The sequence below is a fragment of the Mytilus trossulus genome, chromosome 2 (genome assembly GCF_036588685.1).
Source record: "Mytilus trossulus isolate FHL-02 chromosome 2, PNRI_Mtr1.1.1.hap1, whole genome shotgun sequence".
NCBI lineage: Eukaryota > Metazoa > Mollusca > Bivalvia > Mytilida > Mytilidae > Mytilus > Mytilus trossulus.
The window spans coordinates 66,607,140-66,679,228 of record NC_086374.1 but is presented as its reverse complement, the minus strand read 5'-3'; the positions used below and the strand labels follow the sequence as shown (position 1 = coordinate 66,679,228).

Here is a 72,089-nt window from a genome sequence, read left to right as displayed (position 1 = left end):
AATATGACAGGTGTTATCCATCCGTTTGATGTGTTTGGACTTTTGATTTTGCCTTTTGATTTTGGACTTTCATTTTTGAATTTTCCTCGGAGTTCAGTATTTTTGTGTTTTTACTTTTTATAGGTCATAGTACGACCTTCAACACGAAGCCTATGATTAAACCGAATAGCAAGCTATAAAAGGCTCTTACATTTGTTATCATTTTCTCCACAGCCGGGAATTTCTTCAACTAGCTCCTGTATTAACTGATCATAATCTTCAACCGAAATGTTTGAAACGTTGATTTTGTTAAATTGCTTTGTCTCATTTTCCCTATAAATTGCACTTTCGCTAGCGATAGATACATATTTGATCCGGGTGAATGAATAGTTTACAGAAGCAGATCGGAATCAGTTATGACGTAGACAGTTATCATTCTAATCGTAATCATGTTCATTGACCATAACGACGATGAAAGCACATCATATAATGACGTTTCGACATCATATAATGAAGTAAACCTAACCACATAATATAAGATTACAAGCACATAGTATAATGACACAACCACATCATATAAAAATGTTTGCACGTAATATAAAGAAAACTGCACATCATATAAGGATATGTACACACCATATAAGGATTTTTGCACATCATATAAGGATCTTTGCACATGATATAAGTACATTTGCACATCATATAATAATGTTTGCACATCATATAAGAATGTTTGCACATCATATAAGTATATTTGCACATCATATAAGTATACTTGCACATCATATAAGTATATATGTACATCATATAAGTATGTTTGCACATACTATAATGATGTTTGCACATCATATAAGGCTATTTGCACATCATATAAGGATATTTGGACATCATATAAAGATATTTGCACATCATATAAAGGTGTTTGTACATCATATAATAACAAGTGCACATCATATAAAGGTAAAAGCAAAGCATATAAAGGTTAATGCACATCATATAAAGGTAAATGCACATCATATAATGAAAATGGTCATAACAAGACAGTGTTGGCGTTCCATAATCTACTTTCAGTTCTTATTTATTATTGACCTTCAAATATTCAGGTGTGTGTGTCCCCAATTGACACATTGAACATACCCCCCCCCACACACACACACACACAGACATTCCTAAATGCTTTTTCGTATGGTCTAATGACACAAACACAACAAATAATTATCAAATCACATTAAGTAATAACTAACCATATCAAGTCAACATCCAACCATATCATATTATACCAAAACCTCATAACGTTATTTTGAAACCACAGAATGTAATGTCAGAGTTCCTTTGAGACTGATGTGGCGTTTCATGAAATTCCTACATTTATGTAGAAATTTGCGTGTAGTGAATTTTATCGTGCAAACAAATCCAGACATCATCTGCATTTTATTGTTCGAGCAAAACCACAACATTTTCAACAGGTAACACATCAACACGTCGTACTAAAGTCTACCAATTCAAACATATTTGTTGATTAAAATATTAGTAAAAAATTTCATTTTTAGACATATTTTCTAAACGTGAGAAAGTTAATGCTATTTTCCTCATAATAGTTTTGCAAATTATTTAATTCATTTGTTTCATTTTAATAAAATTGAGAATGCAAATGGGGAATGTGTCAAAGAGACAACAACCCGACCATAGAAAAAAACAACGGCAAAAGGTCACCAACAGGTCTTCAGTGTAGCGAGAAATTCTCACACCCGGAGGCGTTCTTCAGCTGGCCCTAAACAAATGTATACTAGTTCAGTGATAATGAACACCATACTAATTTCCAAATTGTTATCTTTAGAAAATACCAACTATATGGTTCAAAATAATATTATCTATAATACTTGAACGGTTTATAATATTTTCTTTAAGTTATTAAGTTTTATCTGAGAAACGATTTTTTGAATGATTTTTAGGAATATAAAATTGAGAAAGGAAATGGTGAATATGTCAAAGCGACAACCACCCGACCATAGAGCAGACAACAGCCGAAGGCAACCAACGGGTCTTCAATGTAGCGAGAATTCCCGCACCCGTAGGTGTCCTTCAGCTGGCCTCTTAAAAATATGCATAATAGTACAATGATAATGGACGTCATACTAAACTCCGAATTATACACAAGAAACTAAAATTTAAAATCATACAAGACTAACAAAGGCCAGAGGCTCCTAACTTGGGACAGGCGCAAAATTGCGGCGGGGTAAAACATGTTTATGAGATCTCAACCCTCCCCTATACCTCTAGCCAATGTAGAAAAGTAAAAGAATAACAATACGCACATTAAAATTCAGTTCAAGAGAAGTCCGAGTCCGATGTCAAAAGATGTAACAAAAGAAAATAAATAAAATGACAATAATACAAAAATAACGACAGACTACTAGCAGTTAACTGACATGCCAGCTCCAGACCTCAATTAAACTGATTGAAAGATTATGTCTTCATCATATGAATATCAGGCACAATCCCTCCCATTAGGGGTTTAGTATCATACTATCATAAAATATATGAGAAGAACATAACTCGTGTCATGCCAACAACTGTTTTTTAGAAATAAATGTGTTTAGTTCCGATGCAAAAACCCTATCAGTGAATCAATATTAAAGCCAAAATATGCAATCTTTAATGACCTGACAACAGTATCGTAACTATATCCCCTTCTTATAAGTCTATTTAAAGGTTTTGTTAGATTCTGAGGAGAATACTGACATGTTTGTGCTTTATAAAGAATATTTCCATAAAAAGTTGGATGTGAAATACCTGAACGTATAAGATGTCTGCATGTTGAGTTATATTTACGAATTATTTCCTTATACCGGTGATAAAATTTATTAAATGTTTTGACCAGTTTGTGATATCGAAAACCCTGGTGTAATAATTTTTCAGTAATACATAAATTTCTCTCGCTAAAATCTAATACGTTGTTACATACACGAGCGAATTGTACAAGTTGAGATATATAAACACCATAAGATGGTAACAAGGGAACGTCACCATCTAAAAATGGATAATTAACAATATGGAATGAAAAATCATCTCTTTTATCATAAATTTTTGTATTAAATGTATTTTTTCAAATAATGATACTGTTTATAATTGTAAAAGTATGATGATAATCGATTACTAGACATTTTACCTTGTTATTTCGTTGTTGGTAAATACTTTAATTTTGGACGTAACATGTCCTTTAATTGGCTGTAATTGTTTTGTCTATCAGCTCATATGCATATTTTTCTTTTGACAGAGATGTCATCAACGTATTTTTCATGATTTTACTCCTTTAAAATGGAATTTGAATGAAATTATAGGAAGACTTTAATATTTTTCGATGTCTATTCGACAAAACCGTAAAGATGTGGTGCCTAATTAGATGACCTGCTACGCGAGTTATTCAGTGAGCACTACATTTTTTATGTTAGATTTTCATCGACAGAAAAAAATATTACATTCATTCCACAAATAAAGAAATTTAAGAAGAAATAATCATTACAACCAACACGGACATATTTCTATTAAAAAAAGAGAGATAACGTTTTAGTGTCATTTTGGACAATCTCTAGGCTGTTGAATGTATATACGTATACGTACGTTATCACAATATATATTTTATATTGAGAGCTCAAAATTCTAAATATCCATCTCAAATTACGCACTCTTTCAAAATTTGGTAAGTAAGTGTATCTTGTGTAATTTTCATGATAAATTTAGTGGATATTTAAAGGGTGAAGACCATAATACATATTTTTTAATATTTTTATATTTAGATTTTGTATGTGTTAGATTGATTATTCTATACATGTGAGAGCAAAATGAACATCTGCACACAAACGCTAAAAACTTACGTAAAAGAATAATGTGTCTTTATCCGGGCTTTTATTTTTTAAATTGTATACAATTCGCTGAATTTGGCCATGGTTATGTTGGAAAACCAATTTTGCCCCCAGTCAATTATACATCAGCATTGTAAAATTCTTAATAATCAGTTCCAATAATAATTTATTTGATAAGTAAGCATGGGATTATTTTGCCATCTCGTCCCGACCAAATTGTTTACTATTTATTATGTTATGTAATGTTAGTCGTATCATTTTATAAGTTTGGAATATAAATAAATATATATATATATATCAATATGATTGTATGCAATTTGTTATTTTGACTACATATTAATACACTTGAGCATTTAGTTTATTAATCGCTTATACATCTGAATTATCCGTGAAACATAATCAAGGGATACAAAAAATAACAAAGGGATATTTTTTTACATAAGTATAGTGTAACCTTTGTAATCTGAAACCCTTGGGGACAAGAAAAAATGATAGATAAAGCAGGGTGTCGGAATACTCTGATTTTGTCTGAAATGAAATGGCCATTTTCTTGTACCAAGTCAAGAAAATGGTAATTGTTATATTATAGTTCATTTCTGTGTGTGTTGCATTTTAATGTTGTGTTTCTGTTGTGTTTGTAACCCAGATTTGTTTTATTCTTAATCGATTTATGAATCTCGAACAGCGGTATACTACTGTACCCTTTATTTGGAACCAGAAAAATTTGCAGTTAAAGAAAGGTGTTAGAATACTTAGATTTCTGATTAGGCAAAATACACTGTATAAACCATGGAATCTTGTATCCGATGTTATTTTTCAAGTCTATGGATAAAAATGTCGGACAACAACATCAAATGAGCACATAAATATAAAAGGTTTGATTACATAGCAATCATAGAAAGGGAGCTAACTGTGTTGAACGACAACTTGATAGTGAAAATAACAATATCCAAAAACAAAATCTGACTTTCTAATTAGTCGATTTTTTTCGACCTAATGATCATTAATGATAAAAAAAAAACTAGCAATACAATATGTCCTGCTATGTTGTTCGAATATCGAAAGAACTAACATATTCACACACATGACTTGTCATGTTCACTAACATATTTTGTTCTACACAGCTCGGCTGTGTTCGTATTTAATTATTCTGAAAATAGGCGCATTCGATTAGTTATATTAAGTGGAAAATATCCATTGATTCGATTCTTAAAATGTACATGTAATTTATTTTTATATCTTCATGCTAAAATAATAATTGGTTAAAGTCAGATATATGTAATGTTCCTTCATGTGTATATTTATGTTTGTATTGGGAAAGACGTTACTAAGTTGAAATACTTGTGTCTCATCCCTTGTCATTTTTGAACAATAACATATGTTAAAACTAAACTTTGCCTTTGATTTTATGATGAACATGAAAGTATGGATAAAGTCTTTACATTTTTCAGTATAAAAATTTATAAAAGTAGAATTGGCAGTTTATCAGTTACTGTATAGGTATTACTTAGTTCACAGTTACATTACAGTCCGGTATATACCGGTATATATTTTTACTAAGAGGGTTATCTCCCCTTAAAGGGCTTATATAAAAAAAAAAACTGATTCTTAAAACACAAGATTTGATTTTTGTTTAAATATTTTTAATAATGCAATTTAACACTTGTTTTTCTTTATATACATAAACAGTCTAATAAATAAATAGGTAATTCTATCCAAATTTGCAGATTTGATCAACTAACTAGACCGATTTTGTACTGCGATTGTACAATCCAAGATAGCGATATACAATTAATCTACCTTACATGTAGGGATATGAATATTGCTACTAATCGGTGAATATACTTATATGTGCCTTATTTTAAAGAATATTTTTGACTATAGTATTATTGCAAAAGTAGTTGCTAAGTTAGCAAACAAAACTTTAATCCTGGTAATAGCTATGTGAGTAGATATTGGTTGCATTTGATATGATGCCTATATAACAGCTATTTGATTCACTTGAAAGTCCTATTGTTGAAAACGGTGCTGCAATTTGGGGCTGCAATATGTTTTAAATTTTTGTAATATTCAGATGAGAGCTTGTTGGTTCTCCCTTGGTGTCATGGGAGACATGAGATGGGTTGCAATCTAGTATACATATTGGAAGGTAATTACATGACACTTGTAGATTTATAAATATTGAGCCGGATCATATTTACGGGGAAATATTCTTATATGCAGATGCGGTCTAGTTAAAACATATATCATTTGTTGAATTAGAGCAAAATGGATTAGACTCAAGTAAATCATACTTTTAAAGTATTTCCCATAATAAAATATAAAATTACAAACATAGTATGATATAAAGGACATGCATGAAGAGCAAATAGTTTATAGAATACCGGATGCGGTCAGTCTAAAACATATGTATTAAAAAGGGTTCACTGAACTAGAATTGATTGATTTATTCAATACCAACACTAATATTAATAAAATGTGTTTTTCAATACAATCATGTCAAGAATGTTCTATAAATAAATTGATGGGGTAATGGGGTAATAAGCGAAACAAGTTGAGAACGTACAATCTATTTTAGCAGGATAATGTTGTTGAAATAGATATCAGGTACCAGGCTTATAATTTTAAAAACTAGACGCGCGTTTCGTCTACATAAGATTCATCAGTGATGCTCAGATCAACAGAGTTAGAAAGCCAAACAAGTACAAAGTTGAAGAGCATTGATAACCCAAAATTCCAATTGCTAAATACGGCTAAGATTTTTTATGCCTGGGATAAGAAAAGTGTTTCGAATAATTCATACTTTTGACACTGGGATGTAGGAAAATTCGCCACTGATGAAGATATGTTGTTTTGATACTGTTGAAGGAAAATATTAAGGATTCTACATTGTCCTATTTGTAATGATCTTAGGCAAATTCTTTTTACTGAGTCTCGAAATCTCTGAAAATTTTGATAGTCTGTAGACTGTCAAAAGGGGGTTATTTTGTTTTTCGAATCAACATATAATTATATTATATGCCAAAATCTGTATTTTTATTCTGAAAAGAAGCCAAAAAGTTTTTTATTCAAAATGAAAAAAAAATAATTACCTTTTGAATTTTCATCATGCATGTGTAATGTTTATTGATATAAGTTGTGTACTAGTTCTCATTTGGTTCCCCAAAATATATACAAATTATTGTTTGTTTGTTAATTTTACCACAAAAATACTGAACTCCGAGGAAAATTAAGAACAGAAAATCCCTAACAAATGACATATTCCTGACTTGGCAATAGGGGTACATCAGTCATCACTGTGTCACAATCTCAATAAGAACAAAAACAAACAAATATTTAACAAAGAAGCATTAATAACATCAATCTAATTTAACAACAATAAATATTGCTTACATTCATTGACAAATTGTACTTTGTCCAAAAATTGCTTGTGCGAATAGCAATTTATATAAAATTTAACTGAAATTCAATTATAATTTGAACAAAGGATATACGATGATTTAATATGATTATTTTACAAGTTATAAGTGAATTTATGTCAATATTTAGTACAAATTGTAACTTGTACAAATTGTAATTTGTACAAACACTTTTTTTGTACAAGATTAAAATACAGATTATCATTTGAACGATTTTATTGTACACATTAAAATTTGTACAAAATGATAACTTGTACACAAAATATGCTGTTTTTTAGTTGTTATCGTCTATCTTAGTCTGTACAGATTGGCTAAGGTATACAAAAAAATGTGTTTTTGTTTGCATAACATGAAACATGAATTTAAAAATAAATTGCATTGATTCTTGTTTTTGTATCAGATCGTTTTCTTTTTAAAACATCGCTGTATAAAATCTGATGTGAGGTGATGTCAACAGTATTATAGTGTGCTTGAGCGTTATTGTTATTTTTTATAATTGTTTAACTTTTTTAGTGTTTTGTTACATAAATAAGGCCGTTAGTTTTCTTGATTAAATTGTTTTACATTGTCATATCGAGGCGTTTTATAGTTGACTATGCGGGGTATGGGTTTGCTCATTATTGAAGACCGTACGGTGACCGATAGCTGTTAATTTCTGTGTCCTTTTGGTCTCTTTTGGAGAAACGTCTCATTGGCAATCATATCCCATCTTCTTTTTTTATATAGTTTTAGCGCTAGTTACTTTTATGTAATCATTCAGAGTTTAAAAAAAATATTCATTCATATTTGTGTTCACACTGCAAAATACGTGGTGCTGTTAATAATACCATTTAATTCATTTACTTAATTGATCTGCAAAAAGACCCCGAGGCTCATCCACGTTCTAGTGCATATGTTAGACGTTTTATACCACTAAACATGAGCGATTCGAGTTTGATTTCAAGATTTCAAGACTTATTAGGAAAACACTCAAAGACATTTACAATGTGCTACAAGAGGTCATATTTGATAACATATATACATCAAATATGAAAGAAATGAACTTGCGATTTACAAATTAAAACAAACAAAATTTAAAGAAAAGAAGACAGCTTTCTGATAAACATTGACAATTTCTTATATAATTCAATATAGCAAAGTAACAAAAGACCTTCCATTTTTACAAGGTTTGGATTATTTCTATAAAATTGTGGTAAATATCTGTTTCTCAAATCTACTATCTCTGCATTTTTACAATTAGATAATACATGATATACATCATCAATATCCTATTTTCTTTCTGATTGGTACGGTTAGATTGGCTTTAAAAATACAAGATTAGGAAACTAAGAAAAGGCTATTACGAAAAAGAAAATTAGCAAAAATACCAAACTCAAACGAAAATTCAAAATGGAAATTCTTTTATAAATTGCCAAAATCATAACCTCCAACACCTTAAAAGAGGGACGAAAGATACCAAAGGGACAGTCAAACTCGTAAATCTAAAACAAACTGACAACGCCATGGCTAAAAATGAAAAAGACAAACAGAAAAACAATAGAACACATGACACAACATAGAAAACAAAAGAATAAACAACACGAAACTTAAACTGTCATATTCCTAATATGGTTCATCCCTGGTTACGTTATTAAAAAACCAACACAACACATTAGTAATGAAAAGGTTGTACTACTTTCCTACCTGTTATCAATAAAATTATCTTTTGCAGAATTCCAATGGTCACTGAAAATGTCTTATATTCCTGTCATTTTTCTAGTCCAATTTGTGTGTAAGAATTTGTCATTCGCAAACGTTGAAACTGTTTGCAAACTTTTTTTTGATTTTTGTTTCCAACTGTGCCCACTTCCCTAGCTGCAGACGATCAGTTTGTCATTACAAATAATTTGTTAAAAAAACTGGGATGAATTCTAATCAATTTGCTTAAAATATCTGCAAGATTTAGGTTTTGTGTTAATATATGTATAAACAACTTTTTTGTTTATCATTAAAGTTATTCCCAACATATAGTAAGAAAATTAATCCTTCTTTGAGTGTAAAAAATATGTTTAAGCCCCACGTAATCACGGCAATAAATGTAGATCATATGTTACCACTTAATACTTATTGACTACCTGTTTCTGTCAATGAATAAGAAACAATATATACATTTTCTAACAAGTATTCGATATCATTAGATTTGTATTTATATTTATATATCGAGTGTGGACACAGATCGGTGTGGATAATGTGTTTGGATGTTTGATATGGTTTTTACAGATATGTAGTGACACAGAGAACATAGACACCCAACAAAACAATAAATGCGTGAATGATGATGATTATACATTTATCTGAAATGTGTGTGAAAAAAGTTTAAATTTTAAAGAATTTACACATAATTATCATAATACAAAACTATGATACTTCAATATTTGTAAAAAGCAAACTTGATAATTTAGATGTCTAAGATGTAACATATGTTTAATCTTTTGGAACATCTAAGACATCTAGATAACCAAGTTTGCTTTTTACAGATATTGAAATATCATAGCTGTTTCTATTATGTGTTAATTAAGTTATAATGAGCTTGGTTAAACAGAAAAGAAACGTGCAAAAAGTCAGGTGGTATAGCAGGTATTTACAAGAAAAGCTTAGAAACAAGTTTAGCATTTATATCGAGTGAATGTCAAGTTGTACATTGAATGAAGGTATCAAAACACAATTTTGATTTTCAAAATGATGTAATTGTAGGTAGAACTTATATACGACATGAAGGTTCAAAATATTCACATTAAGAAGATTCTAATGAAATGGAAAATGAATTGATTTTGTCTTAAGATAGCATCAGATGTACACACGGCTCTTGTTTTCGATTTTAATGCGAGACGGGTATTTTGAATGATTTTGTATAAGTTAATGAATCTCTGTTAGATCCATTTCACTTATACACTGAAATTTATACATATATAAGTGAGTTCATGAAAATCTGAAGTCGTATACTATTCAATTACAAAGAGGGACACACTGTAGTTGTTAAACTAATACTTATGGGTATACATTACTAAACTACTGTAAAACAAATGAATATGTACATTGTTAATTCCCTAATTGGCGTAGATACGGTTGGTCAAACTACTTGTAAAAATACAAGACTTAGTGTAGTAGATTATTTACTTTTATGGTCAAAGTGTATGGTCAAAGCTTTTTACGTAAGACAAATAACTTAAGATACAAGAGTTAATACATTGTTATATGATGTGCAATACACATAAGATTAAATAGTTATCAAAGGTACCAGGATTATAATTTAGTACGCCAGACACGCGTTTCGTCTACATAAGATTCATCAGTGACGCTCATATCAAAATATTTATAAATCCAAACAAGTACAAAGTTGACGAGCATTGAGGATCCAAAATTCCAAAAGGGTTGTTCCAAATACGGCAATCTATGCCTTGTATAAGAAAATCCTTAGTTTTTCGAAAAAATCATTTGTTTGTAAACAGGAAATCTATGAAAAATGACCAAATTATTGATATTAATGCCAACACCGAAGTGGCTACTGGGCTGGTGATACCCTCGCGGACGATACGTCACTAGAGGCTATAAAGGGTCTGTTTCGCTCACCTTGGTCTACATTCATATCTCATAAAGGACACTCTTCAACATCGAGACATGAAAAGACTTCATGACAAAAATCTCTATTTTGTTGATCGAATTACTGATCTTTCAGTATGTTAAGTTTCTTTTCTATATTCTTTAGCTTTTGCTCCAAACACAAAAGAGATAAAATAAAAAGGAGTAAGTCCATTAAGATCCCTTTTTTGACTCAAAATATAGCAGTTTTACAAAATTGATCAAATGTAAACTTTTAGTTATTTATTGAACAGTAGAGTGCTTCCGCTACATAAATATGGGCTATTTTTTAAACTATATTATGAACATATATCGGGTACTGGCACCTTAAAGTCATGCTAAATTACTGAATTCTTCACATTTCTAGCATTTTTGTTATATTTTAGACGGTTTTCATGTAAAACGAAAGTAGCCGCATTCGTGTTCATCCTTAATATTGAAATGGAAGTTGTATTTAATGATAATACATAACATAACAAATCTTTCACATAAATTAATTGATTCAATAGAAATAGACACTTAAATGTTTGAAAAATGGTCAAAATCTTTTGTCAGATGAACCTGAAAGGAGTAGGTCTGGTAAGGACCGATTTTGGCCTCAAATTTCAGGTTCATCTGACGAAAGATTTTGAACACTTTTTAAACACTAAAGTGTCTATTTTATTTGATTTATTAGTTTATGTTTAAGATTTTAACTGATTTTGTCATTAAAAACGATCCGATTCAAGCTCAAATATGAAAAATTTACAAAATATGCCAAAACATGTCATTTCAGATGTTTTTTGTCAAAAATGAAAGTGGACGCATCCGTGTTCACCCTCAACCTTTATTTATGTTATGTATTATCATTAAATTCAACTTACATTTTAATATTATGGATGAACACGAATGCTACCACTTTCGTTTTACACAAAAACCGTCTATAATTTAGCTAAAATGCTAGAATTGTGAAGATATCAGTGATTTAACATGACTTAATGGTGCTAGTACCCGATATATGTGCATTGTATTGTCAAAAACAGCCCTTAAATTTTGTAAAACTGCTATATTTTGGGGCCAAAAAGGGGTTTTACCGGACCTACTCCTTTGAGGCCAAAATCGGTCCTTACCGGACCTACTCCTCTAAACCAATCACTCCTATGAAGAGTGACAGTCTACTCAACATATCGGCAAAATTTGACTTTTTAATAGATCTAGCCTTGCTGACCATTTTTGTAACTAAAAGTGTCTATCAATCTGTCTACTATAACTTTATTCATATAAAGCATAACGGAAACAATATAGTTTCTTTAAACATCATACTATTTATTATAAAAGGCGAAAATGAATAACAAAAGTAAAATTTGTCATTTATGGGCAATTATAACTACAGTTAGAATATGTTCAACAGTTTTGACGTATATGAACAATTGGTCATTCTTTTTTGCTCCTTTCAAATTTTCTCTATTCATAATAAAGGGAAGAAGAAGTTGATTGTATATTAAATTCTATCACAATATGTTTAACTATAATTATACCCAATAATCTTGAAAATTTAAATGAAAACATAACCAACACAGTTGTTTTATTCTTATCTAATGGAAATATTATTCAAAGGCCAGCAAGGTATCACTTGACCCTGGGCATGACATTTTAAACCTACTTTTTTTTTTGGCTTAATTTTATAATCATTCATTTTTTTTTTATCAAAGGCAGAGATTTAATTATTTTATTTGTATTTATTAATCCGTTCAAACGTAGTAACTTCACAGCAGGTAAATTTTGCAAAATTGTGGATTTTTTTCTTTCTCAAGCAAATGTAGGACGAATTCGCACTAACGTAACGCGCCCATCCTATTGACGAATCCGGTCTCTCTTCTTTGAAGGGCGTGCGACTCCAACTGTCTTCATCCGTATCTTCTTAATAAATCGATCAATAATATTTGAAATAACGTTGTTAAACGATACATATCTGTATATCTTTATTCTCATAAACCAAAGTACAATGGTACAGAAATTGATTGAGGCCAAATGTGATATGTCAAACGACCAACCTTTTCTAAATAGAATAAGTAGTTTTGGGAATTTACACGAGGGTCCAGTTGGGTTTATAGAACAGATAAAGAAGGAAAGTACAGAATAAAGAGCAATGAAATGAGGCAGCTTGATATGACAACAGGGGTCGAACGGTGAACAGTTGGGACAAGTATAGACACTACATTCGAGCTTGATACAACTCTGAACATGGATTTTATTGACCCATTATAGGTTTCTTACATCGAATAGATGTAGTCAACGAACTGTTCATGTAAAAATTGAACTTTGATATATTATTGTTCAAAATAAAAAAAAATCGGAATACAGGTATATTTTCATCATATTATAAAACCCCACGAATTAAAATGTTATTGAAATCAAATTGACTGTGAGCCAACGTAAATAACTAGTTCGATGACTGATTCTATCCACAAACCCAAATGTTCTTACACAGGCAAAAACAGAGGATTTATATTTTTTTAATTGTTTTATCCAACGCGTTCAAAGGTTTGAACGTTGTTTGCAATTTAGACTTTTTTATAAATGGATATAGGAGATATATCGGTACAACAGACACGCAGAACTTGTACCTTTATAAATTCATAGTATTGGTTGGTAGCTGCAGGTAAAAATGGTTAAGATCAAGCCTCCATGCTCATACTTTCTTTTTTAGAATCAACGCGTATCCATTGTATATATACAAAAGAGGGACGAAAGATACCAAAAGGACAGTTAAACTCATAACTCTAAAACAAACTGACAACGCCATGGCTAAAAATGAAAAGGACAAACAAACAAACAAACAATAGTACACATGACACAACATAGAAAAACAAAAGAATAAACAGCACGAACCCACCAAAAACTAGGGGTGATCTCAGGTACTCGGGACATGATACATGCACATTGGCGATTAAAAATATTCTTTTTGGTTGATCATGATCATTGGTCGTAACATATATGATAAGTTTTACAATGGCGACTCGTCTAGAACGACATATGAAAAAGTTTTACGACGTCTTATCGTAATCATCCTATATTAACAATAGAATATTACTTTGGGAATACGTTGATGACATTTTGTTGAAACGTAAATCGTTTTGCTTTTAAGAGGGGCGTAAACAGGGAGGCATCTGCAAGGAAGAAAGCGAAATAGCATTGCCATGTCAAAATGAACAAATTAAAAATGTATAGCGAGTTGATCTTTTTACCGATTTCATGAAACACGGTGAATAACGAACATTTTTCACGTCTGCACGTGAAAAAAATGGCAAAACACGTTGCACGAAAAAAAATAGCCCTTTACCACCCTCTTTTAAGATCTGTCTGCATCAAAAGACTTATAAGTTCTATTCAAAATTGTCTTAATAAAATCTTCAAGCTGTGTGAAGATATAAATAACGCATATTAATTAAAGAGACTTAATTTTTCATAAAAGAAAAAAAAACAAGACACAAAGTACAAATTAAGGCATAGACAGCATTGATCGTGTTGAAAATATCAAACTTACAAAAAGGTGAACAAACATGAAAACAGTACATGCAAATCAATTAAGAATTAAATTGAGAATGGAAATGGGAAATGTGTCAAAGAGACAACAACCCGACCATAGAGAAGAGAACAGCCGAAGGCCACCAATCGAAAACTAGATATCAAATATCTAGAACCTTCTAGTAATTTAGTTTACTTTCTTCTGTTGAGAACAAGGATACGCACACTAAAATATTCAACGTGAAGATTTACTACAAGCATCTCATAAACTTAACATTTATGTTGTCATATCACTCATAATAAAAAAAATGGACATATGACAGATGGAATATTTGACTATACTATAAATGAATAGGAATTAAGAAGTTCAAATAAACTGATGCGATTTTTTTTAATTGACATAGGAAAAATGGTGTTTTTCGCATTTATTGTTGTTATCGAAAAGTTGTAAGTTTTATATGTAACCATAGCAACAGCAAAATTAATTATTCACTGATTTTTTAAAATTTTTATTTATAAATAAATGATTAAGCTATGATAACTTATTAGATACCATATGCTTCAGCTTTTTATTCTTTTCAAAGCTGAAAAAGTTGTATATTTTGTATTGCATTTTAGGCTGTATAAAGTGTATTGTATTTAGTTGTTATGGAAAACTTTATGTATGTGTTATCCTTGTTTCAGCGCTGAGCATTTATCATCATTTTTATGGAAATAAAACAAATATCACTTTCCAACCTTATCTCAATGATTCATGTCCAAGCCTCCCAATATCATCACATCTTCTTCAATATCAACATCTGATTGATCTATCGCAATATTGCATGTTTCATTTCTGCAGTCCTCAACTATAACACCTTGCCTAATTGTTCTGGTTGGAATTGAACTAAGATGGTCAGGAAAAGCTTCTACGACTGTAATATTACTGCAACTCAACAACTGCACCTTTAACGATGAATTTTTAAGACACTTTCCTTCCCTATCTGTCTGAAAACCCTTTTACCTGTTTGTTGGTAGGCAAAGTTGTTCAGGGTTGTAATATTCTGAATTTGAGATTTGATCTCTCCCTCTTTCTTGTTACTGCTCTCTGGAGGTAGTGCAACAATCACAGCTACATTTCTTAAACTGCATATCTGAAGTGCTTTCTTAAAATCAGCGGCAGTGCACACATCATGTCCTTCATTCACAAATTTTCTAATTGCTGATTTTATGTGTGCAGCCCTCCTATCACAGATAGATTTTGCTTCCTGAGGATCAGCAAAATCAGTTTGCACAACCTTAATGTTTTCTTCTTCATTAATAAGTGTTATTTCACTGACTGCCAAAAAAAACCCATGGAAACATCCAGCATTGTCTGACCTTATGTAAGCCTTTTTTAGAGAAAGATTCATTTGTTGAAATTGCTGGAAAGTGTTTCTCAGTACATCGTTTGATGATCTTGCATCTTGGGAAGCATTGTCGAAGACATGGATAATGGTTTGCATTTTTAGGTCATCAGTATCGATAGTATGGTATGATCCTACACTTTTTTTTACCCTCTTTTGCCAAACCATTTAGACTGAGACTCTCTATAGCGCCAGAGCAGGAATTTCATAGCCCAGTATCTATCTACCAAAACTTCATCTTGTGATAATTTATGCAGAATTTCACTTCTTGTGTCCTGTTTATTGATTTCTTCCACTCTTAACCGGCCTTTATACTCTGAAATAAAAAAAAGAGTTCAAGAGAAGTCCGAGTCTGATGTCAGATGATGTAATCACAGAGAATAAACTAAATGACAATAATACATAAATTTTATAATATCAGACTACTAGTAATTTTACTGACATGCCAGCTCCAGACTTCAATTAAACTGATTGAAAGATTTAGCCTTCATCATATGAATATCAGGTACAATTCTTGCCGTGAGGGGTTTACCATCATAACATAAATGAGAAGAACATAACCCGTGTCATATCAACAACTGGTTTATAAATAAATGTGTTTAGTTCCAATGCAAAAACCATATAACTGAATCAATATTAACGCCAAAACATGCAATCTTTAATGACCTGACAACAGTATCGTAACTACTAGTATATCCTTTCTAAATAATGTTTATTTCATATTTTGACCCGATTTTATTGCTAACTAAATTGGGGGATTCATAAATTAGGGGGATCCATAAATTAGAGAATTCATTAATTAAGTTGATCCATTCCCATAAGCGACTGTAACGTTAGTTGATGAGAAACATTTGTCTGAACTGGTAGTTTCACGTGTGTTGCTTTGTTTTTCTTTTTTGTTAATTGGCATTTCATTTGCGTCAATAAATTTTTCAATTGCGCTACAAACCATGCTTCATTTGCAAAAAAAAATTGCATGTGCGCCATTAATACTTGTAAATAGTATAAATAATAATAATAATGTTGCAACATAGATTTGAAGCATTATTTGACATATTCATCATAAATCACACTTATCAATACACAATATGAAACATTGAACACGTATTTGTTTGTCCATGCTGAGATTGTTCTTTGATCTTGTTAATCGTGGTTGACTGGATCATTCAAAGTTAATAAAAGTAATGTACACATGGGTCTGTTTAGATTCTGGCTTTTCTAATTTGTAGGCCGGTACACACATACTATTTGTCGCCATATGTCAATACAATAGACATCCTAAATGCATGGGGTTTTATTTATATTGACATTTTCTGCTCTATTGGTCTCCGAATAGATTATGTTTAATTTGTCTATTCTGTCATTTCAAACATGTAAAGAATACTTAGATTATACACTTTTATACCTTGAAGTGACGCAGTCTTGAATCGGAGAAATGCGTATGACTTACTTATACTTACCCACTTGAAGAGAATTACTTTACATCAATTCTAGTACGAGCGTCGTTTTCAGTTTACATGCAGCTTTAATCAAAATGTTTCTGCGATTGTTCACCTCTAAATTTATGTAAAAGTCTGTGAAACCTGTGGCGCAAATGAAAAACTACATATTTTAAACATTTGTACAAATGCAATTCGCCCCTCACATTATCTTTTAACTTTTTTTTCCAATCATTAATTAAAGTGAAATAGTAAGATAGTAAAAAGCTTTTGGCCATGCAGTATGGTTCAATATTGCCCCCAAAAAAGCTAAGAAACATCGCTGGTTAATTATTTACTTGCAGGTGAATAATTCGACCTCATAGAATCCATCTTACTGTGACCTTTAACTCAATCCATTCCATAGAGATTAGTAACGCATGTTTCAGTCGCGTTCATATAGATGGTTAATTTTATGGCGTTTAGAGTCTCTTGACTAAAATACACACAAAATGCTAATATATATTAGCGAGTCTATGTCTTTTTAAATGTTTATCTCAAGATTATTGTAATTTGGATACAGGTTATAGTATGTTTTAATTACTAATATAATAATTTTGGCCAAACAGGTGATTAATTTGATAGCTAATGACCCTTGAAGTTCTATAACGTCTTTTAGATTTTAATCAAATGTTTGACGAATTATTAGACTGTTACCAAAGCCGAGGGGCAAAATGACTGTTTAAATAATTTTTTTCCTGTCAGAAGAAGTGTACCTAACAAGATATATTAGCTTTAAAACAACAGCTTGAAAATATTATTTAATTTTAGAATAACATGGAGGTTGCAGAATAAAACAAAGTTAATCCTTGTAATACTTGTACTATTAAAGGGGCGGGGAATCAGCTGTCAAATTCATGTCCATAGATTATGATTACTAGAACAAAGTTTTTGGTTTTTACGTACGTTTTACAGGCGATGGCAACGAGTGTGTAGATAAAGTTAATATCTTAGGTTAGCTTGCCCTCTATTTGAACTGTGAAGTCATTATTAGAGTAGGTAAACTACTCCCTTTAAGAGTAGACTAGTCCGACTGATAATCAATCTTTTTATCTGAAGGACTACCTTACCTAATAATGACTTCACGGTTCAGCAAGCAAACAAGCTTGCCATAGATATTAGCTTTAACTTCACACTCAATGCAATCGGCTGTAAACAAGTTCTGAATTTTATAGGGATTTTCATTAAAAAAATATATATAACTAATTAATACAAGGCTTTCAAGCTATCAACCACTCGCTAACAGCTACTGCCAGCTACCTCGCTCTAGCAGCCAGTTTTCAAAGAGTTAAAGTTACTTTCAAAAATGTTATTAATATATAGACACTGTATTTTCAGTGTTTACAGCGGATGACATTGAGACTTTCAGTCATTTCGGTGTTATGTTGCCGCAGACATTTCTATCGACGTCACTTGCGTTTTAGGCTGATAACCGACGAAAGTAATTTCTATAATTACGCGTCATTTATACTACTGTGAATTGTGTGCAAAATATCATTCCTTATAATTTCATCAATAAACATTAATATTAATGAAAATAGTTATGAATTTGTGAATAAAAGCGTAAAATTACATTAAATGCCTTTATTCTCAAATTATTTACTTGACTTAGTGTCAGTGTTCATACCTGATCTCCTTAATTCATAAAAAATCATAAATACCGAAAATGTGTATTATCTTTGTGTTATCTTTCTTTGAAAACGAAGACGTTTTGACTACGCAAATTATCAAAAAGTATGTAGCTGTTTTGTAAAGTTAAAGCATAATTACGGAAAAGCACCATTTGGCATGAAACTAATCTAAATTTCCAATGAATAAGGTCGCAAATGACAATTTATTTGTAAAAAGCGGCGACATCCGACATTGGACATCTTGCAAGATATTTGTCAGAAGCCGTTGCATTTTTATAAGTAGTGTGAGTGCTGCAAAAATTCGATTTTGATATGGAGTATGTACTTTTGTGAGTATAATTTACACAAACGAAATATCATATAACCTTACATTTTAAAACCTATAAATTTTGATAACTAAACATTTTCCAAAATCTGACCATAATGAACACTATTTGTTTTTACCAAAAAATAGCGATGGTCGTTACAGGAACGCATATTCAGTAATATTGAAATAATTTATATATAAAGCATATCATTCATTTGAATTTTCGTGGATATAACACTGTTTTGAAGAACACAAACACACCTGCTAAAGTTATTATGTGTATTTAAATAGCCCATCCGAGCTCACCCATGAGCATGAATGTTAAGCCCGGTGTTTCTGCCGTGTTTGGGGAAAAGATCCCTGAGTCCGGCTTCATCAGTGGTCGACTCAATAAGTTGTATATTGGCGTATTATTTATGTTTTTTGTTTTATTTCGTATATTATATTGGACCAATGTATTTAAATAGCCCATTCGAGCTCACCCAGTCTGTTACGTCTGACACGCATATTTTTGACGTTCTGTCAATATGTTGTCCTTATTTTAGACTATAGTAAAATATGATAAAACAATTTGCAATTTTTTTCGAAATAGTATTTACCTGTCTAGTCTATGGATATAAATTTTATATAACTTACCCGTTATAATTTTATAGAAAAGCTGTTTATAAGTATGGACTGGTTGATTACACGGTATTGACGCAATAACGTGCGTAACGTCTGACTGAAGAATATCTCGTGAACTTTTTGCAACAAAAGCAGGAAAATATCAATACCTACTCAAATCCAATCTATAAGAGAACAAAATTAGTGCAGAGTAGTGTCCACCCTGCACTTGCACAGCACTATCATTAGAATAGTAGAATAGAATGCTATACAAATCTATGGATGAAAATTTGACTGTAGAATTATTTAGATGATCTGTTTAAGATATATATATGAGACAATATCTGAAAAAGTCTATTTTTTGGCAATAAGAAAAAACCCTAAACAATGTCTTTAGATCCAGTATTTCTATAGCACAAATTGAAGAACACACATTGAGAATCTAAGTACTGTTGTCTGTAATTCAAACATTTGTAACAATGGCAATTTTGAAAATGGTACAAAAAAAAAGTCCAGTTCTTTCTTGTTACGAAAGTGAATCAATTTTAAAAAGTTTTTAATGGGAATAAGGAATAACTTAAGACATAATTTGTGGTTAAGTAGTATATCCTGCAATAGTTTATCAAATGCCAATTATCAAATATCTTAGCATATGCAATACAAAAGGTTTAGAAATACACTAAAAAGTTGGATAAGTCGGTAACATGAAAGAATCTTGAGTAACAGGACAACGGTAACAGGACAGAGTTGGTAACAGAAAGGATTTTTTTCTAAAAAAAAATGCTTTATTTCATAGTTTAAGAAAAATACATCATTTTAGATTCAATATGGTAACAATTGGAAGATAACAGCAAACAATGTCATTTATCCTTTAAAACTGTATTTGCAAGATGAAAAATCTGTCTAGGGTAATGAAAAATTCTAAAATAAATTCCTTACTTTTACTATCTACTATACTAGGATTGCACAATGTTCTCTGCTGTTATAAAAAGCAAAAAACCTATTTTTTCATTCAATAAACTGTATATCATTTTGAATTTTATTTGATATGGTGATGATAACTTATATTAAATGAAATGGTTGGCATATAGGAGATTAATTTTTTGATTCATCAGTGAAATTGGCTTGAACATCCTTCCTGTTATTCTTTTACTGAATATGGTTATGCTGTTACTTTTTATCAGGTAACATGACAGAACGTAACAGAAAGTACCTTTTGTTCATTTACTCGAATTGTGTAAAAGTTTACTTCCATCTACAAATCAATTTGATGAGATACTTTGAAAACACACGTACCGTTATAGTGCTGACAATGAAATATTCGCAGAAGGTACACAAAAAGGCTGTAACAGGAGAGAACAACAAAATTATTTCTCTCCAAATTTAGATTTTTCAAACTGGCTGCTATTCACCTAAACATATGGATTCATACGTTCAGGAAATGATGTTCTTCACAGTTCATTACAAGAAATAATCTTTTGATCTTTCAAACGTGTTTGTAGTGGAAAAATCAAAGTGATGAAAATCACTCATGGAAAGATTAGAAGAAGAGTTTGAATATTTTCATATTAAGATATACTGGGGGGGGGGGGGGGGGGGCAATGGACATAAATAAAGCACTATTGATAAAATGAGCTCAAATTAAATATCATGGGTCTCTTAATTTGCACAAAAAATGCAAATCAAAAATTCACTTAGTAAAATACTAAATGTTACCAACTATCCTTGAAAGACACAAAATCTAGACCAACAGCTAAGAACTTTAAACCGTCAACAAAAATAATCTAAAAATGTTGTTTTTTGGCATTTATTTAGTTGAAACATCTATAGGTTATATGACATTCAAGATTAAAAGTTGTAGAGTGCCTTTTGTTCAATTCTTTTCAAAAATGTACTTTTTCAATGTAAACAAACTAAATAACTTATTTTATTGAAATGTGGATTCTTTCTTGATTGCAAAAATATATAATATTCACTACTAAAAATTCAAATGACTAAACTAGACTTAATGATTGATGGGGAATAAACTAATAAACAATGGTTTGCTTTAATTAAAAGTTTTAAATTTTAAAACTGTTTCAAGGCAATTTCTGATAAAAAAAAATAGTGAACTAATCTAAATTGTTAATAAATTGCAGATCATAATTGGAAATTTATTAAGTAAATAATAGGCCTTACTTGAATACCTTTTACATATATTTATATTCATATTTCATTTTTTTTTTAAAGATCTTGTTTATCCATTAATCATTTATCTTTCATACATAATTTTCAGAATCCCTTTATGTAATATAGATCAAAAGTAATAGGCAATAAATAAATCTATCATCCATATATATACATATATATCAAAAATCTAATTACACACTTGTGTATTCAATTATGAGGTCAAATATGTATATTGAGATCTGTATAATTATGTGAGACTGAGGTTGATAAGTAATGTGGTCAATTTGATTGACAGTTTAGGAGGTGGGCATTGTAATTAAAGGCAAACCTTGTCTCTGATTGTTTGGTGATAATGACAGCTGTCAATCATACTATTATTGTATCAATACTCAATTACCAAATCAAAATGCTAAAAAAGCATCTACACCAACAAACCTCAATAACATTCAATCTTGAATTAACTGCTCCAAAAATATACCTATTTTCAGTTTATATGTGTGTTATGTGCTCATACATGAGAACTATATAGGGAACTATATTTCAGTGTGAATACATTTAGTAACAGCAGCTAACCTGTTTTGTTGTTAAGGAGGCCAGTGCCTAAGTAAAGATTTAGAGCGAGTTCTAATCTTTCCAAAAACCAGCGGTATGACAGGATAGAAATTACCCCTGGGGACAACATTTAAAAGACCCTTAAAAATGCAAAATTTTCTTACATGCTTTAGTTATAACTAAATCAGACAAGTAATGGAGAAGTTTTTTTATATAATCTATCAGATTTGTGAAAATCGTAAGGTTGTTTTCTTAATATAGATATTCTTTGAATGATTTAATTTTCAGAAAATTACAGGGGAAAACATGAGTTTTGGGGGGCTCACCATTTAAATTATAATATTTTATTAGAAGAAATATTAAAAATAATGTTTAATTGGGTGCAGTTGGCTTTTTATATATTCTAGTTATTACTGAAACTTAAAATTTTCCAAAAAGATGCCTGAATAAAAAAATAATTGCTGGTGAAAGACGAAACATTGTAATTAGACTTTTTTCAGATATAGTCTCATATATACAACTCGTCTAAACATCAACCCAACAATGTTAGATCTGTAAATTTGCTTTCGTATAACTGCTACATGTATACAAATATTGATATAATATATAACAACAAACAAGAGTATACTGATAACAAATGAATATATCAGTACAATATAATAATAGCAAGTGAAACAGCGAGCTACTGCTCACTGATGATACCCTCGCCTCAAGTGGATAATATTAATCCTGGTACCTTTGATAACTATTTACTTCACTATGTCGATGCCACTGCTGGTGGACGTTTCGTCCCCGATGATATCACCAGCCTAGTAGTCAGCATTTCGGTGTTGACATGAATATCAATAATGTGGTCATTTTTATAAATTTCCTGTTTACAAAACTTTGATTTTTTCGAAAAACTAAGGATTTTCTTATCCCAGGCATAGATTACCTTAGCCGTATTTGGCACAACTTTTGGGAATTTCGGATACTTAATGCTCTTCATCTTTGTACTTGTTTGGCATTAAATTTTAACTATTTTGATATGAGCGTCACTGATGAGTCTTATGCTACATAGAAGACGAAACGCGCGTCTGGCGCACTAAATTATAATCCTGGAGCCTTTGATAACTATTAATAGTGTAAAAATATGTATTAAAATGTTCGGTAAACAGGAAGTTGTTGAGTGATGAATCTGAAAACGCATCAACGGTACAGCTGACTTATATTAACCCTGAAACCTAATTTCAGAAATCCTTGTTTTGTAGTTCCTGAGAAAAATGTGACGAAAATTTTCAACTTGGCTAGCTACCATGTGTAAAATCATACAAATGTTTGGTAAACAGGAAGTTCTCGATTGATGAATCTGAAAATGCATCACACGGTATAGCTGACTTATATAAACCCTGAAACCAAATTTCAGAAATCCTTGAATTGTAGTTTTCGAGAAAAATGCAACGAATAATATTAATGGGACGGACTGACTGACGGAAGATGAATGAATGGATAGGCAGATGTAAAGCAGTATACCCCCTTTTAAAAGCGGGTGTATAATTACGGTGAGGTTGAATTCCCTGCCATTTATTCATCATCCACACAGGAACTTGTCTCAGAAAAAATATATCTATGTACCTAAACTTAACTTTCAGGTATAGAAATTTGATTTCACGTTTTATTTGAGGCAAGTGTTTGTGATCCACTAGAACTTGCAAGCATCCGGTGTTCAGTACTTCAGTTCTTTGACTAATATATAGTTAAGCAGTTGAAGACACTATTCAATGTCCTATTCATTAATTTAAACACAATAATATTCGCTTTCAATATATCAAACAGCGTGCTGCATGCTTTAAATTTTTACTAGTCAACACTTTTGAGTGTATATAGAATCAAGGACTTTCTATACTAATATAGTAAGTCCCTGATAGAATGATAGATATTTCAGAAAGTATTTAAATGATGGCTAAATTGCTCGTTACCTCATGTATCGACTTAGAAACTATTTTTGTGGTATTGTGTGAAATTGTTTTCCATAAATAGCTCCTGTGAATGGTTTTTTTTTGTATACTGAGGATTGTTTTGTCAATTGAAGGTTATAATTTTTATAATTTATAATACAAGTGCATAAAAAAACTTGTTGTTTAAAGTTCAATAAGTGTGGACACAGATCAGTGTGCAAAACTGTGCATAGTTAAGTTCAATAATTGGGATCTAAAGCAAGAAAAAGTGACGCACTTATTATAGTAATATATATCAAAAGAACAGGGTAAACAAATACTATCATGCTACCACACTTTTCCTCACATGCATATATGGTCAATAAGTAAAGCAACCTAGATTATCTTGTGGTATCATGCCTACCCTTGAGTGCAGGAGGACATGAATTAAAATGTATGTTGACTCCATGTATGAATAATGTGTCGATGTAGAAAGAGACTTTCCTTGTGAACTTGTATGCCATAGTGTGGCTTGTTATTTGGCTTATATTTTTCATTGTATGATTTTGATAAAAAAAAAAAGTTTTATCTATAGCATGTTTAGAAAGAAATTTTTTTGTTTGTATTTTGTAAAATTTTAATTCATTTGTTTATTAAAGTTTAACTATGTAGTGGCAGTAAGTGCTCTACCTGTCAGAGTTTGTTCAAAGTACTGTACTTTGTTTTGAAATACTATTAAAATAAGCATGCCAGTAGGATATTTTAAAGATTTCATCAAAACATTATATTATAATATTTACTACATGTAGTCTAGATATATTTATTCATTTTTGGATTTACTATAAATGGCCTTGTTAAATTTTGGGCAAGTGTTTCAGAACCATAAACCATATCACTTCTCATGTCATTATATTGGGCCTACAAGACTACCAGGTGGCTCTGTAGTGTTGAGACAAAAATTATCTCTAGAATCAGATTTAACGTTATAGCAATTTCTATGAGAACTCTAATATATTGAGTTTTACATTTTGATTTTGAAATTAAGTTTATTTTATAATTTAAAAGTAAAAGACATTTATTTAATATTTTACATTGAAAGGAGAAGTAGTTTTACTTTAGATTTGATATATATGTAACACTCCAAAACGTGTCCTTCCCCCCAAATGTTCGATTCCCCCAAACGTGTCTATTCTCCCCAAATGTGTCCGTAATATTCAATATTCCCCAAACGTGTCCGATTTCAGAACCCCCAAACGTGTCCGGTAACTGTTATTCGCTTAGTGTATAAATTAACTTTAGACTGTTGATTGCATATTGTCCAATTGTTTCATGCACATTAAGAGAGAAAATAAAAGTTCTAATGCGCAGAGAAAGGGACATTTTGACCAGGTATATGTACAGTTTATATAAACATGTTTCACCGGCTTACAATTTACGTACGACAGAGCCGAAATGACGCCCCACTTTTACCCAGCTTATACTGCCGGTTTAAAAAGACCTTACGACTTTATCTTTATTTTTAATGAAATGATAAAATTATTATACATTAATGAAATAGCACTAACAAAATAACGCTTGATATGGACACGTTTGGGAGTTAGTCGAAAAATGGACATGTTTGGGCGCCCATACATGTTTTGCAGTTCAGTGACGTCGATGTGGACACGTTTGGGGGAATCAGACACGTTTGAGGGGAAGGACACGTTTCTGAGTGTTACATATATATTTGGCTTTTATACTTTATACTTGGAATTAGAATATTATCATTTGAAATTATTTACTAATAAACTCATCATAGAGACCAGGACTAAATATAGTATGTACGCCAGATGCGTTTTTGTCTGCAAAAGACTCATCAGTGACACTTGAATCCAAAAATAATTGAATGTTATTGTAAATTATATTATGAAAACTTTCCTTGTGTTTTAGCTATGCCCACCAGAACATTTAAGTCTAGGAACAGACTGACCCCCTGTCCCTTGGCTGGAGTACATATGAGTTAGCTTCCCCTTATTTAACAGTACACTGGACCTTGGTGACAGATGCATAACACATCCATTCATATTCAAATCACATTCAGTTAATATGTTTACATTCTTATATGCATGCATGTAATATTTGCTGCTGGATGTCAAACATCAACTTATCCATTCATACATCCCTAAAATAGTAAGCTCTTAACATTAAACATGCTTTAACTATAATATCAATATATTGCAAAACTTTAAGGAATTTTGGTCCTCATTTCTCTTCAACCTCGTACTTTATTTGGCCTTTTTAACTTTTTTTGGATTTGAGCGTCACTGATGAGTCTTTTGTAGACGAAATGTGCGTCTGGGGTATATACAAAATTTAGTCCTGGTATCTATGATGAGTTTATTTACATAGTTGGTGTTGACAAAAAAACTAATATCTGTGACAGGATCAGGGCAGATTAGATAACAGAGGTGGATTTAAGGGGCCCCTTTTTGTCAAAATCCTCGATCACCTGTAACACTATCTGTGTTTATAGCTGATCTTGATTGACAAATTGTGCTTCAGAAAATGTAATTGAAAAAAAAAACATGTGTTTATGTTTTTGTGAAAGAGAATGTTATTGATTTCTTAACTTAATCGTAAATATTCGAGAATTTGTTTCCGTATATAAAATAATTGTGTAATCCTCCATTAAAAGTACATATCATACTACGGTATTTACTTATACTAAGGCGGGAACACTCTTATGCATTTCATGGTAATATTATGTATGGCTCATTATACAAAACACTTGTGTGCACTAATCTCTTTATTTAAAAACTGAATAATGCTGAAAAACAGAATTATATATTCTTTGTATTGCAACTGCTGATAAAACGTGAAACATATACATGATATTGACAAAATGCTGTTATGGATCTAGGACTAGTTGTTTATTATAATAAACCATTAAATTCAATTTATCAAAATATGTTCATTTTTACATTTCATCATTGAACCCTTATAGAAATAATATTTGTCAGCATTTAAAAAGAGGAAAATTTCTGTTAAATGCTCAAAATTATAGAATTTTATACAATTTTATTAATCAAACATCAATTCTATTTTCACAGTAAAAATGCTGATCATTTAACATGATATATAAATTTGGTAAACAGATAGAAAGTCACAGGACAAAAAGATACAAAATTGATAGAACAAAAAGTCACACTTTAAGTGTACAATTCTTTGAATAATATATCTATGAATAAAATAATATCTTTTTATAATATCATAACTATTAACATTTAAGGAAATTCATTAGTATTGTTTAAAAAAGAATATTCAAATTGTATTCACCGAAAGATTGTCACCAATTAAAAAAACAACCATGAGTGTTTGTTTTCTTGAAAATTATTTGATCATAATTTAAAGTATGACAATAAAAAATCTTAACAAAGATGCCTAAATGCTCTATAATTTTCTGAAAATATCCAACCATATACTCAAGGTTTTACAGAATTTTCCCATTTTAATTAACTGTTCTTTAAAAGAGGGGGGATAGGACGGGTCCTTAAATGTTAATAGTCCCGATAAAGGTCCTATCCCCCCTCTTAAAAGGTGTATGAAATATTGAAAGAGTATATCCAAAGCCAAAATTGCAATTTCAAATCAAAGTATAAAAATTCAACATTGCTTATGCAAATCAGAGACAGTTTGAGAGTACATTTGATCTCTGGCAATTTGACCCCAAATCTGACCTTCATCCTTAAAGTCATGATTATCAATTTTGTGTTTGTTTTCTTTGACAGACATAACTCCAAATTCCTAAGATCAATGACGGCAAAAATCAAACTAGATTTGGATTTGATAATTTTTACAATTTATACCATAGTAAAAAGTTATAAGTTAAAACACCTAGGTCATATTCTATAAATGATTTCTTTGGATAAACATACATCATATAGATAAAGCAGCAACAATATTCACTTAACTTTTGTCAAGAGAAAACTTATTCTTGCCTTTTCAACAATCTGTATAAATGCTGTATTAAAAATCAACCAATATAATCACACGCCCTTCAACCTCAACTATATATTGGATAACTGAGACAGAATCTTAACATAAAGATGATAATGAAAAAATGAAACAAAATGTATCCCTCATTAAAATACCACAAAATAAGTAATGATCATTTATCACAATCAACATTTGAAAAAAACAAATAATCAGTTTTTGTAAAAAAAAAAAAACACCCCAAAAATACCACATTAACTAATTAAAATTTAAATCATCATAATGAATCTCACAAAAAAAAATCATTGACTGGTTTTGGAAGGCCTGGTTAGAATTTGGGTTATGGATCCTCATTATTTAATCAATTTTTTTTTTGCCATTTTTCTCAATCTTTGGCCTTTTATTCTCAATTCTTTATATTTCTAAGCCCCAATTATTTACCATTCTTTATTTTTTAACCAAACTTCTCTATTCTTAATTTTATGGCTTATTATTGTCCATTTCATAAACCTCAATGAGAGTCCAGAGTTCAAGACCTCAATAAAGTGTGGATTTCAAGCATAGGATCAAGTTACAATAAACAAACACAAAGAACACTTCACATCCAAGTCAACATTTTTACAAAATCTGCTTCTCTTGGTTTTAAAGAAAATTGAATCTTAGGTTTTTAAATTATTCCAGATAGAAAAAAATCCTACTTCTGATACCATCATTCCAAAATACACTGACTGTCATTTATCATTAACAAAAACTATCTTTATTACCCACATTAGCTCAAGTTCTACTTTTTTCTTCATTGCAGAAAACAAAAAAACATTTTACTGTCCTACATCACAACAAAACACATCTGATGTTTAAGACTAAAAACATGTTTTGATAAACTCAAAATTGGTGTATTGAATAATATTTACCTTATGATAAAATCTTTTGCATATTTAGAAAAACAATATTGAACCCTGATGAGTGGCTATACCAAATTGTTATTGGAAAATAAAATTGAACAGGTGTGCTTGACTAATATTTTGCAACTCTAAAATCATCTTTTTTTATAAAGGAAATATAATTGGCACTATGGTACACATATACTAATCCCTGTACTTTTTCAGAAATTGGATCAACTAATAAAATTTAAAAAAACATAAACCAAACAAGAATGTGTCCCTAGTCCATGGATGCACCATCCACACTATCATTTCCTAAGTTCAGTGGACTGTGCAAATTGGCTAAAAAAAAATATTTGGCATTAAAATTAGAAAGATAGTATCATAGGGAACATGTGTACTAATTCTCAAGTTGATTGGGCTTCAACTTCATCATTAACTACCTTGACCAAAAACTTTAACCTGAAGTTGGACAGACAGACAGACAGACGGACAAATGGTTGGGCAAACCAGAAAACATAATGCCCATAAATGAGGCATAAAATGTTCTTGTGTAAACTCTTATCAGATGTGATTTAATTGTGCATGTTGATGAACTGTTTTAACTTTGTTCTATAACTCTAGCCAATAATGATACAAAATATTGAAGTGTACAGTAGTATTTTCTTTACAATCAACTTAAAACTTATAACAACATGAAGTACACAACTAAAAATTAAACCTAACTTGGTGTTGCAACAACCCAGGTTTGAATCAGGGTCATGGCACAAATGTTAAGTTTGAGCTGTGTTCTAAGACATAACTCATCTATGACTTTGAGTAGATCAGATGATCCAGACCTCAATTCAAAAGAAAACAAATGAAAAACTGAAGGAACAAATGAAATGCTTCCTCAAATAGTATGAATGGATAAAAAAAAGAAGTAAATTTCCCCTTCGAATCAATAAGCCGTCATAAAAATATTAATGTTAAAAATATCACTAACATTTAATTGTAATCATCACTAACAATTCCCAGTACCCCTCCAACCAGATGTATACTCCCTGTGACTAAAACCTGTACATGATCTGCCTCCTGGATCTGAGCAGGGAGGTTACAAGGATCCTTCAAATTCTGGTCCCTCCCATGCGATGCCCAAAGAAGGGCATCATAAATACAAGAAAAGTTTACAAAATAGTTATCACAGTTAGTACTGAGTTGTTTCTGTGTGCCTAAATCCTGAGAATCTGTACAACTTGAAGATGAGGCAGTATTATTCTGTTTTGATTGGTCAATATTATCATGTGACTGACTATTATCTACATGATCTGATGATGAGTTACTATTGTTACAATTTTCTGTCAATCTAGACATCTTCAAAAAACTGGTACCATTCGAGCAGTTGTTCTCATTGTTTCTATGTACTCCATTTTTCAAAGGAGACGAACCACTATCATTCTGACTGTCAACTTCTTCAATCTCTCCATATTTTCGTTTGGCAAGTGAGAGCATCTTCCATGTTTCCATATTATGCTGACATTTCTGTAGTTGTGTTTCCTTAGAGACAGTCATATTAGTGATGTCTAAAACAAAGAAAACATTCTATCATTGAGAAATCCCTTCATTGGAAGCGTGTTATGAAGTGGAAAGAAATTCACTGTTCCGTTTTTTTTAAAACTTGACTTCCATATATTTTTATCATAATAAAAACTTAATGCAAATTTACATAAATATTACATATCAAATGAGTTAGTGTAAAATCAGAAATTATTGCAGTCACTTATTTTTACTATTTTATCAGAATTAACCATAATGCCAGTTTAATTATTCCAATTTTAGAAAAAGCTACATTCAGAAATATGTACCAGATATCAAAATGAGTTTTTATTATTCAGATTAAAATTAAAAATAATAATTTCTGAATTTACAGTACATCAATCTGGTACATCCACATTCACATTACTTCTTTTAACACAATGGTACTTTGCTAGCAGTTCTATATGCAAGTAGGTGATCATAACAGTTCAAAGGGTAGGGATTCACTAGACTGAGGGATATGAAATATCTGGCTAGCAAGTGTATGCATTTCATTATATATCATTTTAGATATTTGGTGCCATTTTTTATAATTATTTTTTTTTCTTCACAAAAAAATATTAACATTCAGATATCAAAATTACAGGAGGAAAGCAGAACAATTAAATCTTTATTTTACAATTTAGTTATAATGAAATGCTTGTAATCCATGTATGTGATATTTTTTCTTTTCATTGCTTACCTTGACATCGTTTACCTGTATGTTTAAAGTATTAATTATAATGTAATACCTTATTTAAAACAATATAATAATGTAAGTGAATGTGATCTCATCATAAGTCAGTAATACAGTGTATGTACATTGCATTATTTTTCATGGCAAAATTACTTAATCTCATTTTTTTCTTTCTAACACTCAAATGAATTCTTTATTGCACATATTGCTGTTTAACAATAACACTTGGTGTACAGCATTCCACAAGGTTACTTAATTTTCAATATACTTGTGATGAACATTATTTTTTTCTTTTCATCTGTTATATATTGTTTATTTCTATTAGTAGCTAAAGACCAATCAATAAATAATAAACAAGAGTACACACCTCTTGCCTGCTGTTGATACTAATCATGAATCTTATGTTGTAAGTCTTTTAGATCAAGGTACTACATAATCAATGAAAATTAGGTCAAGCTCAGATGAACCCTGCCAGACAGACATGTATACTTTACAAAATCATTCCATGCACCAAAATAGTTGGACCTAATAGTTGAAAATTAAGCCTACCAACGAAAAACTTCTAAACATTCAATGAAGCATCAAAATGAAGTCAAGGTAAGACAAACCCGCAAAACATACATGTAAATCTACCAATCATCTACTAAACAAATTATAGTTGACCTATTCATTACAGTACCAGAGAAATAGACCTAACCACAAAAAACTAAATCCTAATCACTGATACATGAGGTCAAGGTCAGATGGGTCCTGTCTGACAAACATGTATTTATCTTGCAATGTTTGTGTTTACAAAATACAGATTACCTATTTTAAAAAACTTATAAGTGAGAAAAATACACACTATAAAAAAACATTATTTCAGTTGATGAATCATGAAAATGAGAACAACAGATATATACCAAATGAAAACTTCAGAACATAAAGCATCTGTATACAAAATACATAATTATGCCATTCTTCTACCTTCTAAAAGAAAGGGTTTTACCAATAAGTTCTGGTCCATAGCCAGGAATTTCCAAGGGGGCGTTTGTTGGACTCACAAACTCAACTTTAACAGTCACAATTTCGAACAGAATATTGACTTTAATAGTGCTTATTTGTTTTCAAGGGGGGGCTACAGGTATGAAATTATGCCATATCCAGTCAGTGTCCTTATCTCTAGCTTTCTCAACGTCTTTGACCTGGCATATAGTTTATCCCTTAGAATAGGAAACTTGATAAATGGATGTGACTTTCTGGAAAGTTATTATGTGCATGCTGACATTTGTTTGTTTGCTTCCTGTATTGACTCTAAAAAAACTGTGAATTCATTATAAGTCATTGGATACCAATTTTCATGGATTAAGTGGATACATTTGAACCACTTAATTAAATGTTCAACGATTGACAAACTTTCATAAGGTTTGTATGCAGACTTCGACAAAACCATAAAATTAAATAACTACAAACGTGTAAGTCTTACTTAATCCACGAAAATAGGTCCCTACGAAAATAAATGAATGGTAAAAAGTGAAGTGATATGATCATTAGCTATATACCCTACCTGCAGATGATGATGTTGTGTACGATATGTTTGGACAGAAAACAGCACCATCAAACCCACACGACTAAAAATACAAAATTTATATAAAATATACATAAATGATAAAAAATATAAACGTTTGCATAAAAATCAGTAAAAGAATTTCAATTATGTCTGCACATTCATAAACAAACTTTATATAGCGTTGGCTGAAATCTCATTGAAAACTATAGCACCCATGAGTCCATATATCCATCCAATTACTTGGGGATTATTTCTCTACCTCATAAAAGTATCTCTCTAGCACCCATGAGTTCATATATCCATCCAATTACTTGGGGATTATTTCTCTACCTCATACATGTATCTCTCTAGCACATTTGATTTGGGATAGACAATAAGACAAAAATCCTAAACCTGATATATGGACTCATCCGAGGAGGCAATTGAGTTTGAATGTTATACCTTCTTGGGAACAAAAATTAGCACATCTGTCTATACATATCATATCTAATGAAGCAAGTTTTTTAGAATTTGTTTTACAATTTGAGTAAGCCTTTCAACTATGATATGATACAACTAATTTAAATACTAACATGTTTACTGTAGTTTTTTCTGAGGTCCTCCAGCATAAAGATGATTGTTTATAAGTCAGAAAAAGCATAACAATTATAGCTAACATATATGAATTGTTATGAAAAAAAGACATTTTGTTTGCTTAAGATTGAACTGAATTTTTCAGAGATCTATATGAAATGCAATGAAATCTGGTTGAAGAATTTCTTACAAATAGATAAAGCTGTAATTTAATGGCACCGGCTGAAGATTAGATACTGAAAATAATAGAATCACAGAAAAGAGACAACAACCCGACACACAAAGGCCATCAATGAGTCTTCAATGCAGCAAAAAAATCCGCAACCGGAGATAGCCTTAAGCTGGCCCCCTAAAAAATAACCATGCTTTACCATGAGTGGTCTAAGAAGTTGTGTTAATAACTATACTTTACCATGAGTGGTCTTAGAAGTTGTGTTACATCTCTATCTCCAGTGGTGTTAAACAACAAAATTTTAATCACTTTACCACTGAAAATAGAATAAAAAGTTACATGTTAATCTTCAACTTTGGTTTGTTGATACACAATACCTTCATAATAAATGTAATTCAATGTAAGTACAGAGTGTGTTTGAGCTAACACGGTTATGCTTTGTCTGCCACTTTAAAAACCGAAATCAAATTTTAAAGATTTATTTTTAAATCCATCAGAAACTTATCATTTCAAACAATGCAAGGTAACTTAGGATTGACTAAAAGGTAAAAAGTCACATATAAATAAAGCACGATTCTGAAAAAAACTATTATGAATTCAGTAGCCTTCCATTATCAGTCCTCCAAAGATGTACATATTCAGGACACCTTTTTGAACTGCTGTGATGTGTTGTTCGAATCAGAAAAGCTCATACTAATTAAAACTTATCTCTGCTGTATATGAAGTCTTTCTGTTCAAAAGCATTGAAAAAATATTTCACAGATTTCTTTAATTTTATTCAACTTGTAGAAAAATTCTAAGTATATGTGATACAAAAGTAGTTACCCAACATATCCCAATGTGACATCATTTAACAACTAATCAGTGTAAAGCTGCTGACCAAAGGTTAACTCATTTTGTTCAATAGTTTTTCGAAGTATGATGAAATTGTTATATAGAAATACGGATTAATGGACTCATGAACAAGGTGTTTACAAGAAGTCAAATCATAAAAATAGGGAACTTGGAGGAAAATTTAAAACAGAAAGTTCTTATCAATTGGCAAAATCAAGAGCTCAAACACATTGAATGAATGGAAAACAACTATCATAATCCTGACTTGGTACAGGTATTTTCTAATGTAGAAACTATTGGATTAAACCTTTTTTTTTAGCTAGCTAAACCTCTTACTTTTATGATGTGTGAACAAATACATCCCCTTCTCTTTGAGTGATGGTACTATATAACGGCGAGATGAGTCAATTATTGTAAGGGCTATTCCAGAAAAAAAATGTATGGGGGGTTTGGAGTGGGGGGATGGGGGATTGGAAGGCAGTTTTTGTCAGCACCCACCACCCAGACAATTGAAATTGAGAATTATAGTGTGAAAAGTTGCTCTGATACCCATCACCCATGTATTATTAATACAATTTGCCTTTCGACCCCCCCCCTTTCATTTTTTCTGGAATAAATGAAAAGTAATTACCTAATGCCGTCTGCTTCTCTCTTGGAATGTTTTTGGAACCAATCAACACACTGCTGTAATAGAAATAAGATCATCAAAACACATTTTTCTACTAATGGATATTTGGCCGTTTCAGAATCTAAAGCATCATGGGAAATTTCATTGTTCGTACCCAAAAATGAAATAACGTCACATCACTGGTTAAATTTCCATTGTTTATGAAATTTTTAACCAATTAGGACGCTTTGGTGTACACTTTTACAATATTATCCAAGATGCATTAGATTCTAAAACAGTCAATTACTAAAATAAAATTCAAAAGACAAAATATTTGAAACAATCTAACATGTCTAATGTTTACACGAAATAATATATAGAAAATTTTCTAGCTTGTAGATACATAAGTTGTTCTTGTTATCAATGGTATTACATTTAAATACAATTTTACCAAAAACACTTCTCTTTCAAGCGAGGAACAAAATGCTCATTTTTATTTCATATTTAAACTGCTATGTTTATATTCTTGAACAACCATTGACATAACAGGTACTATTACCTGTGGATTCATTTATTTTCAAGGGTAACAATGGTCGTGGATTAAGGAAAATTTACCTAATTTTGTGGTTTTTCCAAAGTCTGCATACAGGTCTATCAAAAATGTGTTGAACATTGATTTTGTGGTTCATCTGTACTCACCAGAACAACAAAAATTTGTATCTAACGAATAACTAGAGGCTCTAAAGAGCCTGTGTCGCTCACCTTGGTCTATGTGAATATTAAACAAAGGACGCAGATGGATTCATGACAACTTTGTGTTTTGGTGATGGTAATGTGTTTGTACATCTTACTTTACTGTACATTCTTGCTGCTAATAATTATCTCTATCTATAATGAACTTGACCCAGTAGTTTTAGTGGAAAATGTTAGTAAAAATTTACAAATTTCATGAAAATTGTTAAAAGTTGACTATAAGGGACAATAACTCCTTAATGGGTCAATTGACCATTTTGGTCATGTTATCTTATTTTAAGGTATCACTTTGCTGTACATTATTGTTGTTTACAGTTTATCTCTATCTATACAGTCCGCCAAAAGTTAAGCACCACCTGTTTTTATTGCACAGATTTTTTTTCAAATTTAAAAAATCAATTATTCCATGAAAAAAATAAAACAATCATATAGCAATTTTGCTAATGTATACCATAAACAAACCAGAAATGTAATTTTAGTCACTTATGAAGGTTCTATGCATGTAGGTTTTCCATTCATAGAAATAGTGTAAATTACTGAATTCAGAAACAGAATTTAAGTTTCACTTTGATTTTTATTTTTCTACAAAAAATGATCACCCAATATTATTAAAACTTTCTACACATAAGCTTTGGCAATTTTAATGACAACATTTGAGTCAATAGCATGCATAACAACCTCACTTACGGTAGAGTTTAAAACCACAACGTTTCTTTCTCGGAATAAGCCTTCAAGCTTTAGTTTAGGAAATCTGTTGCATTAAACAACAAATACCACTTTTAAATCGACAAAATATTGTGAAGGTGGATCTCTGTGATTGAGATTTCCGCCAATGGCATCTCAGACATGTTTGATAGGGTTTATGTATGGGGACATGGAAGGCTAAAAAATAGTGAAAATGGCTTTTTGCTCTTTGGACTCGGTTAAAATCCATGCTCTGTGTGTCCTAGCTTTGTCGTCCATGTACAAGAGTCTTGGCAATGTAGATACAAGTGGGGGATTATTAAAATGAGGGACTAAAATGTTTTAATGCTACAAATCTCTGTTTGTCTGTTCGTTTATGCTACCCTGCATAACATGCATACCCAGCTTATAACGGTATAAGAAGCAACCCCGTACTGGAACACCACCAGCACTGAATGCAGTCCTTGTGCAAACATTGTTTTTGGTCATAGGCCGTTTTTTCCCCCCGCGAAATTCGTATTTTGGCGTCTACTGGCAGTAAAAGAAACTGACTACCATCTGAACAATGAGTGTTTTGTCAGCTTCTTATGTTCAAGCATATATAGTCATTATCCCATTAAAACCTGACGGTGGAGTGCCTTCCTGAAAGTACAGGTCTCTATACACCAAGACTTGCTCTTCAGATGCCTCTGAGAAGTCGACTCACCAATGTACGAACACTTACACGACCACCTGGGGAAACTGTGTATTTGTAAACGCGCAGATGACATTTGATAAGAGGTTGCTTATCTGCTTTATCGGAGTTCAATCTTTTTGGTCGTAATTGATTTTCTTAGTGTATGTTGAAGGTAATTCATAACACCAAACATTAATAATTTTTTTCGCAATAGTTAAAAAAAATATTGCCAGTTATATTTCGGTGGTGCTTAACTTTTGGCGGACTGTATATAATAGTATTCAAAATAATTACCAAAAACATCAAAATTTCCTTAAAATTACCAATTCAGGGGCAGCAACCTACCAACAGGTTGTCAGATCCATCTGAAAATTCCATGGCAGATAGACCTTCACCTGATCAACAATTTTCCTAAGCCAGATTTGCTCTAAATGCTTTGGTTTTTGAGTTATAAGCCAAAAACTGCATTTTACACCTATGTTCTATTTTAAGCCGTGGCGGCCATCTTGGTTGGATTGCCAGGTCATCGGACACATTTTTCAAACTAGATACCCCAAAGATGATTGTGGCCAAGTTTGGATTTATTTGGCCCAGTAGTTTCAGAGGAGGAGATTTTTGCAAAAGATTACTAAGATTTACAAACTAGAGGCTCTAAAGAGCCTGTGTCGCTCACCTTGGTCTATGTTAATATTAAACATTGTTCACAAATGAATTCATGACAAAATTGTGTTTTGGTGATGGTGATGTTTTTGAAGATCTTACTTTAATAAACATTTTTGCTGCTTACAAGTATCTCTATCTATAACAGTAGTTTCTGTGGAAAATGTTAGTGAAAATCTACAAATTTTGTGAAAATTGTTAAAAAATGACTATGAAGGGCAATAACTCCTCAGGGGGTCATTTGACTATTTTGGTCATGTTGACTTATTTTTAGTTCTTACTTTACTGTACATTATTGCTGTTTACAGTTTATCTCTATCTATAATAATATTCAAGATAATAACAAAAAAACAGCAAAATTTCCTCAAAATTACCAATTTAGGGGCAGCAACCTAACAACCGATGATCCAATTCATCTGAAAATTTTACAGCAGATAGATCTTAACCTGATAAACAATTTCACCCTTTGTCAAGTTTGCTCTAAATGCTTTGGTTTTTGAGTTATAAGCCAAAAAGTGTATTTTACCCCTATGTTCTATTTTTAGCCATGGCGGCCATCTTGGTTGGTTGGCAGGGTCAGCGGACACAATTTTCAAACTAGATACCTCAATGATGATTGTGGCCAAGTTTGATTAAATTTTACCTAGTAGTTTCAGAGGAGAAGATTTTTCTAAAAGATAACTAAGATTTACGAAAAATGGTTAAAAATTGACTATAAAGGGCAATAACTCCTACAGTGGTCAACTGACCATTTTGGTCATGTTGACTTATTTGTAGATCTTACTTTGCTGAACATTATTGCTGTTTACAGTTTTTCTCTATCTATAATAATATTCAAGATAATAACCAAAAACAGCAAAATTTCCTTAAAATTACTGATTCAGGGGCAGCAACCTAACAACGGAATGTCAGATTCATCTGAAAATTTTAAAGCAGATAGATCTTAACCTGATAAACAATTTCATCCTTCGTCAGATTTGCTCTAAATGCTTTGGTTTTTGAGTTATAAGCCAAAAACTGCATTTTACCCCTATGTTCTATTTTTAGCCATGGCGGCCATCTTGGTTGGTTGGCAGCGTCACCGGACACAATTTTCAAACTAGATACCTCAATGATGATTGTGGCCAAGTTTGGTTAAATTTGGCGCAGTAGTTTCAGAGGAGAAGAATTTTGTAAAAGTTAACGCCGGACGACGACGACTGACGACGACGGACGACGACAGACGACGGACGCCAAGTGATGAGAAAAGCTCACTTGGCCCTTCGGGCCAGGTGAGCTAAAAATGGTTAAAAATTTACTATATAGGGCAATAACTCCTAAAGGGGTCACTTGACCATTTTGATGATGTTGACTTATTTGTAAACCTTACTTTGCTGAACATTATTGCTGTTTACAGTTTATCTCTTTCTATTATAATATTCAAGATAATGACCAAAATCAGCCAAATTTCTTTTAAATTACCGAATCAGGGGCAGCAACCCAACAATAGGTTGTCCGATTCATCTGAAAATTTCAGGGCAGATAGATCTTGACCTAAAAACAATTACACCCATGTCAGATTTGCTCTAAATGCTTTGATTTTTGAGTTATAAGCCAAAAACTGCATTTTACCCCTATGTTCTATTTTAAGCCATGGCGGCCATCTTGGATGGTTGGTCGGGTCACCGGACACATTTTTTGAACTAGATACCCCAATGATGATTGTGGCCAAGTTTGGTTTAATTTAACCAGTAGTTTCAGAGGAGAAGATTTTTGTAAAAGCTAAGGAAGGACGACGATGACGAACCTGTGGGCCAGGTGAGCTAAAAATGAATCCACAGTATATGAATGGGTTTTACTAATTGTTGAAGACTGTACAGTGACCCATAGTTGTTAATTTCTGTGTCCTTGGTCTCTTGTCAATAGTTGTCTCATTTGAAATCATACCATACTCCTTATTTCTATATGGGTAAAAACATTGCTTTCAGAGTAGATACAAATGAAAATTGGTTATAAACAGAAAGATTTACTGTACAGCGGGTTATTTTCACGGGTGTAAAATTTCGCGATTTACCTTGAATAAGGTTCATGAAATATTTTGGTGGTTATTATTTTTGCAAATTCAAAACTTTCATCAATATCTGTGCATGTACACCATTAAATTGGCGGAATTTATTTTGGCGATTTCATCTATTTGCGAAAAATAAGCGAACATTTACACCCTGGGAAAATAACCCGCTATTCAGTATATAGGTCACTATTATTCATCTATATCCTCCATGAGCACAACACAGCTTCTTGTAGGTGGCAAATATTCATGCCAAGTTTCATTAATCAACTTGGAAGAATTTAGAAGTTAAGAACAAGAAAGATTAAATGACAGATGGACAACATAATAATTTCATTGAATATATAGTATTTTTACAAACATTTATTTCAATCGTTGAGAAGCTTGATTTCTCTTCACTAACAGTATGAGATTAAAACGTTCAGCTGATTTTTGAGAGTGATCTCCCTGAGGTACCGGTATTCTGGTTTCAGTTTAAGGACTCTACTAAATTTTTGTTCTTACCTGAATACTTTCAAGGGTATGAGCACCATCTAGATAGTAAGTTAAATTGTTTTTCTTTATGGTCTGATTTCTCCCTAACCATTTACATTCAACTAAACCTAAAATTGTATAAGAGGCAAAAATGTTATTGGAGAGTACTACATTGTGTGTTGTTTTGATTTGTATTTTCTTTAGTTCTTTGCAAAGACAGCTTTAAAGGAAATGACAACAAAGTCCCTTTACACAACAATAAATTGAAATCATAGAATCATTTCACTACTACCAGTACATTTGTCAAATATTGTAACTTCACAAATGGTTGTCGATTTTTTGCAATAATAAAAATATTACAATAATTTTTACATTATTATGATTTTAGAAAATACTGCCTTAAAAACAAATGATGCATACTTTTTTTTATTTTGCAAATCTTCCTAATTGCATTTTTCACAGTAATCATGAAACAGATAATTGTTATTATATTAAATAAAGTATTTCTTGCATGAAAATAAATCATGTCATCATTCTTAAAACAAAGATAGACAAAAGATTGACCAATATTCCAGGAAAAACATAATGTAAATGTAACATCTCCATTAATCCTGATAGAGAAGGTACATCAATTCCACTGTACCTTCATGACTCTTGAGGGGTTCTTCAGATATCGCAGGAATTTACCAGTATATACATTCATAGATAAATTTCTAAATTTAATATGTCTGATATCAAATTTTGAAGTAAATTGTAGGAACTGACCATTTATCAAAGATTGGTTGAAGGGGAAAGACTTTGCTACTCCTAAATCACCATGTCCATTTACAGCAACTTTGTTCACACCATTCATTACTTCCTCTGAAATAATTTTGATAAAAAAAAACTAGAGGCTCTAAAGAGCCTGTGTCGCTCACCTTGGTCTATGTGCATATTAAACAAAGGACACAAATGCATTCATGACAAAATTGTATTTTGGTGATGGTGATGTGTTTGAAGTTCTTACTTTACTGAACGATTTTGCTTCTTACAATTATATCTATCATGAACTTTGCCCATTAGTAACAGAGAACTATATTTGGTAAAAATTTACATAAATTTACCAAATTATTGAAAATTGTTAAAAATTGACTATAAAGGGCAATAACTCCTTAAGGGGTCAATTGACCATTTAGGTCATGTTGACTTATTTGTAGATCTTACTTTGCTGAACATTATTGCTGTTTACAGTTTATCGCTATCTATAATAGTATTCAAGAGAAACAAAAACGGCAAAATTTCTTTAAAAATTACCAATTGGAGGGCAGCAACCCAACAACCAGTTGTCCAATTCATCTGAAAAATTCAGGGCAGATAGATATTGACTTGATTAACAATTTAACTTCTTGTCAGATTTGCTCTAGATGCTTTGGTTTCATAGTTATAAGTAAAAAACTGCATTTTACCCCTATGTTCTATTTTTAGCCGTGGCGGCCATCTTGGTTGAATGGCCAGGTCATCGGACACATTTTTCAAACTAGATACCCCAAAGATGATTGTGGCCTAGTAGTTTCAGTGGAGATTTTGTAAAAGATTACTTAGATTTATGAAAAATGGTTAAAGATTGACTATAAAGGGCAATAACTCCTAAAGGGGTCAACTGACCATTTTGGTCATGTTGACTTATTTGTAGATCTTACTTTGCTGAACATTATTGCTGTTTACAATTTATCTCTATCTATAATAATATTCAAGATAATAACCAAAAACAGCAAAATTTCCTCAAAATTACCAATTCAGGGGCAGCAACCCAACAACCGATTGACCGATTCATCTGAAAATTTCAGGGCAGATAGTTCTTGACCTGATAAACATTTTTATCCCATGTCAGATTTCCTCAAAATGCTTTGGTTTTTGAGTTATAAGCCAAAAACTGCATTTTACCCCTATGTTCTATTTTTAGCGGTGGCGGCCATCTTGGTTGGTTGACCAGGTCACGCCACACATTTTTTAAACTACATACCCCAAAGATGAGTGTGGCCAAGTTTAGATTAATTTGGCCAAGTAGTTTCAGAGGAGAAGATTTTTGTAAAAGATTACTTTAATTTACGAAAAATGGTTAAAAATTGACTATAAAGGGCAATAACTCCTAAACGGGTCAACTGACCATTTTGGTCATGTTGACTTATTTGTAGATCTTACTTTGCTGAACATTATTGCTTTTTACAGTTTATCTCTAACTATAATAATATTCAAGATAATAACCAAAAACAGCAAAATTTCTTCAAAATTACCAATTCAGGGGCAGCAACCCAACAACCGATTGACCGATTCATCTGAAAATTTCAGGGCAGATAGATCTTGACCTGATAAACATTTTTACCCCTGTCAGATTTGCTCTAAATGCTTTGGTTTTTGAGTTATAAGCCAAAAACTGCATTTTACCCCTATGTTCTATTTTTAGCCGTGGCGGCCATCTTGGTTGGTTGACCGGGTCACGCCACACATTTTTTAAACTAGATACCCCAATGATGATTGTGGCCAAGTTTGGTTTGATTTGGCCCAGTAGTTTCAGAGGAGAAGATTTTTGTAAAAGTTAACGACGACGGACGACGACGACGGACGACGACAGACGACGGACGCCAAGTGATGAGAAAAGCTCACTTGGCCCTTCGGGCCAGGTGAGCTAAAAATGAAGCTAAAATTAATATTTACATGTTTCCTGTTTTTCAATCTGATTGAAGCAAATCTCAAATGTCTACACTCATGACACTTTCAACTTGTATTAAACATTTATATGCATTAAACAATAATGACAAAACCTAACTGCAGAACTTTTATGTATGCTAAAAATGTCAAATAGCTATTTGTTGTCTCTTTGACAACATTCCCCATTTCCATTCTCAATTTTATATTGTGATTATGCTGCACAATCTATACAGCCCAACCCTTCATAATTTCTATCCTGTCTGAGGGGAAAATATGTGTTATCTTACCATACACATGCTTTAAATATGATATTGAGCTTGAAGGATGACACCTAATCTTAGATGTACATTAACCTTAAAAATAACAGATATCTTATTTATTTATTGAATTACTTCCTTGTAAATGTATTATCAAATCACTCTGACAGGAAATAACTATATACTAAGATTTTTATACATAAAGGGTTTTGATCACTTTTAAGTGATGTAAACACAATTAAACACGAAACAAGTCATCTTAAAAAGTAGTTTAAACAATGAGAGTAGGAATGCTCTTTACTGTCAGGTGTCAAACCATAATTTTTGACTACTGTCAAACTGGTTAAAACTTTACTACGATTTGTTAAATTATCCTTAACATGATTTGTCAGTCTCAAATAAGTAACGGAAAGCCTAAATTTTTGGTATAATCACCTTTTAAAACTCCCTGACTTTTCATCCATGACCTTGTCAATTGTAACGCTAGAGAAGCATTGACTTTCTGCATATGTCCCGCAATACCAAGCTTAAACTTCTCACCTGGTCTTTCATAGGAAGAAAAGTGGGGAGCTACTTCTAGATGGCACTGCAAAACCAAAACCATTTATTTAGCCAAAATAGTATTCGTTTTTAATGAAAATAAAAACCAATAAATATGAGAACAACTTTATTTAATTACAAATGTATTCGTTTGGTGTATGTTCACTTGTTTGTGTTAATATATCTTTTGATTGAGTAATGCTATTTTATTTGATATTGCACAGTGTGTCTTTCTATGTTGTGATTTTACACTATTGTTTCAGGTAAGGGTGAAGGTTGGTATATTTAAATCAAACTGTTTAAAGACAGTGCTTTGTCCTATAATGGTTTACTTTTACAAATTGTGACTTGGATGGAGAGTTGTCTCTTGGCACTCATACCACATCTTCATATATCTAACAACAGTTTTATTTCTGAATGACTGTATTCATATATACACAATTATTTATTATGTATATACATAATTAGCATAGGTTCAAATCACGGTGAGGGAAGAAAAAAAAATTTGCGAGAGCAAATTTACAGATCTAACATTGTTAGGTTGATGTTTAGACGAGATGTATATACATTATTTCTGCATATACGGATATATACATAATTAAGGTAGCACAATACAAAGATTGTATAACTCCAACTCCCAAGTTTTAAAATGCTGTAACTTTCTTAATAATGCTTGAAAACTTATAAAAGAGGTAGTTTTGGATAGCTAACAGATTACTCTTTCAAATTAATGCAATGTTAGTGTTATGCAACAATTACGTAATAATGTATATACGGAATTCTGTAGATTTACGTATATATATACGTAAATAAGTATTTTTGACCCTGATTCGGCACCATATCATATATATAAATTTTAAAACTGGCAACAAAAGTTTGATACTGGCCGTTTTAAATGTGTTTAATTTTGGAGGACAGCACAGACCATACAAAACAACAGAAATACTTTCTTTATTTTACTTGTTGAATAAATATCATTAGAACAAATTAAGGAATTAAAAAATTTCCATTAGAAACATTAATGTGAAGAAATATACCAACCCCCTTTTCCTCTGCCCTTTCATGCAGAACTTTGAGAGCTTCAGGACACTGTGGAGATGTAAAGGCTGGGACACCAGGCTACAAATAAATTTAAAAGGTAAAATTAACAATGATATACAATCATTTAGTTTTAAATCAAAAATATATTACTGTGAAAGTACTATAATTCGTGGGTATCAATTTTCATGGTTTGAGCAAAGGTTACATGTTAGTAGGTTTTTAAATTCAAGAAGAAAAACTAGAGGCTCCAAAGAGCCTGTGTCGCTCACCTTGGTCTATGTGAATATTAAACAAAGGAAGCAGATGGATTCATGACAAAATTGTGTTTTGGTGATGGTGATGTGTTTGTAAATCTTACTTTACTAGTCTTGCTGCTTACATTTATCTCTATCTATAATGAACTTGGCCCAGTAGTTTCAGTGGAAAATGTTAATAAAAATTTACAAATTTTATGAAAATTGTTAAAAATTGACTATAAAGGACAATAACTCCTTAGGGGGTCAATTGACAATTTCGGTCATGTTGACTTATTTGTAAATCTTACTTTGCTGAACATAATTGCTGTTTACAGTTTATCTCTATCTATAATAAAATTTAAGATCATAACCAAAAACAGCAAAATTTCCTTAAAATTACCGATTCAGGGGCAGCAACCCAACAATGGGTTGTCAGATTCATCTGAAAATTATAGGGCAGATAGATCTTGATCTGATTAATAATTTTACCCCGTGTTGGATTTGCTCTAAATGCTTTGGTTTTTGAGTTATAAGCCAAAAACTGCATTTTACCCCTATGTTCTATTTTTAGCTGTGGCGGCCATCTTGATTTGATAGTCGGGTCACCGGACACATTTTTAAAACAAGATACCCCAAAGATGATGATTGCCAAGTCTGGATTAATTTGGCCCACTAGTTTCAGAGGAGAAGATTTTTGTAAAAGATAACTAAGATTTACGAAAAATGGTTAAAAATTGACTATAAAGGGCAATAACTCCTAAACAGGTCAACTGACCATTTCGGTCATGTTGACTTATTTGTAAATCCTACTTTACTAAACATTATTGCTGTTTACAGTTTATCTCTATCTATAATAATATTCAAGATAATAACCAAAAACTGCAAAATTTCCACAAAATTACCAATTCAGGGGCAGCAACCCAACAACGGGTTGACCGATTCATCTGAAAATTTCAGGGCAGATAGATCTTGACCTGATAAACATTTTTACCCCATGTCAGATTTCCTCTAAATGCTTTGGTTTTTGAGTTATAAGCCAAAAACTGCATTTTACCCCAATGTTCTATTTTTTGCCGTGGCGGCCATCTTGGTTGGATGGCAGGGTCACGCCACACATTTTTTAAACTAGATACCCCAAAGATGATTATGGCCAAGTTTGGTTCAATTTGCCCAGTAGTTTCAGAGGAGAAGATTTTTGTAAAAGATAACTAAGATTTACAAAAATGGTTAAAAATTGACTATAAAGGGCAATAACTCCTTAACGGGTCAACTGATCATTTCAGTCATGTTGACTTATTTGTAAATCCTACTTTACTAAACATTATTGCTGTTTACAGTTTATCTCTATCTATAATAATATTCAAGATAATAACCAAAAACTGCAAAATTTCCACAAAATTACCAATTCAGGGGCAGCAACCCAACAACGGGTTGACCGATTCATCTGAAAATTTCAGGGCAGATAGATCTTGACCTGATAAACATTTTTACCCCATGTCAGATTTCCTCTAAATGCTTTGGTTTTTGAGTTATAAGCCAAAAACTGCATTTTACCCCAATGTTCTATTTTTTGCCGTGGCGGCCATCTTGGTTGGATGACAGGGTCACGCCACACATTTTTTAAACTAGATACCCCAATGATGATTATGGCCAAGTTTGGTTCAATTTGGCCCAGTAGTTTCAGAGGAGAAGATTTTTGTAAAAGATAACTAAGATTTACGAAAAATGGTTAAAAATTGACTATAAAGGGCAATAACTCCTAAACGGGTCAACTGACCATTTCGGTCATGTTGACTTATTTGTAAATCCTACTTTACTAAACATTATTGCTGTTTACAGTTTATCTCTATCTATAATAATATTCAAGATAATAACCAACCAGATGCTCCGCAGGGCGTAGCTTTATACGACCGCAGAGGTTGAACCCTGAACGGTTGGGGCAAGTATGGACACAAAATTCAAGCTGGATTCCGCTCTAAATTTGGATTGTGATTAAATAGTTGACACAGCATAGGTTTCTGACACAGAATGAATGTATTCAAATGAACTTAAAATTTTTGTTTTCTCTTAGAGCAATTCACTATGCTGTTGAATATTAATCCTCTCAAAAAAATGTTTGAAGAAATTTTCTTTTTATTTATGAAATTTCAAATGAGAAAAATTGAACCCAATTTTTTAATCACATCCCCCTTTCCCTTATTCCAAAACTAATTTCAATTAAAATATTCTAATGGAGTTTGCAACAATTACTACTCATTTAAATACATCATAAAATATTAAGATGTAAAAAAACTGCTTGTTATCACTGAATGGTAAAGATTATTTAAATTTATCAGTTGGTAGTAAAAAGTGAATATACATTGTATATTGTATATAACAAAGATTTAAGTTGATTCTGGACAAAGAAAGATAACTCCAATTAAAAAAAATTCTTGCAGATATTTCTTGCTTACTACACTGGACAAAGAAAGATAACTCTTAATTAAAAAAAAAATTGCTATTTCACAATATTGTGAAATTAGATATTTCTTGCCATTGCACAATACTGTGCAATTGAAAAGACTTGCTATTGCACAATACTTAATATAATAATTTTAGATCCTGATTTGGACCAACTTGAAAACTGGGCCCAGTATCAAAAATCTAAGTACATGTTTAGATTCAGCATATCAAAGAGGCCCAAGAATTTAATTTTTGTTAAAATCAAACTTAGTTTAATTTTGGACCCTTTGCACTTTAATTTATACCAATTTTAAAACTGGACCTAAAATCAAAAATCTAAGTACATTTTTAGATTCAGCATATCAAAGAACCCAAAGATTTCAATTTTTGTTAAAATCAAACTAAGTTTAATTTTGGACCCTTTGGACCTTAATGTAGACCAATTTGAAAACGGGACCAAAAATTAAGAATCTACATACACAGTTAGATTCGGCATATTAAAGAACCCCAATTATTCAATTTTGATGAAATCAAACAAAATTTATTTTTGGACCCTTTGGGCCCCTTTTTCCTTAACTGTTGGGACCAAAACTCCCAAAATCAATACCAACCTTCCTTTTATAGTCATAAACCTTGTGTTTAAATTTCATAGATTTCTATTTACTTATACTAACGCTATGGTGCGAAAACCAAGAAAAATGCTTATTTGGGTCCCTTTTTGGCCCCTAATTCCTAAACTGTTGGGACCGAAACTCCCAAAATCAATACCAACCTTCCTTTTGTGGTCATAAACATTGTGTTTAAATTTCATTGATTTCTATTTACTTTAACTAAAGTTATTGTGCGAAAACCAAGAATAATGCTTATTTGGGCCCTTTTTTGGCCCCTTATTCCTAAACTGTTGAAACCAAAACTCCCAAAATCAATCCCAACCTTTCTTTTGTGGTCATAAACCTTGTGTCAAAATTTCATAGATTTCTATTAACTTAAACTAAAGTTATAGTGCGAAAACCAAGAAAATGCTTATTTGGGCCCTTTTTGACCCCTAATTCCTAAAATGTTGGAACCAAAACTCCCAAAATCAATACCAGCCTTCCTTTTATGGTCATTAACCTTGTGTTAAAATTTCATAGATTTCTATTCACTTTTACTAAAGTTAGAGTGCGAAAACTAAAAGTATTCGGACGACGACGACGACGACGACGACGACGACGACGACGACGACGACGACGACGACGACGCCAACGTGATAGCAATATACGACGAAAATTTTTTCAAAATTTGCGGTCGTATAAAAACTGCAAAATTTCCACAAAATTACCAATTCAGGGGCAGCAACCCAACAACGGGTTGACCGATTCATCTGAAAATTTCAGGGCAGATAGATCTTGACCTGATAAACATTTTTACCCCATGTCAGATTTCCTCTAAATGCTTTGGTTTTTGAGTTATAAGCCAAAAACTGCAGTTTACCCCTATGTTCTATTTTTAGCCGTGGCGGCCATCTTGGTTGGTTGACCGGGTCACGCCACACATTTTTTAAACTAGATACCCCAATGATGATTGCGGCCAAGTTTGGTTCAATTTGGCCCAGTAGTTTCAGAGGAGAAGATTTTTGTAAAAGATAACTAAGATTTACGAAAAATGGTTAAAAATTGACTATAAAGGGCAATAACTCCTTAACAGGTCAACTGACCATTTCGGTCGTGTTGACTTATTTGTAAATTCTACTTTACTAAACATTATTGCTGTTTACAGTTTATCTCTATCTATAATAATATTCAAGATAATAACCAAAAACTGCAAAATTTCCACAAAATTACCAATTCAGGGGCAGCAACCCAACAATGGGTTGACAGATTCATCTGAAAATTTCAGGGCAGATAGATCTTGACCTGATAAACATTTTTACCTCATGTCAGATTTCCTCTAAATGCTTTGGTTTTTGAGTTATAAGCCAAAAACTGCATTTTACCCCTATGTTCTATTTTTAGCCGTGGCGGCCATCTTGGTTGGTTGACCGCGTCACGCCACACATTTTTTAAACTAGATACCCCAATGATGATTGTGGCCAAGTTTGGTTCAATTTGGCCCAGTAGTTTCAGAGGAGAAGATTTTTGTAAAAGTTAACGACGACGGACGACGGACGACGGACGACGGACGACCGACGCAAAGTGATGGGAAAAGCTCACTTGGCCCTTCGGGCCAGGTGAGCTAAAAAATGAAGAGTTCAGAGTTGAAACCATTAGAAACAAAGATATACATTGTCTAGATTGAAATTGCAAAGTAAACATTTAAATTGTAGTAATGCCACTAATTAACCATAGATCGAGTGATCAACAGATTGGATACCATCAAAGGTGTTAATCCAACCATAAACATGTCACTTAAGGGAAAACATTGACATAAACAAATGCTATAAATGTAACTTGAATTGTAAAATTTATTCCAGCCTTGCATGAAATTATCATTTCCCGTACGAAAATTATGAGGATATAAAACTAGAGGCTCCAAAGAGCCTGTGTCGCTCACCTTGGTCTATGTGAATATTAAACAAAGGAAGCAGATGGATTCATGACAAAATTGTGTTTTGGTGATGTGTTTGTAAATCTTACTTTACTAGTCTTGCTTCTTACATTTATCTCTATCTACAATGAACTTGGCCCAGTAGTTTCAGTGGAAAATGTTAATAAAAATTTACAAATTTTATGAAAATTGTTAAAAATTGACTATAAAGGACAATAACTCCTTAGGGGGTCAATTGACAATTTCGGTCATGTTGACTTATTTGTAAATCTTACTTTGCTGAACATAATTGCTGTTTACAGTTTATCTCTATCTATAATAAAATTTTAGATAATAACCAAAAACAGCAAAATTTCCTTAAAATTACCGATTCAGGGGCAGCAACCCAACAATGGGTTGTCAGATTCATCTGAAAATTGTAGGGCAGATAGATCTTGATCTGATTAATAATTTAACCCCGTGTTGGATTTGCTCTAAATGCTTTGGTTTTTGAGTTATAAGCCAAAAACTGCATTTTACCCCTATGTTCTATTTTTAGCTGTGGCGGCCATCTTGATTTGATAGTTGGGTCACCGGACACATTTTTAAAACTAGATACCCCAAAGATGATGATTGCCAAGTCTGGATTAATTTGGCCCAGTAGTTTCAGAGGAGAAGATTTTTGTAAAAGATAACTAAGATTTACGAAAAATGGTTAAAAATTGACTATAAAGGGCAATAACTCCTAAACGGGTCAACTGACCATTTCGGTCATGTTGACTTATTTGTAAATCCTACTTTACTAAACATTATTGCTGTTTACAGTTTATCTCTATCTATAATAATATTCAAGATAATAACCAAAAACTGCAAAATTTCCACAAAATTACCAATTCAGGGGCAGCAACCCAACAACGGGTTGACCGATTCATCTGAAAATTTCAGGGCAGATAGATCTTGACCTGATAAACATTTTTACCCCATGTCAGATTTCCTCTAAATGCTTTGGTTTTTGAGTTATAAGCCAAAAACTGCATTTTACCCCTATGTTCTATTTTAAGCCGTGGCGGCCATCTTGGTTGGTTGACCGGGTCACGCCACACATTTTTTAAACTAGATACCCCAATGATGATTGTGGCCAAGTTTGGTTCAATTTGGCCCAGTAGTTTCAGAGGAGAAGATTTTTGTAAAAGATAACTAAGATTTACGAAAAATGGTTAAAAATTGACTATAAAGGGCAATAACTCCTAAACGGGTCAACTGACCATTTCGGTCATGTTGACTTATTTGTAAATCCTACTTTACTAAACATTATTGCTGTTTACAGTTTATCTCTATCTATAATAATATTCAAGATAATAACCAAAAACTGCAAAATTTCCACAAAATTACCAATTCAGGGGCAGCAACCCAACAACGGGTTGACCGATTCATCTGAAAATTTCAGGGCAGATAGATCTTGACCTGATAAACATTTTTACCCCATGTCAGATTTCCTCTAAATGCTTTGGTTTTTGAGTTATAAGCCAAAAACTGCATTTTACCCCTATGTTCTATTTTTAGCCGTGGTGGCCATCTTGGTTGGTTGACCGGGTCACGCCACACATTTTTTAAACTAGATACCCCAATGATGATAGTGGCCAAGTTTCGTTCAATTCAGCCCAGCAGTTTCAGAGGAGAAGATTTTTGTAAAAGTTAACGACGACAGACGCCGGACGCCGGACGCAAAGTGATGGGAAAAGCTCACTTGGCCCTTCGGGCCAGGTGAGCTAATGAACACTTTATCATAGCATATTATTACCGGAAATCTGACTCTCATCAATCAAAAATATTTTTTATGAGTATTAAAAGATCAAAAGTTGTACAGTTTAGGTTTTCAAAAATGAAATGGTTATAATTCTGCCTAATATTGTAGTTTATAGTGCATTTGCCTGGTGACTACTATAATAGTAGTCTCAGAATTGAGATTTGCCGGTATTCAGTGTAATCTCTAGATCTTATTGGCAGTCAAACCTACATAGAGATCTCTCCATGTCTTGATTTGGACAACAGTTGTTATATTTCATTGGACACTTAAATTTGTGGATCAAGTCATCCACGAAAACCATGAAAATTGGTTCCCCACGAATAAAATTACTTTCAAGTAATATAATGCCTCGTTCACACTAACATTTATTCAAATTGAATTTGAATCAAATGCGAATTTCGCGTTCACACACTCTTCTATTTTAATTCAAATTGATTCGAAATGGCTAAATCGCATTATCTTAATTGAATTAGAAGTGCGTTTATGTTAATACAAATTAAAAGTTAATGTCGTTCTGACAGTAAAGCGAATTGCAATTTGGATTGGAATTTACGTTTGGATGTAAAACGTTTCGAATGTAAATTAAACTAATTTGAAATTAGTTAATGAAAATTGAATTTGAATTATGTGTGAACGCAGCATAAAAATATATCAAATATTCTTTACGAAAATATTTCTAATAGCAACTTATTTCATACTCATAGTGTCAGTACTTTAAACATACTGCTCAACATATCCTTTTCTTTGCTTCTGTATGAGAAATTTGAACCTTTTAAATCTATTTCATGCAAAAAGTTGATGTAGAGTTTTCAGGGCAGTGCATTAACATTAAGTATATTTTCCTGATTCATTAGCAAATAAAGAAGGGCCATATGAATGCACTACTAATTTGTGTAAAAACCTTAAATATATATAAAAAAAAATAAGACAGAACTTACTTTGAAAATACCAGCTTTTTGCCAAGCAATCTTCTCAATTGTGTTCCCCAAAATAGAAACATGATCCATTCCAAGAGAGGTAACTCCACACACTGCTGGTTTCCTCACTAAATTAGTACTATCATACTGACCTCCTATTCCTACTTCTATTATAGCTACATCTGTTTGTTCTTTCAGAAAAATATTGTAAGCCATAAGGGTAAGGAAGGCAAAGTATGCTGGCATAGATTCATTATTGTGTTCCTGCATTAAAAAAAGTATAAAAAATAGAACCTGTAAGAGTACATTTAACTTTTTTTCTCAATAAATTTAGTTACTTGTTGTTATTATAAAAATTGAACACAATGAATGGAGTACAAATGTTATATTTCTTTTTTACTAATAATTTATTTCTGACTAATTTAGGTTCAAAGGGTAGTGTGGAACTTTTTTGTTTATTTTTGTATAATATATTTTATGAATAGTTGTTTGGCATTTTTTGTGGTTAATAGCAATATCGCAATGATTTCTGGAAGTTATAGTAGAAAAGGTGAGAAAATTAGTTGTGTCAGTTGAAAACTAATGGCCCTGTCAATATATACACTATATTACCTAAGTAAGTTGAGACAACAGCACAATATGTATATATGTATCATTGTACCACTTTATATAACTTTATATAACACATATACAAACCTTAGTAGCTTCTAGCTTGTTGTATACATCCCAGAAATAATCGACAAATTTCTCACGAGACAGAGGCTGTCCATTTACTTGAAATCGCTCCCTAACTTCTACAAGATGAGGTGAACTGAAAAACATTTTCAAAACTTATGTCAAAACAATGTGTAATTACACTTATGGTGGCAAATGGAAGTGTAACTTGAGGCTCTCAAGAGCCTGTGTTGCTCTACATCATCTTGGTTCCCAAGGCTTCCAAAGAAATCAACAAGATTGTTGGTCTAGCAAACCAATCATCTTTAAAATTAAAATAATTGTGTTCTAGGTATCTTTAAGAAATAGAAATGTCTAGTTGTAATTGATAATAAAAACAGAATCTAATCTATTACTAAACTTTTCTACTATAATCAACATGACCAATCCACTTTCTTTTGCAATAAGTCTATCATATTAAAAAAAATTCCATAAATGTACTGGTTTATATTGTAAAATGTAGGCGATCATGCACTCGCCATTTAAAAACTAAATTAACCTGAGGTCAAAAATTAATAGAATATTGACCTGGCTGTGTTTTATATTTTTTTTTCACAATTTAATACATAGAAGTAGAGTCCAAATTAAGGCCTAACTACTTTGTAAGTCAATAAAAGCATTTACCTGAAAAATCCTGTTTTGAAACCCTGGTGTCGTAAAATGCTCTCACAGTAAGCACATGTTGATCCTTTACCTTTAGTGCCACTCACATGAATGACTTTTAATCTATCTATGTCATCTAACTGAAATTAAAAGAGTAAATTACTTTTTTTAGTTTACTCAAGTTTTTTGATTGCTTTATTTTGCCCTACAACCGAATTTCATTAACACATAATATTTCATTCTCTTCCTATAGAAATTACAATTCATGGACAGTCACATTGGGCTATAATTACTTATAGAGTAGAACCAGTGAATTTTGATTGATTGATTGATTGTTGGTTGCTTTACGCCGCATTAGCACAAAAAGGCTATATCGCGGCGAGAGCTACGGTAATTCAAATTGTTTTACAATTTAAAGCATATTTTTAAAATAAGACAAAAAGTCCTTCAATATACTAAAATTCTAGACTAAAGCAAATTGATTATTTACAAATAAAATCCAGTGAATTTTGTAAACAGACCCTGTATAATAAATGATGGATATCATCTGTTAAAGATAGGTTTTAAGATCACTGCTTGGAGAATAAATTTCTTGATAACTTTATTTTCTTAATATGAATACTATTAGTCATATCAAGATACCATGAATTATAAGTCTACATACCGTTATTCCTACTCGTGACGCCCATTTAACCATGTTTGGAACATGCAGGGGTGCAAGTTTATCCCGCGTAAGTCTCGTCTTTTCTAGAGTCTGTGCATTGCTCTGTAAAGTGTTTAGAGTCTTAACACACTCCTGAAAAATATTATCCATGAGGCATAACTAACACTTTTATAAAAAGATTGATCTTCACTGAGTTTCGACTTGAATACTTTTTCAAAACATGTGAACTATGACATATCACTAATCTCCATGGCAGTAAATTGCAAATAAAAAAAAATAACCTCACATCTTTATTTTGTTTTGTAATAACAAGTTTTAAAATTTCTTAAATAATTATAAATTATATATGTTAATACTTCATTCACTTATAAAGTGATTTTTGGCAGTTTATTCCCCCCTACAAAACACTAACCATGAACTCCTGTGGTCCACAGTAACCCAAAAATTCTTTGTATATTAATTCTATTTTTAAAAATATAAATACAAGATGTGGTATGAGTGGTAATGAGGCAACTCTCCATCCAAGTCACAATTTGTAAAAGAAAAACCCTTATAGTTCAAGGTACAGTCTTCAACAGGGAGCCTTTATACCTGTATTAAGTGTGAGTTAGATACATGCAGCATTTAGACTAAGCAATTGGATATATACTGTCCTGGACTTGAAGGCATAAAACTTTGCTCAGTGCAACATGAAATCCAACAATTTGATTGGTTGATTCTCAAGTACAAAAATCATGCTTGAAAGTTTTATGACCGTGAGGCCTGGACTATATAATGACAAGCATACTGAATAATTAAGCAAAAGTTTGTGTTTGAACATTATTAAAGACATGTTTAGTTAGGGCCAGTAAAATTCTATAATTATAAAGAACTTAAAGAATGTGAAAAGTTTAGAAATAAGTGTTGTTAGTACAAGTATCATTACATGTAAATCTTTTATAACAAAGGTTCAAATCATGTAAAGGGCAATGAACGCTGGAACTAAAATCATAAGCACCAAATTCTGTGAAAAATTTCCAGTTCCTAGGTGCAGGTTGGGATATTAGATGTTGAAGTATTCTCTGCTTGTGCCACAAGGAAAGTTTTACCGAATGAGTCTTATTAAAATGGCAAGTAGGCCACACAAACTAATTCAGAGTTCTCACTTGGAGAGAGCAAATTTTAGCAACAATATATTAACATTTGGGTTACTTTATTCTAAAATCTGTATTATAAGTTTAGTCTAACAATTAAAGCTGAAAAAAACCCACACAAAAACATTCAATGATTGTCTTAAATAAAGCGAATAAAAAATACATGGAATTGAATTATTATTATATAAAAAAAGTCATAATCCTATATTCATCGAAAAAATAAGGGTGGTACATTATATAGTATATATAGTATATATTAAGTATAAGCTATAGAAATAAAAAAAAAATAAAGTACAGAAAACAAGAATGATTCTGGTAAATCTTTAAAAAACTAGAGGCTCTAAAGAGCCTGTGTCGCTCACCTTGGTCTATGTGCATATTAAACAAAGGACACAAATGGATTCATGACAAAATTGTATTTTGGTGATGGTGATGTGTTTGAAGTTCTTACTTTACTGAACGTTCTTGCTTCTTACAATTATATCTATAATGAACCTTGCCCATTAGTAACAGAGAAAAATATTTGGTAAAAATTGACTATAAAGGGCAATAACTCCTTAAGGGGTCAATTGACCATTTAGGTGATGTTTGACTTATTTGTAGATCTTACTTTGCTGAACATTATTGCTGTTTACAGTTTATCTCTATCTATAATAGTATTCAAGATAATAACAAAAAACGGCAAAATTTCTTTAAAAATTACCAATTGGAGGGCAGCAAGCCAACAACCGATTGTCCAATTCATCTGAAAATTTCAGGGCAGATAGATATTGACTTGATTAACATTTTAACTTCTAGTCAGATTTGCTCTAAATGCTTTGGTTTCAGAGTTATAAGCCAAAATCTACATTTTACCCCTGTTCTATTTTTAGCCGTGGCGGCCATCTTGGTTTAATGGCCAGGTCATCGGACACATTTTTCAAACAAGATACCCCAAAGATGATTGTGGCCAAGTTTGGATTAATTTAGCTCAGTAGTTTCAGAGGAGAAGATTTTTGTAAAAGATTACTTAGATTTATGAAAAATGGTTAAAAATTGACTATAAAGGGCAATAACTCCTAAAGGGGTCAACTGACCATTTCGGTCATGTTGACTTATTTGTAAATCTAACTTTGCTGAACATTATTGATGTTTACAGTTTATTTCTATCTATAATAATATTCAAGATAATAACCAAAAACAGCAAAATTTCCTCAAAACTACCAATTCAGGGGCAGCAACCCAACAACAGGTTGACCGATTCATCTGAAAATTTCAGGGCAGATAGATCTTGACCTGATAAACATTTTGATCCCTGTCAAATTTCCTCAAAATGCTTTGGTTTTTGAGTTATAAGCCAAAAACTGCATTTTACGCCTATGTTCTATTTTTAGCCGTGGCGGCCATCTTGGTTGGTTGACCGGGTCACGCCACACATTTTTTAAACTAGATACCCCAAAGATGATTGTGGCCAAGTTTGGATTAATTTGGCTCAGTAGTTTCAGAGGAGAAGATTTTTGTAAAAGATTACTTAGATTTATGAAAAATGGTTAAAAATTGACTATAAAGGGCAATAACTCCTAAAGGGGTCAACTGACCATTTAGGTCATGTTGACTTATTTGTAAATCTAACTTTGCTGAACATTATTGCTGTTTACAGTTTATCTCTATCTATAATAATATTCAAGATAATAACCAAAAACAGCAAAATTTCCTCAAAATTACCAATTCAGGGGCAGCAACCCAACAACAGGTTGACTGATTCATCTGCAAATTTCAGGGCAGATAGATCTTGACCTGATAAACATTTTTACCCCATGTCAGATTTCCTCTAAATGCTTTGGTTTTTGAGTTATAAGCCAAAAACTGCATTTTACCCCTATGTTCTATTTTTAGCCGTGGCGGCCATCTTGGTTGGATGACCGGGTCACGCCACACATTTTTTAAACTAGATACCCCAATGATGATTGTGGCCAAGTTTGGTTCAATTTGGCCCAGTAGTTTCAGAGGAGAAGATTTTTGTAAAAGTTAACAACGACGACGGACGACGGACGACGACGGACGCCGGACGCAAAGTGATGGGAAAAGCTCACTTGGCCCTTCGGGCCAGGTGAGCTAAAAAAGATCAGTGAATATGTAAAATGCATATACATGTATATATATGTCAGTTCTATATTTATGTAAAAAGACTAAGAAATAGATTCCATCTTATAAAACATTCATGTCTTGCACTTCTATTTTTTTTAAACATGAAAAAGAGAGCAACTTATTTATGAATAATGTACTTACAGAAATCTTAATGTTGTTTATTGTACTCATCATAAACGTATAACATTGAGACTATAAAGATTTTAGGAAGTAACTAAAATTAAGGAGGAAGCCATTGTCCTAATCCAAATAAGTTAGTAAGGTAAATAAATCTAGGATATTAGGTATGACATCTACAAAGATAACGGTCAATAGGACGTATTCACAACAATAAAATAAGTACATGTATATTGTTAGTCATGGTCATGTTAGTGGAAAGATATAGATTGAACCAGGCCACAATAGCATTCTACGTATTTAGATAACAAGCCTTATTAAAAACACACAGCATTCAAAAATAAAACAAGCTGCAACTAAAATGTAAAATAATCAAAACTCATGGTCTTGTCATTGCTTGATAATTGCATAAAGCTAATAAATATGAAGTTTCATTTTTTTATACTGTGGATTCATGATTTTTAAGTTCACCTTTTTTTCCATATTGTCAAATTTGACCAAAAAAATGTACCTTATTTGAAGTCACAAATGTACATTATTTCATTAATTTCCTGGTAAACAACATTATCCACCAAAAATATATAAAATCATACTAAATCATCACGAATCCAAAGTAATTAAAAAATATATAAATAGGGAGAAATATATGCTGGTTACTACAAATTTGATGTACTTCAAATTTGCTCACAAAGAAGAAAAAAACATTAACATACAATAGAACATGTGAGAAAAAATTACAATGAGTTTCCATCAAATTGAGTGAGGGCCCAGATAGGGTTTAATGAAAAGAGAAATTGGATAAAGTACAAAAGCTGTAGAAAAAGGGAAAAAAATAAATGTAGAAATCAGAAAAAGTAATAAAGGACCCCAATGAAAACCCTCTTGAAGAATAAATACTAAATTGTAAATTCTGATGTTTTTACAGTCCCCTTTGGACATATAGCTCCTCTTGAGTTTAAGTATCAATACATGTACATCCTTGGCTTTTCAATTTTTTTGTGTGCACATTCTATGCCATAATGGTAAAAGCATTTCAGTCAGACCGAAATTTTTTATTTTTATGTTCATATTTAAACATATCAATTCAATTCATATAATAAAAATTAATCCATAGAAATAATCCCTTTACCCATTTAATGCGTTATCCTTACCTTTCTGTTAAAATCAAGATTAAGAAAATTTGCATAAATGTATGTAAATAAATTTTCAGAAAATTGGTAGGATTTGATTAAATGTATAATCCTTGATATTTTTTAACCATATCTAAGTTTTTATTAAAAACGAAAACATAACTAGAGAGTTAAAAAGAAGAAAGTTGAAAAAAAACTCATCTCATTGGCGGATCCAGGGGGGGGGGGGGATTTCCAACCCCCCTTTTTTGGACAATCAATGCATTTGAATGAGAGCACATAGTTGGACCCCCCCTTTTACTCTGGGTTGGGAACCCCCCCCCCTTTTAAAATGGCTGGATCTGCCACTGCATCTCTACCACATACATGTATGACAGAAATTGGTTCAAAATTTTTAAAAAAATAATTGAAAATCATTGTATGGGGGGAAGGGGGAAGGGGAATATATAAATAAACCAATAGGGCAATTTTGCACTCAAAAATCAGTATTTGAAATAAAACACACAACACTTTGCAATTGGAGAAAACACAAAAAGGAAAAATACACACACAAGTCCTTTATAACACTACAAATTTCCTAACAATTATATACTATGGAAGATCTAAAGTTTTAGTTCCTAAACAACTCAGTTTTCTACATCATTTTTCATAATGATATTCTACAATTCTATGGGTGGTCTCTTTCATATATTTCATAGGAAAATCACAGCCCACATTTCCAAGCTATCATATCTTATTGAGGGGGTGTCTCATCATGATTTACGAGTTGATATTTTTGTCAATCGTGATTTACAAAACATAAATTTCTATGATCACAGATCAAGAAAATATATATAAAAAAAAATCTGCAGAAAAACGGATCATGATAGGGAAAATGCGCCGATCACAAAGAACGAAAATAACCCATCAGGCCCCTCCTTATTCAGACTTTAACCACATGGGATCAATCATATTGTTCTAGATAAAAACTAGAGGCTCTAAAGAGCCTGTGTCGCTCACCTTGGTCTATGTGCATATTAAACAAAGGACACAAATGGATTCATGACAAAATTGTATTTTGGTGATGGTGATGTGTTTGAAGTTCTTACTTTACTGAACGATTTTGCTTCTTACAATTATATCTATCATGAACTTTGCCCATTAGTAACAGAGAACTATATTTGGTAAAAATTTACATAAATTTACCAAATTAATGAAAATTGTTAAAAATTGACTATAAAGGGCAATAACTCCTTAAGGGGTCAATTGACCATTTAGGTCATGTTGACTTATTTGTAGATCTTACTTTGCTGAACATTATTGCTGTTTACAGTTTATCGCTATCTATAATAGTATTCAAGATAACCAAAAACGGCAAAATTTCTTTAAAAATTACCAATTGGAGGGCAGCAACCCAACAACCAGTTGTCCAATTCATCTGAAAAATTCAGGGCAGATAGATATTGACTTGATTAACAATTTAACTTCTTGTCAGATTTGCTCTAGATGCTTTGGTTTCATAGTTATAAGCAAAAAACTGCATTTTACCCCTATGTTCTATTTTTAGCCGTGGCGGCCATCTTGGTTGAAAGGCCAGGTCATTGGACACATTTTTCAAACTAGATACCCCAAAGATGATTGTGGCCTAGTAGTTTCAGTGGAGATTTTGTAAAAGATTACTTAGATGAAAAATGGTTAAAGATTGACTATAAAGGGCAATAACTCCTAAAGGGGTCAACTGACCATTTTGGTCATGTTGACTTATTTGTAGATCTTACTTTGCTGAACATTATTGCTGTTTACAATTTATCTCTATCTATAATAATATTCAAGATAATAACCAAAAACAGCAAAATTTCCTCAAAATTACCAATTCAGGGGCAGCAACCCAACAACCGATTGACCGATTCATCTGAAAATTTCAGGGCAGATAGTTCTTGACCTGATAAACATTTTTATCCCTGTCAGATTTCCTCAAAATGCTTTGGTTTTTGAGTTATAAGCCAAAAACTGCATTTTACCCCTATGTTCTATTTTTAGCGGTGGCGGCCATCTTGGTTGGTTGACCAGGTCACGCCACACATTTTTTAAACTAGATACCCCAAAGATGATTGTGGCCAAGTTTGGATTAATTTGGCCAAGTAGTTTCAGAGGAGAAGATTTTTGTAAAAGTTAACGACGACGGACGACGGACGCCAAGTGATGAGAAAAGCTCACTTGGCCCTTCGGGCCAGGTGAGCTAAAAAATATAAATAGATCAGAACTCAATTTTGACAGATATCTTGACAGACGATAAACATTTGAGAGGAGAAAAGGGGAATGTGTCAAAGAGAGATCAACAGGACTAAAGAGCAGAAAACATCTGAAGGCCACCAATGGAGTCTTCAACATTTACAAATAAAAACCAATGGGTATATAACTGTCATAAAATAGAACCCCATTGATATTTTTGATATTCTAAAAAAGTTTCCCATACTAGCGTCATGTCTGTGTATACCTTAACATTGGAAGATCCCCAGACCCTCCCCTGTGTACAAATAAAAATTCCCCAAAAATGCAGTAACACAACAAAATCGGTTCTCATACTTTTAAATTTATAATCATCACGCAAGTATAAATATGACCCCTCTACCAATTTTTATAATAAAATATTGTGGCCTGGTCCTACGACAGTTATGACAAGACCAACAGCATGCTGATTAGTTTACCTTTAGTTTTCTGCATACCTGTGGAGTTAAAAATTGTAAATAATCAATAAAATATTCAAGATCAGAACACAGAAATTTAAAATAACACAAACATGACATTGACCATTGGTATAAAAAAAAACTTTCCACTGAAAAATATTCAAAATATGATGAAACCAAATGTCTATTGGATTGGATTGTTGGTATTTTAAAGCCACTTTTAAGCCCAATGTTTGGGGTATTTCATGGCGGCCAGTTTTAATTGGTTGAGGAAGTTGGAGTACCCCAAAAAAACCACAACCTTCGATAGGAAAACTGGCAATCCTAGTCAATTAAGATTGGAGTTGAGTGCACCCTCACAAGCAGGTTGGAACTCACAACCTCAGTGTTGACTGGCAAGTGATTACCCCAGTAGTAGAACTACATTTCTACTTAGACTACATGGCAATAGAGGCCCCCTAAATGTCTTTAAGCCTGTATGGCTCTCTTTTGGTATCTATCTTAATCCTGATGAATAAAGTTCTGCCAACTTGCATCAGTACACTTATGCAAGGTACATGTACATGTACTTAATTACCTTTGACCTACTGACCCCCTACACTTAGGAAAAGTAATATATTACCAAGGAATAAAGTCTGGCAATTTGCCCTTCTTAGTTAGCAACTTGTTCTTTTTTTATTTCTTTACTTTTGGTTGAAAAAAAGTAGAAAATGATTAGTGTGTGAGTTGTCTTGGCAACTTGCTTCCTTTCTATAAATTATAATCCGACATTTGAGCATCTCTGTGACCTTCTTCTTAACCATTGCAATATTTTTATTCAAAACCTTTTTGTATTTATGAAATTAAGCTTGCTTTAAAATACCAGTCTCATTAATTAGCGACAAGAAGCATCAAGAAGTGGCAAGAATAAATAAATTAGAGACAAGAAGACAAAAAAATGTAAATATCAAATTAAAGAAAAAGTCATTTAATTACAGTTGATTTTTGCTGTTTCATAAAGTTATAATTTTTGTTAATGTGACGGTATCCAAATTGCACCTATTTTAACAGATTTTTCACCTTAATTTGTTTATGGTAAAGAAACAAAATTTCATTCTGTGTTAATTTTGTAGCGGTATCCTTCTTTATTATATGGGTACACCAATTTGATTTTCAATCCCTATTGAGTCATAGAAAAATTGGGTTTGAATCGACCTCCAAACTATCCATGATTCCGTGATGAGGAGTACCATACCCAAATTGCATCCATGCTTAAATTTGTATCGTCAATAGTCGAATAACAGAGCTTTTGTTTAATTTCTTCAAATATTTTTGACAATTTGATATTAGTACATGCCTCTGTTCATTTTTTAAGAAATGGATGCTTGTAACATATTGTATAATGTATTTGCTAATTTTAAAAAGATGACGTTTTGATGACGTTCCATGGTGATATTCAAGTACATTTTAACTTTTCAGTAAACACTCCATCTGTAGATAAATACTGTGAACATTTAGTGTAAATCTACCTATGTTGAAAGACGTGCATAGTATCAATTCATAAAATTACAAATTGTTTAGTCTCTAAGAAATCTTGTAAGATTTTAGCTGCAATTTTTGCTAATTAGGTGCAATTTGGGTACTCAATGCAATTTGGGTACCGTTAAATTAACTTTCATGCCACTATCTGAGGGTCAAAATGGGGGTACTTCTTGAAAAATAACAGTAAAATTTCTTTCCAAATGATGAAAAAAAAATCAACTGATTTTGACAAATCATGTTTAGTTTTTTCAATAAATAACAGTAATGATATTTATTTGAGACCTCTGATAAATCACTTTTAAATTTTGACACTAAACAGTAGTTGAAAATGATCGTTTGACTCCTAAGAAGGGCATTATTACCCTCTTTATATTATATCCTCTTTTGTTAAAGTTAAGGAGGCTCACAGGTACAAAAATTTCAGCAAAAAATCAAACATTTGTTTTTTCAATACAAATTATATTTATTACACTATTAGTTATTACTGTATGATATGGTAAAAAAAATCATCCAAAAAAAATTGTTTTGGTTTGGCCCCAGATGACTTTTAAAATGGTTATATCATTGAAAAAGCTCCAAATGATCTCCCTTTACTGCAAAAATGCCATATTTTGGCATTTAAATTGACCTATATTATCTAATTTTGTCTTCAAATAAGCTGTACATTGAGTAAATGATTGTAAAATTTAAGCGATTTCTTTTATTTATAAAAAAGAAGATGTGGTATGATTGCCAATGAGACAACTATCCACAAAAGACCAAAATGACACAAACATTAACAATTAAAGGTTAGTTCTTTTTTTATTTAGATATTACCTCTGTTTCATAATAATAATAATAATAATAATAATAAATTCTTTATTTAAAGAGGGTAAACACAGTTAGTTACAATCACTAATCTTCCCTGAGGCCCTCATATACATGTATGCAATACAAGTAAAAACAAAATGGTAATAATAAAAGAAAAAAGCAATCATACAACATATAAACACAATTGTATAGACATAATAGTTCAGTGTACATGTACCATGATTAAAAGATATAAAACAGTTAAATATCGCATGTAGTAAATAGACCTAGTATATACAAATCATTAAAATCATACATTCTAAGAGTAATACAATATAGTTGCAATCATTTCAGACTGAATATTGGGACTGTCTCAAGTATTGTTTTATAATTTGTTTAAAAGAATAAGTGTTTTGCACTTTACGCATTTCATAAGGTAGTCTGTTCCATAAAACTGATCCAGAATAAGCAAAAGATTTTTTAAACAGTTCAATTTTTGGCTTTGGAACTATCAAATTACCTTGAGTAACACCCCTTAAAGCATAAGGATTATTTACAGATATAAGTTGAAACTTTTGAATTAGGTACTGTGGTGCTTCTTTCCGCATACATTTAAATAGCAATAAATATTTATGGTATTTGATTCTGTTTTCTACTGTCATCCAACCAAGTTTTTTAAATAAGGGGGCTGATGGGTATAATGGGTCTGCATCAAGAATTAATCTTGCTGCTCTTTTTTGAAGTTTTAATATTCTTACTATCCCTTCATTTTTACATTCTCCCCAAATAATACAGCAGTAATCGATGAGAGGCAGAATATACCCATTATAATATGCTTTCCTGGCATTAATATCTAAAAATTTCTTTAATTTAGAAAGAAGGTATATTCTTGATGAAATGCTAGCACAAATTTGATCAATTTGGTTTTTCCAGCTAAGTGTGCTGTCAATTTTAACACCTAATAATTTCTCACATGATGAATTTTGTAGTGTTTCTGAATTTATTACTAAATTTGGTTGAAAAGATTGGGTTGATAACTTCTGACTTCTGAACATATTATTCATTTTGCACCATTCTTCAACTTTGCATAAATCTTCTCCAATTAGTTCAACAGAAAAAAAGGACATTCTTCTTTCAGAGGCAGATTGTGAGCGTAAATGAACAGTGACCCCATTTTTAGCTCACCTGACCTGAAAGGTCAAGTGAGCTTTTCTCATCACTTGGCGTCCGTCGTCCGTAATCTTTTACATGAATCTTCTCCTCTGAAACTACTGGGCCAAATTCTACCAAACTTGGCCACAATCATCCTTGGGGTATCTAGTTTAAAAAATGTGTGGCCTGACCCGTCAAACCAACTAAGATGGCCGCCATGGCTAAAAATAGAACATAGGGGTAAAATGCAGTTTTTGGCTTATAACTCAAAAACCAAAGCATTTAGAGCAAATCTGACGTTGTGTAAAAAATTTTATCAGGTCAAGATCTATCTGCCCTGAAATTTTCAGACGAATCAGACAACCTGTTGTTGGGTTGCTGCCCCTGAAATGGTTATTTTAAGGAAATTTTGCAGTTTTTGGTTATTATCTTGAATACTATTATAGATATAGATAAACTGAAAACAGCAATATTGTTCAGCAAAGTAAGACCTACAAATAAGTCAACTTGATCAAAATTGTCAGTCGACCCCTTAAGGAGAAATTGCCCTTTATAGTCAATTTTTAACAACTTTTCGTCATTTTTTGTAACTTTTCTAAAAATCTTCCTCTCTAAAACCACTTTGCCAAATTTTACCAAACTTGTCCACAATTATCATTGTGGTTTATAGTTTAAAAAAAGTGTCTGATGACCCAGCCTTCCAAACAAAATGGCCAACATGGCTAAAATTAGAACTCAGTGTTAAAATGCAGTTTTTGCTTTATATCTTTGAAACTAAGACATTAAGGGCAAATCTTTCAAGATTTAAATGTCCATCAGAAAAAGATGTATCCCCTCAAAAAATGAATCGGACAACCTGTTGATGGGTTGCTGTCCTAAAATTAGTGATTTTAAGGAAATTTTGCAGTTTTTGGTTATTATCTTGAATACTATCATAGATAGAGATTAACTGTTAACAGCAATAATGTTCAGCAAAGTAAGATCTACAAATAAGTCAGCATGATCAAAATTGGTAGAGGACCCCTTAAGGAGTTATTGCCCTTTATAGTCAATATTGAACAACTTTTTCGTCATTTTTGTAACTTGTATAAAAATCTTTTCGTTAACTACTTGGCCAAATTTAACCAAACTTGGCCACAATCATAATACTAGGGTATCTATTTTTTAAAAAAGTGTCTAATGACCCCGCCTACCAACGAAGATGGCCGACATCAGTAAACACATTAACAGGTGGGTGACACAGGCTCTTGAGAGCCTCTAGTTTTATTTCTTTTTTAGATTAAGTATTAGTCCAAATAATTATGATGTATGGCAAGGCTATTTAAAAAATTTCTGAGACGCCTTCCTACAACGTCATAACACTGAAGCCATTTTTTACGTCTGGAGTTTGAGAGCAAAATTTGTGGGGAAAATTGACACCTTATTTTGACAAGAAATTTTCATTGCCAGTTAGAATTTTCTATGAAGTTACAAAGTCTTACCTTAAGGACTTGGGGTACTACTTGTACACGTTATTTTTTATTTACTTGAAGTAAAAAAAATATAAACAAATAAGTAAATTTATAATGTTTAGATAATCTCAAAAATTTACTTACATGTACAACTGTATTTATAATAAATTTGTCTTACAATCCTACAAAAATTCTCAAGTTTTGAGATGTAAAATCAGGGCTTTAATGCTTTTCCCAGGTTAGCTCATATTTTTTAATTAGAGTTCAATGTTGAATCTCATTAATTCAACAAAGAAACTGATTGCACAAGATCTTAAGTTTTTGTGCAAGGCCTTCAAAAATTACCCCTTGGGGGGTTTGTAAATGAGCAGTGTTCTGAAGATTACAGACAACTGGGATTTTCATTGCCCATGTAATTAAACTTAAATGATTAGTTAAGACATCTGCAAAGGGCAGATACCTTAAAATTATATTAGAGCAAAGAAATTCTTAGAATTCAATAAAAGATGATAAGATGACTTTTTTACTTATACAAGTAAAAAAATATTTTAAATGTCTAAGGGACATATCTCAGCCAATACTTTTTTTACCTATAATAAGTAAATAAAATTCACTTGTATAAGTAGCCTACAAATTTACTTATATAAGTATATAAATATTACTTCTTCAAGTAATTAAAAATAACTTGTACAAGTAGTACCCCTGACTGACCCTCAGCTTTATGACGTTGTAGAAAGGCGTCTCAGAAAAAAAGCCTCGCCAGACCTCATTATCATTTGGAATAATTTAAAAGGATAGGATAAAAGTTAATTTTAAAAAAAATACTGCGAAATCCTATATTAGAAAGAAAAAAATTCCCCTCAACTTGGCTTAAGTCTTTGGTATAATCTCAATGGTACAAAACATAGTCTATTACATTAAATTTATTTAAGTATAAATCAACATTTTGTTACAATCTCTTCTTGTCGCTAAATTATTCTTCTTGCCAGTTCTTGTTGCTAATAAATGAGACCCCAATTAATAGCAAACTGAAATGATCCCCAAAATAAATACATTCCCCATTTCCATTCTCAATTTTATTTTTATTATTTTTTTCAAAGGTTTTTAATTCAATAGAATAAGTTTTATAAACAATATGGAGGATTCAATCTTTATCTTGAGAGTTGACAACTTAACAGTGGTTTTAATAAATATTCCATTAAAAAAAACGCCACACAATATCACATTTGAATTTGCCACCATGTAAACAAAGAGGAGGTAACTCTAAAAACTTTTAACACCGCAAACAACGGATGATTTCTCCGATCGATCTCACACTGGATATTTACCTCATATTTTTTGTTTACATCTATTTTCTTTGTTATTTTTGTAGCAAAGGGAACGCATGTCTTGACTAAGGGTGACATTATTTCTGAAGGCTTGTGGTGTCTGTTTCTACTTGCATATCTGAGTATGGAGCAAATGAACGAGTGCATGGATTTTTTCCTTTATATAAAGAATAGCATGTAAAGTTAGCATTTTATAAATATCACAACAACAGAAGAAAAATATATACACTTCAGAAATGGAATTTTAAAATCTTTAATGATAAATTAAGTTAGGTAAAACTTAAAACAATATTACTTTAATTTGTTCGAAAATAATACAGAGCTATAAAAGTGAAAGCTACATCACAAACCACGTGCCAAGTCCAAACCCTCATTTGAATACTCTTTCCGAATCGATAAAGGCTGTGAGGTCGTTGATACAAATCAGAATTAAACAACTGAGTGGATCTATCAATACCCATCCTACATCAATCTTTAAAGACCCAAATTTTGCAAAAAACTTGCCCTACCTCCATTACAAATATGTTCATGCTTGTCCCCTCAGATAAAGCCCCAAAGAACATCGTTTTGTGTGTAAATCTCATTCGATGAACTTCTTGATAAACGAATTTGGTATTGACAATTCACTTCGAAACTCAACATATTCCCCTTACGACACTTACCAAAGAGGAAATCCTGGATTATCAACGGTCAGTTCCGTATGTTCCTTTGGAATTTCAACCGGCAAAGATGAAGAACTGGATCTTCCATCACTGTATTGCATACCTATATTACTGTCCTAACAAACAACGGTATATTTCTGGGTCTTTAGAATTCTCCACAAAACCTCTTTCTAAATGATTCACATCTTTTTATCGCCAATGGCAATCAAAGCCGTGCTTCAAAGTTATTGTGAAGGGCCTATTGTGAAACTACCCATTCTAGAGGAAGCGTGAATTAGATGTGGATACTAAAAAAATATATAGATCTTTTAGAGTACATACTGTTATAAAGTTCACCTCACTTTAGTACCGTCTCATCTGTTACAGTAATTATAATTGACAGATCAGCAAAAGAGGGACGAAAGATATTAAAGGGACAGTCAAACTCGTAAATCTAAAACAAACTGACAACGCCAGCAACTCTCACATGTCTGCACGTTCTTAAATAAACATGCAATTAAATAGATCAATTGAAGTTCTTATACACATGTTGTCATTCTGTAGTCTGACCATCAAACGATGTACTTGTTAATAGTTATAGAAACTGGATTATATTATTACATAGCAAAGATATTACACATACAATCTAAGACTCTTTCACCTTGCTATGATATTAAAATAATTGACTTTTTTTACACTTTACACATTCTGAGATTCATTCTTACATACTTTTGATTTTTTAACCCTGTATGCTAACATTGCCTATGTGAAATTTTAAAATTGTTTGTATAAACATTGAACGACAAAACTTGATATTTGAGTACCCATATTTTGACTATTTTATTTATTATGTCTGTCTAGTTTACGCATCATTGTAAATATAACGGACTGTCATAAAGTGAAAGATTTAGTGCTATAAAACCAGGTTTAATCCACCATTTTCTACATTTTAAAATGCCTGTACTTGGCAAGTCAGGAATATGACAGTTCGTGTCCATTCGTTTTTATGTGTTTTGTCATATGATTTTGCCATGTGATTATGAACTTTCCGATTTGATTTTCCTCTAAGTTCAGTATTTATGTGATTTTACTTTTTCATAAAAGAGAATGGCCCGATATACATACAAGTATCGTGTGTTAGTTAGTTAGGGGTTATTACTTTGTAAAGAATCCCTCTGATTCAAACAAAAAAAATCTCTAAAACAGACATTATCAAGATGCTAGATTTCTTGATTGACACCATATTTGTTACGTTTGGAGGACGTGTTTTTCAACAGACTGTCGTAATTCCAATGGGAACCAATTGTGTCCCTCTTCTTGTCGACTTTTTCGATATTGTTATGAGACGAACTTCATACAGGAACTTTTTCGGAAGAAAGATAAAAAGTTAGTATTATTCTTAAACTTTACTTTCCCCTATAAAGATGATGTTCTCTCACTTAATAATTCAAAATTTGGTGACTATGTTGAACTAATTTATCCCATCGAACTAGAGATAAAAGATACAGTATATACAGTTAAGTCTGCCTCATATGACTTAAATCTCGAAATTGACAATGACGGTCGGTTGAAAACAAATCTTTAAGACAAAAGATATGATTTCAGGTTCTTAATTGTGAACTTTCCATTTCGGTGTAGCAACATTCCAGGAGCGTCTGCGTACGGAGTATGTATCTCCCAATTGGTACGATATTCCTGGGTTTGTATTGATTACCATGATTTCCTTGACGTGAAGTTGAAACCAACCCTTCGTAAATTTTACGTACGCCATCACGAGTTGGTTGGCCGTTATGGAATAACCGTTTCACAGATGATATCGGATATGTTCCGTGTGTCGTAACTACAATCTCGTTTCCCTTTTCACGAGTGTAACCTACCAAATTAAACTATTTACCGGATTTGAAATAGCATGAGCAACACGACGGGTGACACATGTAGAGAAGGATCTGCCGTAGCACCTGAGACTATCCATAGTTTTTGGTGGATTCGAGCTGCTAGTCTTTAGTTTTCTATGTTGTGTCTTGTGTACTATTATTAATTTTTCTGTTTGTCTTTTTCTTTTCAGCCATGGCGTTGTCAATTTATGTTTGATCTATGAGTTTGACTGTCCCTTTGGTATCTTTAGTCCCTCTTTAATTGTGGTCTTAAAATTAAATCAATCTTCAAAAGGAAACTTTTAGGAATTTTGGTCCTGAATGCTCTTCAACTTCGTACTTTATTTGGCTTTTTAATTTTTTTTGGATTCGAGCGTCACTGCTGTATCTTTTATAGACGAAACGCGCGTCAGGCGTATATATAAAAATTAGTCCTGGTATCTATGATGAGTTTATTTGTATCTGAAGTTATATGAATTTTCTTTAATATTTACTAAATTATGTAGGAATTCTGGACTTGATTTATCAATTATTTTATATGTCTCTAATGCCATGGTTCTCAATCTTCTGATTTTTTAGTGCTGGTAGCTTAGACTGTTCAAGAAGTGTATCGTAAGAATTTATGTAGTCGTCATAAATAAATCTTGAGTGCTCTTTCTTTTTTTCTTTTTTTCTATTTTCTTTGTGTTTTGTTCACTGCAGAATCGCCATGTGAGAGGACAATAGCTGAGGTTTGACATGATAATTGAGTATTCTTTTAAATTCTATAGAACTTTTGGACTATTTTAAATCTCGGTCTATTTCTAAAATTAATTCTTACATACTTTTGATTTTTTAACTCTGTATGCTAACACCAGAGACATATAATTATATGTTAGTGAAATTTTAAAATTGCGGTTTGTATGTACATTGAATGACAAATATATGTGACGTATAAATTTTTCTGACGTCAGACACGCGAATCAATGAATGTGTTTGTAGATAGATGTTTTTATGTTCTGTTAAATTGTTCCTTTTAAAATTGTTACACGATGATGACTGCTGTACCCATATAACCATTATAGGTCGAAGTACCGGATTTAACACGGAGCCTTGGTTCCCACCGAACAGCAAGTTATTAACAGTTATAAAGAGCCCCAAACATTACTAGTGTTAAACCATTCAAACGGGAATCATGCATGCAATA

General features: G+C 31.9%; 1 protein-coding gene across 4 annotated transcripts; it reads right to left on the bottom strand.

Annotated features, from left to right (window-relative positions):
• Nucleotides 1-27,070: 27,070 nt before the first annotated feature.
• On the bottom strand, nucleotides 27,071-68,538 carry LOC134707831 (folylpolyglutamate synthase, mitochondrial-like). 4 transcript variants are annotated; one of them, XM_063567903.1, is made up of 15 exons: nucleotides 68,389-68,538; nucleotides 62,169-62,186; nucleotides 54,975-55,106; nucleotides 54,332-54,450; nucleotides 53,690-53,804; nucleotides 53,015-53,257; nucleotides 45,087-45,164; nucleotides 43,941-44,091; nucleotides 41,326-41,421; nucleotides 40,591-40,688; nucleotides 35,291-35,343; nucleotides 34,066-34,141; nucleotides 33,078-33,141; nucleotides 31,538-31,552; nucleotides 27,071-30,842 (listed from the first exon to the last, which is right to left on the bottom strand). In XM_063567903.1, the coding sequence occupies exons 1-15, from the start codon at nucleotides 68,533-68,535 to the stop codon at nucleotides 30,268-30,270; spliced, it is 1,980 nt and encodes a 659-aa protein (XP_063423973.1). In that variant the 5' UTR covers nucleotides 68,536-68,538; the 3' UTR covers nucleotides 27,071-30,267. The 4 variants fall into 4 exon arrangements, with proteins under 4 accessions (XP_063423973.1, XP_063423976.1, XP_063423975.1 ...); XM_063567906.1 differs by lacking the exons at nucleotides 62,169-62,186; nucleotides 68,389-68,538 and adding an exon at nucleotides 58,376-58,492; XM_063567905.1 differs by lacking the exon at nucleotides 62,169-62,186 and having other exon boundaries at nucleotides 27,072-30,842.
• Nucleotides 68,539-72,089: the final 3,551 nt, after the last annotated feature.

What these genes read in the sequence shown, in the direction of transcription:
- LOC134707831 (XM_063567903.1), bottom strand. Translation starts at nt 68,535, where the DNA reads ATGCACTCGTTCATTTGCTCCATACTCAGATATGCAAGTAGAAACAGA. An exon ending in AAAAAGCTGGTATTTTCAAA is followed by an intron (nt 45,165 to 53,014) that starts GTAAGTTCTGTC and finishes ATTTATTTGTAG; the next exon opens with CCTGGTGTCCCAGCCTTTAC. An exon ending in AACTTCTAAGACCACTCATG is followed by an intron (nt 33,142 to 34,065) that starts GTAAAGTATAGT and finishes TTGTATTTTTAG; the next exon opens with TCGTGTGGGTTTGATGGTGC.